At 33.2% G+C, this 72,089-nt stretch overlaps 1 long non-coding RNA gene across 1 annotated transcript; it reads left to right on the forward strand.

The window, feature by feature from the left end:
* Nucleotides 1-7,172: 7,172 nt before the first annotated feature.
* Nucleotides 7,173-51,779, forward strand: LOC120782807. Its single transcript, XR_005706278.1, has 3 exons — nt 7,173-7,328; nt 32,156-32,203; nt 51,756-51,779. It is a non-coding gene; the product is annotated as an uncharacterized LOC120782807 (long non-coding RNA).
* Nucleotides 51,780-72,089: the final 20,310 nt, after the last annotated feature.

Below are 72,089 nucleotides of genomic sequence, written 5' to 3' on the forward strand. Positions count from 1 at the left end.
TTGCAGTTCGGTCACTTCAAAGTGAAGGTTGTTCTTTTTGTAACAAATAAATGGAACAGCTTTTAAATGCAGAGGGATGAGTGCTGATATTTCATTTCAATACAAATTCGGTCCTATGCAAGCGTTTGCGCAATCCACACGCGAAGAGACATCGCAGAGGTTCAGATGCTGATTCGTTTATTGTTTTAGTTACCACTAGCCGTCGGTACTTCAAGTCTACATCGATTTCATATAAAAACCATGTTACGCCTTCCCGACTCATCTTTACCACAAGAATGCCACACATTCATGAAGTGAGCAGTCAGTGACAAGGGCTGGTGCGCACGCAACAATGTCAGGTAAATGAATGAAATACAACCAGCTAGAGCAAAAGAGGTTTCGACATGGAAGCCGGCTGCTCTCGCCATTGTACCGTTGTCATGGCAGCGGCTATAATGTGTTATACCAGGCCGTGCAACTAGTCTGAGTTAGAATGAAATGGAATGAATTTCAGACATGTGTGAAAGAATAGGAAAAAGGGTGGTGCGACGCCATTATAGTTTCATTTAAAAAATACTACACTGTGTGCAAACTCAACAGTACCAATGAAAATCAGTTAGTGATGTGTATATGTCCTTCTTTATTCAAGAATTATGTTTAGAAATATGTACTCCAGAACACAGTTGTCCATTTATAAGGGTTAAAACACACACAAAACGGCACAAGTTGCGAAAAAGTTAACGAGAGTAGAGCCAAACTTAACGAATGTAAGAAAGCGAGTAAATTTTCATAGTCAGTAGTGTAGACAGGAACCTTAGTAGGTGTGTCTTAACTAAATAGCAAAACAAAAACAAAAAAGAGGATTTAAAAAGTCTTTATTCGAAATGTGTTCAAGTCGGTGAAAGGAAAGTATTCCCCTTTTTAATCATTAATGTATATTTAATGAACGTACTTACATATATAGACATACAAATGTTAATAGAGCCCGAAATATTTAAAAAGTGTGCTTTGGAGCAGATCTAACTAAATTATTGTAAATAACAATGTTCAATAATTGTTTCTCACTATTGAGCTATTGTTGCAATTTGTAATTGCGGCAAATTAACCTATGGTTTACATTTCAAATATATTGTTAATAGAATTATAATATATTGCAATTCTTGTTATTAGGTAGTTAACTTTTTATTGAAATTCATCCAAAATACTTTTGGATAAAAGGTAAAGTGTCTATTGTAGCCATTCGATCTACATAAATTGAAATTCATCCAAAATACTTTTGGATAAAAGGTAAAGTGTCTATTGTAGCCATTCGATCTACATAAATTGATGCCTCCTGCAAAAATATTCTATCTAAAAATTTGTTAATGTCAAAAACTTCACTGACAATTCTCTCTCTTCAAATTTTTAAACAAATATTTGCTTTTAAATAAGTTCATTACATCTAAGTAAACCGTCTTTAAATTAAAGTAGTAATAAATATTAGTGTTTCGAACGAGTTTTGAAGACGTGATGTCAAACAGTTGTGTTACATTTGAAATATAAAATATTTAAAATTATTTTACTTTTACTATAAAAATATATAAATAATTATTTGATTGCCCACCAATAAAAAAAATATACACAAAAATATCACTCGTACTTACAAATACTAACGCACCCAATGGTACTCTTTTACTTCAAAGTGTGCGTGCGATTGAGGATGTGTAAGTGGCGCTCTATTGTCATAGTGTAAGTGAGTAATTACTTCTCTTCTCAGTACTCATAAATAAGTCTCCTCAGATTTCTCTTTCATATAACAGTTCTCTTTGAAAATGCAATCGCTCTTACATGCACCTGTTCATAAAAAATATTGGTGTGAAGTGCTTAGCTTGCTTTATACTTAAATCGGTTTTTTTATTTACTTAAGTAAATTTCTTTAATTTCTGGTCTCATGTCAATATATACATATATTTAACTATGCAAAAATCGCCTTTATTCAAGTTTGGATTATTAATTCCTATCGATGGTTCTAACCACCACTATTGCGAGAAAAGTAACCCCTAAATTGTCATATTCTGTTGTTTTGCTCTTTTGCAACGAATAAATAAGTCTCACCGCATACATTCATGCAAAACGTTTTTGAGGAGATGTTGGCGTAAATGCAGTTTTTTATATATCTGTATACACATCGATGCATACATTCGAGTATTAGGTTAGTTAATGCAATATGGCTAGTCGCCTTGTACAAAATCTTATTAGATTTTATTAGAATACCCCAGACTCCTACCTTCTCTTCAAATAAGATATTGTCGGTTTTCTGAGGGATGAGACAACTTGCAACTCTGGTGTGACATGCGCCGATATGTTATGACTTCTCCTCGATCCTCACTATTTGCAATCCAGTATAGGGCTTTTACCTTTCCTTTTAATTTTCTTCTACCTTGCAAACTTAACCCCTATCATTTTTGTTGCTTTTTTAAGCAACAAACTTGTGCATACATTGAAGTATATTGAAAAGTATATATTCAGTTTATTTTTTCACCCTTAGGAAGTGATATGACAGACAAGACGTCACCGACGAGGAAGGTAGACCTTCAGACGTCAGTGGTTGCTGTATTTTACTAATGTATTTGATTTTAGTGCATATGTTTATAAATCCATTTTTATTATTTCGAAATTTCTCTTTTATGATACAAATGTATCATATGCAATTAAAAGTAAAATTTCTAAAAGGCTGATACTGAATTCCGATTAGTAACAGTTTTTATTCTAGCTACTATATAAAAATAAGTCCAATAGAGAAGGTAGCGCGGTAGCGCTATTATAGGTATTTTATATATCAAGTAAGGTGCATCGAAATATGTAACACGTGTTTTTATTCTTGGATTAATTTAGGTTTTTTAAAATATTTAAAAAATTCTTGGATTAATTTAGGTTTTTTAAAATATTTCTCTAATATTCATTGTTGTTTGAAATTCATCTGAGAGACTGAATTAGTATATCAAAATGTAGAATGTGGACTCTCCAACCTAGAACATATGTATGTATGTATTAGTTCACCAATCGAAAACTAGTGTAGCATTCTATAGAAATTCTAATTTGAACGTTTAAAAATTGTCCACTTCAAATATAAGGTCAATCTTACTTTTTACATGAATTCTAATTAGATTTTTATTTGTCTAACAATTGTGATTTAATGAAGCTATTATATTACAAGAATGAGTTCAACTCGCATGTTAATGATATACCCTTTTCTACTGCTATTAAATATTGAACTGAAAAAGTTCTCAGGGAGATATCAAAGTATACGAGTATTTTTCTTATTATATTATATACATATGTATATACATTTTATTGTGCTTCAGAAGTATACATACATATGTATATCCATTTTTGTACTCTTGCAACATTTTCCTAAAGAGTTTAATAGTTTTGTTCAACTAACGGTTGTTTGTATCACCTAAAAATAAGTTAGATATGTGATTAGGGTGACAAGACAAGTTGAAATCCGCAGGAGACCTTGTCCGTCCCTCTGTCCATGAATGCTGTAAATTGAGTAAAAATTGAGATCTCGTAATGAAACTTTGTACACGTGTTCCTTGGCAGCAACGCCAGGCCGTTAAATCTACTTATCTTGAAGCATGTTCGTGGTCAGCCACGTTTTCATGTGGCAAGGTGTCGAAGAGCGTTGAGAGCTCGTATTCGTCACAGGAAATGTGCAGAATAACCGAAGAAAACTATCAATTATAGGGTATAGGTCTACATCGCTGTTCTTCAATGTTTCCAAAGTAGTAGTTGGTAACTTGTTTTCCTCATTTCCCCCTTGAATCCGTCACTGTTTCGTACACATCTTCCAAACCACTAAAGCTTCAATAATCAAATTAGCTTAGGGAAAATCCATTAAAAACTTCTAACGACAGTGCAAAAACGGAAGAAATCAGATTACATCCCCGACCACTCCGCTTATAACGATTATGTAAAAAACGACGTAAAGCACGATAAATTAATAAATAAATACCCCGACGAACGGCTGATCAGTCAGGACACACATTTTCGAGCGACGTGTTTCTGTCAGTGGTACAAACCGAAAAACAGCGTTCGTTAGAGCAGAGGTACGCAATTAAATTCTGTGTGAAACTCTGTAAATCTGCGAGACAGACGCTTGATATGATCAAGCAGATTTATTCAGATGTTGCTTTAGCAAGAAGTGGTGTGCTTTGGAGAGCCCGGAAGATGTCGCTAACGAAGACTGTGCTGGAAGACCTACGACTTCGAGAAACACCGACAATGTGACTCGTGTGCAAAGTTTTGAACTCAGACCATCGACTAAGTATTCGTTTAATTATCCATATGTTAAATTTATCAAAATCTGTGGTTCATGACAGTGCTCCGTTACACTTGAACATGCGCAAGGTGTGCGCGAAGATGGTCCCAAAAGTGCTCACTGACGACTACAAATTGCGGCGAGTGGAAGAGTGCGAAGAAAATTTGAACATGTGTGAAAGTAACCCAATTTTTGAATAACGTAATCACAGGTGACGAGTCATGGATCTTTGAGCATGATTTCGAAGCAAAAAGGCAATCTTCAGAGTAGCACACGCCACAAAAGGCGATCCAGGCAGCGTACACCTCGGCTCTCAAGGCTATTCCTTAGAATGCCTTCCATGACGCCTTCAATGCTTGGAAATCGCGCTGGCAGCGCTGCATCAACGCAGAAAGAGCCTATTTTGAAAGTTTTTTAAGAATTGTAACGCGCAAAGGACCTTAAATCTTCCGTAGAAACTTTCTTTCGAAAACTCGTAACGTTGGCTCATCAGATGTTGTCATCGTCCACGCATCTGCACCATATAGCAGGATGGGAATAATGAGTACCTTATAGAGTTTGGTTTTTGTTCATCGAAAGAGGACTTTACTTCTCAATAGCCTACTCAGTCCAAAGTGGCACCTGTTGGTAAGTGTTACTCTGCGTTGGACTTCGAGTTGCTGTTAATATTGGTTCGAAGATACATGATTATCTACGACTTCCAAGTTATGACTGTCAACAGCGATGAGGGAGCCTAGTCGCGAGACCGACGACTGTTTGTTTGATGACAGGAGATATTCCGTCTTGCCCTCGTTCACTAGCAGACCCATTTGCTTCGCTTCCTTATCCATTCTGGAGAAAGCAGAACTAACGCGAGGTTTTTAAGGCTAATGAATATCAACAACTGTACACTCTTATTGAAGATTGTACCTTCTCTGTTTAGTTCTGCATCTCAAATAATTTTCTCTAAGAGTAGATTGAAGAAGACTTACGAAAGGGAGTCGCCCTTTCTGAAACCTCAATTGGTATAGAAGGGCTGTGAGATCCTTCTCCAGTCCTGACGGAGCTTTTAGTACTTTTTTCAACGTCAGTTTGCACAGCCGTATTAGTTTTGCTGCTGATACCAAATTGAGACATCGCGGCATAAAGGCAGCTCCTTTTTGTGCTGTCAAAAGCAGCTTTCAAAATTGACGAAGAAATGATGTGTGTCGATTCTGTTTTCGCGGGGCTTTTTCCAAGATTTGGCGCATGGTGAATATCTGTTCAGTTGTAGACTTTCTGGGCCTAAAGCCACAATGATAAGGTCCAATTAGTTTGTTGACGGTGGATATTTATCTTTCTCACAGTAGGCTCATTAGAACCTTATAAACGATGTTGAGGAGGCTTACTCCATGGTAGTTGGCGAAGATTGTGGGGTCTCCCTGTTTGTTGGATCGAACACTTAAATTCTAATCGCTGGGCAGGATTTTGTTTGACCACATTCTACAAAGAAGATGATGCATGCTCCTTATCAGTTCTTCGTCGCCATATTTGAATTGGTCGACGGACAATCCATAAGCCACCGCCGCTTTGTTGTTCTTCAGACTGGTAATTGCTTTCGAATTTCTTCACCGTCATCGATTGAGGATTCACCATCTCCTGGTGTTATGCTTGCACTGCCATTCAGCAGGCTGGAGAAGTGTTCCCTCCATAATGCTCTAAGCTTCAGTCACTAGATCAATTCCGGGGTTCTACAAGAGTATACCCCGGTATTGAAACCTGCTCTTAGTCGTCGCATACTTTCGTAGAATTTTCGAGCATTACCGCTGTCGGCCAGTATACTTGGTCTAAGTCCGGAAGTCGTGAGCTGCTCTAGTCATATGTAAAAGAATTGTTTCTGGCCAGAGAACTTTTCTCACTTGCATGAACTTCTAAACATGACTCAATCGTCCATCAAGATTCCTTACAGAAAAAATTGCAGTATAAACACTGTTGCCAACTTTATACGAAATAATCTTTGCGACCGAAATCATATTTTTTTAGTTTTAGTAATGTTGGTTAGCATATTATATTTTATATGTTTTTATAATGTATTCTTTTAATGGTGTAAGAAGGCATGTGATAAAGTAAGAGCATATTGTCATTCGCATTGCACATTCATAATTGGAATATTGATCTCTCGCAATGATGTTTTAGTACCAACATTTGAGAATATGAAATAAGAAATATAAAATAATCATGTCATACTCGTGTTATATAATTCATTGAAAATTGATTTATAGTTAAAAAGATTTAGTGATAATAGTTTTAAGGATAGTATAATATTATAAAAAAGCAATTTTGTAATATAATCAGGTTATTTAGCGTAGGTAGTTTAGCTGTCAAATATATCCTGCTTTTATATTTTATAATAATATTAGTGTGAACATGAGCTAAAACGAACGACGATAATAAAAAATATATGTATGTATATCCTATGATATAGTGTGGCCGCTTGTTGTTGATAGGCGTGCCGGAATGGCTTGTTTAAGCGATAATTTCGTTAATAAATTATATGTGCTACATGTCGTCAAGTGCGACGTAACATTACAACAAAAAAGACAAGTGCCGGGACCACAGTGCAATGACAAATCACTTGACAGTAAGCAGTGAAACATACATAAATACAAACGCGACAACTTCCATATACACTGTATAGCTTGTTTATATGCATAGAAACATTCTTATACTTTTTCGTCGTAAAAATTATGGTTGTTATTCTTTTTTTTTCATTATTGTCGCTTTTCTTATTGTTCTTTCGTTGTTTGCTAATGAGTAATATTCGATACGCCTCTTTTCAATGGCGGGTCGAATGAAGCGTTATCGTTGCTAGTACAGCTCATGCAACTGCCTGTTGAATGAATATGATATTTAGTATCTGTTTTGGGGAAACAGGCAAAATGAAATGTTTGATATTGGGGACGCAGAATATGCATTTGGCATTGGTTTTCAGCGCTCTGCTTTGTTTACATTGATAATATCGGATTCTTTAAATTTACGAATGAATAATAATGAAAGGAGTTTACACCAAAAAAGTTCCATAACTAGGGTAAGTAATCAGAAATTTCTAACAAACTAGCATAGTATTTGAAAAAATAAAAGTATGTGTTTAACAGTTAATATAATTAAAAATTCAGTGTATAATATATGTTAATAAATTTCTAGTGTTAAGAAATTATATGCATTTGTGAGTAAAAGCAAATTATATATAATTGTGGCAAACACATTTTGCGATATGAAGCACTCAATAGAATCACTGAGTCTTCTTAAATTATTAAAATATATTATAAGAAAGTTAGTGTACATATTCATAGAATCTGTTGCCAGTTTGTCTGAAGTAAATTTTACAATAACACTGCAACTTGAACGCGCGGAGAATAGAAATAGACGTCAATGTGCAACATCATAGACATTGCATGTCAAATTTCCAGTCTGTCAGTCCGCGGGTATAAATATATGTATGTAGGTAATGAAACATCGCCGCTGATTGTCGATAACCGGTAGTGACGGTATTAGATTCACGAATTTTAGACTATAAAATAAATTAATATAGACTTTTCATGAATGTTAAAGATGTACAATAAACATGAGACGAATATTTCACACAACTTAAATAAGTAATTACAAAGGGCCTCCTAAAAGTCTAGGTGCGTCATCAGACAGCCACTCTACCTACTTAAACAAGTTGCCAAACGTAATTTTCAAAATAAAAAAATTAAAAAAAAATGTTGCATAAGAATTCAACATTAATTACTCCTTACTTATTCATTAAAGTCAACCAAACGGACGGAATTTGGTATATTGGGAGTATGATTTCTTAAATTCATAAAAAAATCACATATATACTATTAACTCGTATAAGCGGTTAAAAAATTGCTAATAATAAAAGCTAGTCTGAACAGATAGTATTTACTTTTGGTATTAAACTACGCTAAGCTGAGAACATATTTCCACGCAATGTTTTTCAGATAACTTAATCTCATCGTCAACAAAATTTTGTTTAATTTTATTTAAAATAGTCATAGGCTTTGACCATTTTGACCTTTACTGATTTGTAAGAGACACGCCCATAAAAAGTTTTAAACTACAGACTACTGCGACATCCCGAACCAATTTGTAACTATGTTACAGCGCTTTATAGATTTCGCCCGACTTCGGACGACTGTCATACCCACCTAATCTTGATTTCAAGGAAGAGGTGTACAAAGTTTCATAAATTTTTACTCAGGTTATGAGTAAGTCTGCCTTCCACAGACGTATAATTCTACATACATGTATGTCGAGTTACAAACAATCGCTAGGTGAACAAAACTTCTATGCTCTGCACCAACATGTCGCGTGAGCACAAAAGTTTGTTAACCATAAAAAGGGCTAGGACCGTAGAGTCCAATTTAAGACGATTTTCTCAGAACCAATAAAACCGTTTAGTTCCGGAATTTATTCATACTAGCATTTCAAAACATGCTTATACTTATCGTAAGAAGCCATAATTTTGAAATTGATATGAATGTCTATGAGAATATCGGAACAATTTTTAAATCAAATAATATTTGGTAAAATATTAGAAAAAGTATTCATGTGTATATTTTGGAATACTTTAAAACTTTGAAAACAAGGAGTTTCTACTTATTTTTCATCTTCATGTTTCTCCTATATATTAAAATCATCTGTTATGATATTAGGCAGCTAAGCCGGCATAAAAATTAGTTGAGATAAATATGTTTGCAATTGGATGATTAAAATAGTATCATTAACGAGTTAGAGAGGAACAAGTTCGGGTGTTATCGAACTTTTTATACTCTCGCGATTTGACCAGGAAATATATTCAAGTGTGCACCAAACTTCAAAATGTGCTCGCTTGTGATTCGGTTGCTTTTAAATATTTTGAAATGGTTTTTTGAGTGCTGCGCGCTCTTTTCGTATTTAACAGCAATCTTCATTGAGTACATAGTACCACTTCTTCATCTTCAAATATTTTTGAAACACTTTCTCGAACTACTAGCTTTTGAATCTCTTGGTTGACTGAATAATAGTGAGATGCTAGTGAAGCATTCTAATATCTACTAATCTCCTCAATCTCTTCTGCGGAAGTAAGTTATGCGGGCATAGCGAAAGTAACCGTAAAAGATAATGACGATTTTATTCTTTTTTGGCATTTTATAAGAAAAATATGCTCTATGAGTTTTATGAGGAACATACTGGCCGACATTTATCGTCAAATTTTTATACTGATTCCACAGAAGCCGTTTCGTACAATCTTGGTGTTGAAATTTAATGCTGAATTTATTACTAATTTTCGCACAGTCTCAAGATGTACCGAAATCAATCGTTTCGAAGTTTAGTTGATATATATTTGGAACTTTGTGAGATACACACATCAAACCTATTAAAAAAACGGAGCCTTTTAAAAATTTTCAATTTGTGAGGGGGTCACTACTGTGATCCACATTACCAAACTACAAATTTTGTTATAGCTTCTTGTAAGTTTTTCCTTAATGGAAGTGTAGAAAGTTTCATCATAATACTCAGTTTTTATTCAAGGTATCGTTTGCACAGACAGATTATCAACTCGTGAGGTCATCCGGATTATTTATATACTTATAACTATTTCGATTAGTTTTAGGTGTTACAAACGACGTCTAGGTGAACAAAATTATTATACCCTGTAGCCACATGTTGTGAAATTATAAAAACTACACTTGTTGTAAAAAGCCTTAATAGTTGTAAATCAACCAGGTACCTTATTTAAAAGAAGATTTTGATACAAAATATTTGGTGTATCAGGAAAATCATAAAACTTCTTGGAAGGAAATATCTTCCTTACTCGTTCCATTCATTACATGCTTATCCTATTACGCAGCGTAATAGTAATGGTTGACATCTTGCTTTCAGTAATTTGTTGCACTGTTACTTTACTCAGTGAAATTAAAGTTTCAGTTGTAATTTTATAAAACTCCCATGTGGGTTGGCAATATCCTATCGCAACTAAAATTGGTACATTTCGAATATGTGACAACTTAGAAAATGAAATAAATGTATTGAGTAATAAAAGCTTTACACGAAAACTTATCACCACTGCCACAGAGCCTTCTCATGGATATTATTTTGTCTTTTTGTCTTGTAGTAATCAAGGACTTTTAACTAAATTAATAATAAATCTGTAAACCAAATAGACTTTTGTCAATGTATATATACTCGCTTTCGTATATATTGCTTACAAGAAGTTTGAGATCTATTCAAAATATATTCTTGGCTAGCGTTCCAATGTACGTATCATATACATATGTAATTATAACTGAGGGCAGTTAGATCAGGTGTAATCCTCAACGAATTCATCATAACACTTGTACGATTAAAAAATCTGCACTTTTACAATAAATAAGTGTCTTATTTCTTTCTTTTATGTATGTATAGTCATACATATGTACATATATTCAAATATAATTTTCGAATAACGCAGTAGCAACTATACATATACATATGTGCTACGAACGTTGTGCTTGGTGCCAAAGTGGCTAGCCACAATCAAGGGACGAATTTCATTTTCGTTCCGTAGCATATATGTACATATCTGGTATTTATTTCAAAAGTTCTTATTAGGATTTTTCTGTGATATAAAGGAAAATATAAGAAAAAGTTTGACGTAATTGTGTAAGTACTGTATAAGAATTTCAAATTGCGGAAAATGCATCCAACGTCAATCGATCGTGCCAATCAACATTATCTGCTTGTTATTTGATTTTCTCATTTACGAGTATTGCAAATATGATTTGTGGCACTGAGCATCACCATGCGTACAGTGGTTTTTTAATTAGTTTGGCGAACAATACAAAAATAATGTCTGGTAGCGCAATCATGCCAATTGCCAACAAGTCTATTCAATTACAATAGGAAGTCAGCTGCAGTCAATGCATTTAAGTTGAGCATTAGTATATGGAACATATATACATATGTATGTTTTCGATTGCAATATGAACTTATTCCATATTTTATATGAACTGAATTTTTCATATTCTTGAGTAGCCGTTTTCCGGCGGCATATGTCTACATATGTATGTATAGTATATGTTTCAATTAAACACCAAAAATTAATGCTAATGAGGGAAGCGAAAGAGAGAAAATTAATAAACTAAGCTAAAATCAATTTTGTGACAGTTGCCGTCATTTTTTTATTAAGCTGTCAATGTCGTGGATATACTAATTGTTAATTTTTTATCGTTTTTATTAATAGCTTCGCTCAGGTGATGGCAACCTTGCAAGGTATTCGGTTGTTTCTTTTATTTAACTTGAAACCACAAATCGCATCATAACTTAAAAAAAATGTATTTGAAAAATAAATAAAATAAAGAAATAATGCTTTTGTACTATTAAAGAGAAATTATTTTTACATATATAGTATAATAAAGTTATTTGTTAAATTGATATTTTTTAATGGAAAGTCGGTTATTATTATATTTTATTGTTTGCTTGAATTGCGTAATTGTATGATACTTGCTTACCATGAATTATACACTATGCAAACTTTTTATTCCCATTTCTTATTATCTCATCAACTTTCCTCTACATACGTATTTATATATGACATTTAATTAAGTTGTAATATTTTTCATAATATATTGTAAGATGTTGTGTTCTTCAGGAAATAGGCCAATAGCGTGGCACGTTGAACACCATAATTAAAGAGTATTAGATCACGGTTAGCACCAGATAGGAAATAAATATGGCTAAAAGCTAATGCCAATATAATCAAAACTAGATTTTTTTTACAAATATATACAATTTCGGCATTCGTATATATACATTGCAAAGATCGTGTATATATTGTATCGCAAAACAATTGTGCAAACGGATTAATACCATATAATGTGTTAAGATAGCCTTTTATTTAGGTTGGCATAACTAAAATTGAATAGTTATAGAATCCTTATCAAAAATTACTTCTTGTTGATTTCTAAATGAAATCATGCATATTTGTATTTACAATTACAAAGGCTATAACATAGGTACCATAATTAGCCTTTTCAAATCTTAAATAATTTCTTTTTTCATTTCCGGCAGGGCGGTGCCATTTGTACACTCAGTCCTTTTTTTACGCGATCTCTTTTTACGCTATTTCACTTTAACGCGGTTATTTTTGCAGCGCAAATTCCTTTTTTTACGCGAATTTTTCACTTTAACGCGATTGCTTTTTTCGTTTTTTGCTTGTTTACATATTTTTAAGCGTAATAATTTTTGAATATGTCGGCGCACCCTAATAGTGTGTGGATATTGGTATGCGTGTGTGAGTGTATGGGTATACAGTTTCGGGTATTTCGTTAAAAGACTAAAGGCCTAACTATAATAAGGTCTTAAGCTTGCAGCAGAATTGGAAAATTATTTTGTAGCAAATGATACTGATGCCGAACGTGCACGAATTTTTCAAAAAGAATTGAGTCTCTGCATGTTAAGATATAAAGAACTACATCGGAATTTATTGGGTCCAAAAAGAAGCATTCAAACAAAATTAACTGAATTTATGGTGCAAACTCAGTCGGAGAGAACATCAATCCATAGTTCTTACTATTGATTCTGGTACAAATTCTAGTGATATCAGTGCCGGCCATCAAAATAAGCGGCTAAGAATAATTTCCACTACGGATAATGACAGTGATTAAACAGAATTCAACGGTGTTTTCAATAAATCTACCTATTTTCTATTTTGTTCTCTTTTATATATGGTTTTTGTTTTGTATTTTTTATTTTGTTATGAATGAATAAATCATAAGTCTGAAATTTGAAACTTATTGTATTGTTTTTGAATATTTTTTTGCGCGTATATTTTGTTATACGCGATATTTTTTATATTCGGAACCAATTCGTCAGTTATTATTGGAAAACTAACCATTTTTACGCGATTTTTTTTTACGCGATTAGTGGCAGAACCAATAATCGCGTAAAAAAAGGACTGAGTGTATTTACTTATATTTATATTATATTTACCGCGTATACTTTTTTATTTAATTATATATGAAAAAGCATATGTATATGTGCATCTTAACAAAATATCGCGCCGTATCAGGTAATATAATTTGCTTTTCAAATCAATTGACGGTGGCAAATTAATTTCATTTTATTTCATCATCTCCAGTTCAGGTTTATTATGTTGGTTGAGTTTTAATTAATTTTGCTTCAACCACCGTGCTTTTAATAATTATATATGGTTTTGGTTCTGCTTTTTGACGTTAAAAATATCAATAATATAATGATTTTATGTTGTTGATCTTCAGTTCTTCAGTTTGTGAATAAAAAGTGAACTAATAAATATGCTTAATTAAAGTGTTAATTCGTCATAAATCTTCTTGTTTTATTCGTTGTTAATGTTTTAATAAGCACGCTTATACGATACGATATACACATTGCTTCGCATATAGCGCCTAACCGTTATGGCAACCGGTGGAATGTGTCGTTATTGGTTGTCTTTGTCTTTGTTGATGAATATTGCGACTTCAGGTGCCTTTATGAATATTCGTGATTATTATTATACTCTCGCAACAAAGTTGCTATGGAGAGTATTATAATTTTGTTCACATAACGGTTGTTTGTAAGTCCTAAAACTAAAAGAGTCAGATATAGGGTTATATATATCAAAGTGATCTGGGTGACGAGTAGAGTTGAAATCCGGATGTCTGTCTGTCCGTCTGTCCGTCCGTCCGTCCGAGCAAGCTGTAACTTGAGTAAAAATTGAGATATCATGATGAAACTTGGTACACGTATTTCCTTGCTCCATAAGAAGGTTAAGTTTGAAGATGGGCAAAATCGACCCACTGCCACGCTCACAAAATGGCGAAAACCGAAAACCTATAAAGTGTCATAACTAAGACATAAATAAAGATATTAAAATGAAATTTGGCACAAAGAATCGCATTAGTGAGGGGCATATTTGGACGTAATATTTTTTGAAAAGTGGGTGTGGCCCCGCCCCCTACTAATTTTTTTGTACATATCTCGGAAACTACTATAGCTATGTCAACCAAACTCTATAGAGTCGTCAGAAACACTAAATTTTACGGAAGAAATGGCAGAAGGAAGCTGCACCCAGGCTTTTTTAAAAATTGAAAATGGGCGTGGCGTCTCCCACTTATGGACCAAAAACCGTATCCGAGTAACTACTTAACCGATTTCAATGAAATTCGGTATGTAATATTTTCTTAACACTCTGATGACATGTACGAAATATGGGTGAAAACGGTTTACAACCACGTCTTCTTCCAATATAATAATATTTTGAATTCCATCTGATGCCTCCTCTGTATAATATACATATGTATGTATACATTAGGAACCAATGATGATAGCGGAATAAAACTTTACACAAATACGTTATTTGAAAAATATGTAAATGACGGATAATGAAATCCCGATTATCACTTTATCATGCGAGAGTATAAAATGTTCGGTGAAACCCGAACTTAGCCCTTCCTTACTTGTTTTTGTGTACTTTTAAATGTAGCAAGCAAGATATTGATATACAGTGAAACTCCTCAGTACCGTCGCAATGTTTTTCTCCGGCTAAGAGAGCTGTCCATATATGAGGGCGTGACAAAATTATTGTTTAACAAGTAAGGAAGGGCTAAGTTCGAGTGCAACCGAAGGTGTAAAACCAATAATATAAAGTAAATTCAGCCGGATTTTCGAAAATCCTGATATTAGTTATATAGGGGCTAGGTCAAGTTTCCCTCAAATTTATCTGCTCTAGTCACAGAGATACACCGTTATGAGTAAAATACGTTCTCTTAATTGCATTAAGATAATTCCCATATTGGACGATATATGCGGTACAAATTCACTCCGAAGTTAGAAAATCTTTATATTAAGTATATGGGGGCTAAGGGAAATATTGGTCCGATTGCCCCCATTTTTACCTACACAAACATACCATTATAAGAGAAGGATTATCTCTAAATTTCAGTTATATATATCACACATTTACCTATATTTTCGACCAAAAATCAAGTATAGATATTGGGGTCCAAAAGTTTTTGTTGGATTCATTGATGATAAGGTGGCACACACTAAAGACTATATTCATACAAAGTTTTATCTCGTTATATTAATTGCTTCATTATTTGTGTACTGGAAAGTAAAGGAATCAAGTGGAATTTATAATTCTGCTATATAGGAAGTAGTCGTGATTATTGTCCGATTTCATTTCCACAGTGTGATAAAGGAATATATTTATTTATTTATTTATTTATAATAATTCATATAACAAAAAAGAGTTTTATTATATAAATACATAAACGCAACACTGGCTACGAGACCTTCAGCTGCCTTGTAATTATAGCTAGGTGAAAAATTCTATTTGCTAAGGGTTAGTAAAGATGTAAGTTGCTTAAATATGTTTTAACAAATCGTTGGTTTTTAAGAATACACATACAACGTTTTTTTCTGAAATTTCACTTAGTAGTTTTATGAAATCAATGTTGCCAGAGTTGTGGGCTGTTGAGTGAAGCATCGGACAGAATGTGAGTAAGTGTTTGATAGAAGCGGTATCATCGCAAAGGGGGCAAATGGATGGGCTTTTACCCGATAGTCGGTGGGCGTGTGTTATGATAGTGTGTCCAATCCTTAATCGAGTATATGTCTTCATTGCGCTAGTTGGAACTGTTGACGAGTAGATTATTCGATTTCTGGCTGGAATATAAAAGGAAGGCAACGTACTAAATTTTGTGAAAATCGGTCAGTCGAATCTTGAGATATGATATTTCACCAAAAAGTGGGCGGTGCCACGCCCATCGTCTAATTTTTACACCGGTCCCCATAAAGCCTTGTCATACCATACCGATCGCAAATTTTTGCGTTTCTGACGCATTTAGTTATTGATTTATCGCGCTTTTAGTAGTTTTAAACAGTACCGTTATATGGGGAGTAAACGGGGTTTTCATCCGATTTCCATTTTCGCACTGTGGGTAGGAGTTCTTGTAAGATTCGTGCTGAGCAAATTTGGTTGTTGTAACTTTAGTTGTTTAGAAGATATATACATTAAACTTATTAGAGGGCGGGGCCACCCCTACTTTTTCAAAATCTTTTTCCCAGAAGCGCCCCTGTCTATTGCGATCTTCTGTGCCAAATATGAGCTTTATATCTTAATTTAGTGCTTAGTTGTGGCACTTTATAGGTTTTCGGTTAATGGCGATTTGTGAGCGCGGCAGTGGTGCGATTACGCTCATCCACGAACTCGAACTCTTTTTTATGTACTAAGAAACCTGCATACCAAGTTTCATCAAGATCTCTCAATTTTTACTAAAGTTACAGCTTTCACGGACGGACGGACAGACAGACCGTCAACCGGATTTCAACTTTTCTCGTCACCCTGATCATTTATGCATATATATATAACACTATATCTATCTCGTTTAGTTTTAGGTGATACGTACAACCGTTACGTGAACAAAGCTATAATACTCTGTAGCAACTGGTTGCAAGAATATAAAAATTATTCTTAGAGTCAGAAGGTGCAACTTATACCTCTATTGAACTAATAAATATGGGCCAATGTTAGACAGAAGTGAATAAATGACAATTATCCCAGCAATTTAAGTTGAACCACCGCGAACCAGACGGCAATGGCGTAAGACCAAATACCAAAAATTAATAAGAGTTTAAAATTCGGGAACTATAAATTATACACATTTTACGAAATCCTGTCCGTCAAAGATAATTTGAATCAAATAAATATTACCAAAATATTTTCCGTGCCCCGTGATTGGAACGTACTCATATACACTTATTGGAATTTCTTTTGTATAAAAATATTAATATAAAGTTGTTTTATATCGATGTGTTTATGTACATATTAATAAATACATATTATATATTTATATTTTATTTCACATATATTTTCTACATCTTAACCTCACTAAAAATGAAATCCGAATACAAAACATAGCAAAACGAAGAGCAGACAAGAAAGGAAGAGCCGACAGATATCCGACTTTCCAGCAAACTTCAAGCTGTTGGAAATTAAGTTGGTATGTTCGCTAATGTGGTTTAGCGCTGCATGAAATTTCTTCAGATCTGGATTAAAGTTTCATATCTTGATTTGCCTTTTCCACATATATTAAATACTCGTATATCAAATTAAGCATATTCGGTTTGAGATTAGATCAAATAATATATGTATTAATTGTGTTCAGTTTAGTAATAAATATCGAAACAAAATGTTATATATAGTATAATCTAATAAGATATCAAATATGATTGTGGCCAACTAAAATTTCGGCGAATTATGAATGCAGAATCTTTGCACAACATTTTTATACAGTTGTAAAATGTTGTTAGATAGTTTAGTAGTTTAGTGCGGTTGTTTGCGTCACCTACCTGATAAGGTTGACAAGATGAGTTAAATTCTGATTGACTGTATATCCGTCCTTTCGCCTGCGCTCGCGAAAACTGGACTAAAAATTGAAATATCTTGATAACTACTAAATGCGCGACAACTCATGAAAGAAAAACGCAAGAGGCGTTCGATTTCGCAGCCAAAATAACTTGGAAGGATTTCAGGAGCATAGTGTCCTCCATTCTTAGCATACACATATTTTAGAACCTCATCGCCAATTTCAACCAAATTTTGTGAAGAACATTAACCTGACATATGTTACAATGTGAGAGTGTCTAAATTATGTATATACTTCATATGCTTCTTTCATTTTACTGTATATAATTAGAGAACCCTTACTGTTATCAATATAGAACATTGCACAAATAATACCTTCAAACGTTTAAAAATTGAACAAATAGGGTCAAAAGGCCTTAGATGGCGAATATGTGGACCCGAAAATGTCGGTTAATTCATGAGGTATACCATTGATATTAAGAAGGAAACCCCCTCATCCCCCCCCAAGAGCCTATTGTAAAGATTTTAATATGTCCTGGTGATAAAAGTGGAGAATAATATTAACACGTACATAAGTCTAATATAAGAATTTTCCAGTTGGCTTTACAAGTGTAGAAAGGGATACAATACAATTTTTGAGTCACCAAAATTTTATGGCTTATATTAATATGTAACCTTTGATACAAATGTGAGAAATCGGTTCACGAATTACCCTATTATACTAGCAGACTTCAATCCGAATCAATATATTAGTATGCAAGTTATCTTCATAAAATTAGCTTGAATATACCTATGCAATACAAACTGTTTAGGTAATCTCTTGGCCAAAATATACCCTCTACAGTGAATTTCGATGTACCAACTGATTTCAAACCTCTTTACGGTCGCTACAGCGTTTCTTGTAGAAAGAGAAAAGAGTGGGGAACATAGCGACTCCAATATTTAATCGCGTTTTTCGCAGATTATGTTTCCGCTCTCAAAGGAAGAGTTCGGAAGATATCTAGTTTCAATTAGGAGAGAATAATTTAACGCCATTCACTATAGCGCTATGGCGCTTTTCTTTTTTTTTTTTGAAATTTTCCTATTATTTTCAACGAAAATCTGCCGAAAAAACACTGATTTGGTTAATGAGTACGAATTTTCAATACTTAAAAAACTACAAAGCTAAATAATTTTATGATATTTTGTTAAGTTCAAGATTTTTTCTAAATAAAATGGATTTAATCTGAGTAATTAAAAGTTATCAAAAAACTTCTTTATTAATATCCATTAACAAATGTCCAAAGAAGTGGGCAAAAAAGAATAAGAATTGTTTATTTAAGTGTTGCCGAAAAACCCATTCTTCGAAATATTTTTTTTGCTGGCATCGTTGGAATATCGAAAGGTTTAGAGAAACCCATTTTGAGAGATCATTTAGGCCTAAGAAATGTGAAAGCTCGATGGTTCGAAAATCACTCAAACTGTCAACAAGGAATACTACGGAGGCTGCTATATACATATATTTCTGGCATTTGAGTGTTATGCGCAGCTATTGATAAAAAAGATCGAAGCTATGTGCCGACAACTCTTGAAGCATTGTCGTTTTTCGTCGAATTTTCAACCAATATCGTGCCCCAAGCACCCTATACGCCTGATTTAGCTCCGCGTAACTTCTGGTTATTCAGCAAACTCAAACGACCGCTTCGAGGAAACCCTATTGAGTCAATTGAAGATATTAAGCGTGAACCGCTACGCACAATGATGGCTATTCCGGAAATTGGCCATCTCCAAGATTGGAAAAAACGTTGGCAGAAGTGTATTGGGGTCAAGTGGGATTGCTTTGAGAGAGACGAAGTAGATTAGAAAGAATAAATTAATATTTTTAAATGTATGAACAAAATCTTACTATATTTGGCTCGTATTAGTATAAGTTCTGTGAATCTTTCATATCCGACAACTAATGTGTCACCAGACTGACATGTTTCTTCAACTAGATTCAGCTTTTGCGGCGGCTTTCAAGTCCATATGATTAAAAATGTACCCAAAATTTTATATTCTCGAAATATAACGCACAAAACATAAAATCGGTTGTCTTTAATGAATATAATAAATGAAGTACCTTGTACTCAGAAAAATTAAACGAAATTATTTTGGGTGTTGGTTCATTTGATTTTCTGCAAGCGATGCAGTTAGTCACTAGGGGTAGTGGCATGTGGGGTTTTAAATATTTGTAAATCGTAAATTGTCTAGTCTAGTCTTTCCAGTTAACATAATAGGTTATTATTTAAAGCTTTCATATATTTCATAAGAATCTGCCAGTTTTTTGGGTTCAAATTTATATACCATACACTTTGCCAAATTTGGTTCTCAGAAAAATTAGAACAATATAATCTCTCCTACTTCAAATAGAGCATTAATTGTTTTTATGCTCTTGCAACTTGTTGCTACAAAGTATTATTGTTTTGTTCCCCTAGCGGTTGCAGTTGACTTTTAATAGAAAATAATTGACCAATATAGTGTGAGATATATAATTGAAATTCAGGGCTAATACTTCTCTGACCATGGTTTGTCTGTATGCCAAAAATGGGGCTAATACTTTTCTTAGCCCCCATATATCTAATATAAAGATTTTCGAACTTCCTGGTTCCTTTGTACCACATACAGCTATGGACAGAGAAATAGCGCACTTTCCAAGAATGATATAAAAAGCTAATATTTTTATGTGTAAGCATAGTGAAAACGTTATTTTTGCATGGGTTTTTTATTTCATTTTAATATTAACAAGAAAACATAAAAAAAATCACAATTCAGTGCAAACAAAAGTATTCAGTCCATTAAATATTGAGTTTTATATCGCCCAATATGTGAGTAATCTCAATGAAAATGAGAAAACATATTTTGAAATACATTAATTTATGTATATATTAGGAATTTCGAACATCCGGCTATGTGATTGGTAAACATCATACATATAATCAAGGTGTAAGGTACCTCAATGAATAGATAAAATCGGGGCAATACTACCTCGACTCCCATATACTACATATCACGATTTTCGTTTCTCTAACAAACCTTGTGCTGAAAATGTCGGTCAGTGTATGAGTTACATATACATATATAGTCTGGTAGACATTTTACACCTTAAGGTATCCCCTTGACTTTGGTTCCTGCAAGTTGCACGAGTAAAAAATGTTCGGTTGCACCCGAAATTAGTCCTTCCTTACTTGCTATTTTACATAACCAATAAATTAGTGTATTTAGCTACCATATACCCAATTTGAAGGTCGTGGTCATGAATAAATTTGTTAACAGTTTCGGCAAATAATGAATATTTTATTAGTACCTCCAAGCTCAAAAGATATACAAGAAATGTTTAAATAGTTTACACACCTTAGTTCTTGAAAATTTTTAGAAGTTCTGTCGCGCCTTAATGTAGCTTTTCCTTTACTGTGAATTTTGCTTAAACGTTTAAATTTTCTGTTATAGTATTTAATGGACTCGGTCACTCAAACTTAGCTCTTGATTACAGACTTCATATACTTGGCTCTTTTCTCGTTAGTAGATTTTTCTACACATAAGTATTTTGTGTGCTTGTATTTATTTAAATGGGCCAATAACGTATATAATACATATGCACAAAGAACAGATACACAATTGGGATTCATGGGTCGTTATATTGTCATTCGCATTTTGTTACAGCTACAAAAGACATCCCATGCGATGTGATCCGAATCAACGCACAAGAGCTTCGGAGACTAAAAAAAAAACAAAAATTAAGTGGCAAGAATAAATTTACATGTGAAATGGCACATTGTAAAAAAAATAAAAAATAAAAAAACACATATATCACTTAGATATGTATAATTTAAGTACACAAATAGCTTATAGGGAATACTCATACATTGAGTATTTAATATTTTTTTGTTATTATGCAAAATTGACTTACTATATCTAAAATAATAACAAACCAATTGAATTGTTATTGATTTCACTAAAAAACGCACTTTTCGATTACTGCATTGCAGTATTCTTATCTGCAGTTAAACTAATATCGAAACTATTTTTTTTTTTTTATGTAATGGTTTTAGCAACTTAAAACCTTCTCTAGACTTGCAATAAAATACACAAATCTTAAAATAGACGTTAGCCTCCTAAATTCTAATGGTAAAACTGCAATTCTATTTGAAATTCGAATAAAACCAGACAGGGAAAAGAAAGGCGGAGTTATTGATGGTTGGATTATCTATTAAAATGTAACCAAACTTCGATGAAAAACTTTGAGCGCTGCGGATTTGTAATTTATGTAAATGAGAGATTAAAAAGATTTATTTGAAGTACATTTCCTCAAGAATTGTGCTATTGCGATATCATGGCGAAATCATTTTATATATTGTCTTAATGTCACTTACATTTATAATTGTTTGTTATACATTGATTATGTTATTTTTCCAACGAACTGTGACATGAATTAATAAGTATGTCCAATATAGGACAAACAAGTTTAAAGTTCAAAACTTTGTGCAGTGTACTGGTAACATGGGTGGATTGTAATTCTGTGCTTTATAAAATTGTTATTTTGCTCGTCTGCTCTTTACAATATTCTGGTTGAATGAACTTATGTAGGTATGCATGTGTCTAAGTCGAATATGACTCCTAAAAGTAGATGTACGGACTTAAATCATGTAAGAATTTGCCGTCAATTCATATGTGATATCTTATCAAACTACTCGAACTGATCAAACACACACCTACGTGTATACATATGTTGCCATTCTACCCAATGATGACGAAGTAAACAAAATTTTAAACCAGTTTTGAATTCAGCTTTTTCAACTACCTGCGTGAACAGTGTTATGTACTTTGTTCCCAATATATGTTTATATATATGTAGATATGACTTTGCATAAACACACCATTCGATTAGTAATAGTATATGTAAGGAAAATACAATTGAGTGATTTTTTGGTTTCCTAATCTGTTTAGAGTTATTTTGTTTAATCACTATCAGACAAATTGTTCAAGCAAGCGCTTATGTGAACGTTTGCATATATTTTATATATGTAAGTATATATGAATCATACATACATATATACTATACTACAGAAGTAAGAAAGTGCGGTATAGATGGGTATATGTGAGTCATATAAACATTTCTCTTCAAATGCGCACTTTGATTTTTTTAATATTGTTGTTCTGTTTGGTATTTCACTTTCACTTTTTCACGCACTACATGGGTTCTTCCCTGCTGAGGAAATGTATCGCCACGGATCGTATTAGCTGTAAAAGACAAGTTCCTTGGATGTTTTTTACACACATTTTCTGTGCTGCTATATTTTTGGTTTATAAAATGAAGCGAACCTAATGTGTGTTCTAAAACAAAAAAAAATGTTCTATTCCTGAAACTAATGCAGTGCAATATAAACAGACAATGCAGTGCGCGAAAAAGCGAGGGTACACACAATACTTTTAAAACAATGAGATTCAGCAAAAGGTAAAGGATTCACCCAGGAGTTCCTATACCTGCGTTAGTAGTTTTACGATTTGTGAACATTTAAAACATTCCCAATTCCGTTGAACAGATATCAAACTTCAAAATTGTTTTTCAGATTACAACTTTTCTATTAAGTTTTATTTTCTATCTTTACGGATTCATAGTTTTTCCAGTTTAATGCTTTTTGGTACCAATTCCACCCCTTGTCCTCTGTCTCATTAAGCATCGATATTCTCGTCACTGTTATTTTTCTGTTTTCTCTCTTCATGTTAAAAGCCTTAAGAAAACTAAAGTATCAATCGTTCAGGCACTACACATTTTCAGTCTTTTCGAAACCGAAGGGTATTATTTCAAATATAAATTTAAATAACCTTCTAACGAAAATTGGATTTTTTGTTTGCATTATAGCAGTTCTGAAAAAAGGTTAATGTGAAAATTTACGCTTTCTTGCCACATGCTAAGGGCAAATGTAAATATTTTTTCTGCTGGATCACAGAAAAGAGTAATTGATGTCCTCAATATAAACCAAAATTGTGCACAAAGTCAGCTTAATGTTATCAGTTTTATGTTGTTAAAAAATATCTTTGCTTCTTAATATACATATTTTTACCGAATATGGGTTTACAATAAAATTTCGGTTATACTACAATACATTTGTCATTCATACGTATGTAAGATAAACAGTGATATGATACCTCCTGTATGGCAATCAACTGCTGTTATGCAAACAAAACAGTTTAGCAGATCTCTGCACTAAAAACGAGTAAATTATGTAATAATTAAAAATTAAAAGTAAATAGTCCTATTAAATCTATAAAGTATTCAATTTATTTGCGAAGTAGGTGTATGGCAGTGATTCGAGAACGAAACGTAATTAATAAATGGTGAGTAGCATTTTCGTATCATAATGAGAAAGAATATATACATATAGCGTTAAAAATCGAATAAGATACAGCTAGGCTTCGAATAAAATATAATATTTACTGCTCACAATCTATTGATCACTATTTTTACTGCAGGCCACCAATCGAGTGCATTAAAATGCATATTGCTAACTCATGCAACCGTCGTATATATGTATAAACCCAGAGCTCCGCTGTATAGTATATAGACTACGAATTACTTTATTCCTCTTAACACAGAAGGAATAGTAAAGCATAGGTACAGTATGCATGTAACACTGAGTTGTCCTCTTAGGAACTTGTATTGCGATTTAATTAACAAGACTTTTGAACGTACAAATACTTAAATAAATGTTTAACAAAGTGATTCAGGTTCGTTACTACCCAACAATACAAATAAAAATCAATGATAAGATATACGCTACTAATTTCATGAAAATTTTTCCCATTGTATTGCATATCTACTTTTTTTTTAATATCTAATATATATAAAAAATACTGTCAAAACAAAAAATTATAATAGGCTATATCTAAGCTAAAAACTAAAACTTAAAACTGTAATTTGGAGCCGCATAACAAAGAGTAGCCTTCTATCTGTGGTTTGAAAGTTTTAAAAATGTGGCTGTGATTCCGCCTCTAAATTTTAATATACATACTTATGTATCTCACAAAACTATATTAACGACCATTGTAACAACGGTTATATTGACACAAACTGCGATAACTCACAAAAAATACAAGCTAAAAAGAGGTCTCATTGGATAATGTACAACCGCGGTAAAATCAGGTCAATAGATAATTTTCCTTCCCCCGTTATATTTTACATAAATAAATAACTTCCCTTTGCTTTATATTGGTTTTATTAGCCAAAAAGGGATCCAATTTTGTCGGGTAGTAATATGCATAGTTGCATTTACCTTATATAAGAATTTTAAGTTTCTGCCCGGTTTTACATCATATATGTATATATCTATCATGTACCTAGAATCATTAAGACAACATATGAAACTGAAAATATCCTAGTTAAGGCTGAGATAGTGTGAAATCGTTCATTAAGCCACCCTAGCTTCAATACTTTACTTATTTATATTGATTTTCGATACTTACTTTATGCGAAATATATCGGTCATTGTTTGAGTCATATTTCTACAATTTTTTGTAAAAATTTGTATACTTGAGTAATGCCAATAGGTGACGCAAATAATTCAGACCTTTTCCTACCCCAAATATATCAGATATCTTGCTTTTCAACTTTCCGAAATTAAGTGGACAAGTTTTCTTAAAAAACAGTTTTTTAACACCATATGATAATAGTTCCCCCAGACATTAGTATACACCTCTAAACCTTATATGTCTCATATCTATAATAATATCTGGTTGCTTTTTTCCTCATATACATATATATAATAATTTTAGCCCCTTCATGGAAATTAATTATACTCCTGCAACATGTTGCTACAGAGTACTTGTATAATAGTTTTGTTCACATACGGTTGTTTGTATTAACTAAAACTAAGCGAGTTAGATATGGAGTTATGTATATGTATATAAATGATCAAGAACGAGTTGAGATCCGAGTGACTGCCTGTCTGTTCGTTCGTGCAAGGTATAACTTGACTTAATGTTAAGATATCGTAATGAAGCTTGGTACACATATTATTTGGCAAAAAAGAAAGGCCGAATCCGTAGGTGCGCGTAATCGAACAACTTACTCTACTAAACGCCATTAAACTAAAAATTATAAAAAGTCATAACTTAATTCAAAAATAAGATACAAAACTGCAATTGGGCACAATGGATCGCAATAGCAAGGTGCACCTGTGGACTAAAATTTTTGAAATATAAGCTTATCCTAGCCCACTGACAGGTTTAATGCACATGCGTATATCCGAAACCATTTCATATACAATAAGAAAATTCGCTCAGAACAAATCCCCACATAATATATTATGACTAAAACTTTTCCATATCGAACCGAAACTTTTCAATCTCCTTGGTACCAAATATGAGGTCCCTAGTGCTTATAGTTGACTTTTACCGAAAATATCGATTGATTTGTGAGATATACAAGTATAATTGAAATTCGGAAATAATCCTTTAACCCTTAGTATGCCTGAATTGGTTGAATCGGATCAATAATTCTCTTAGCTCTCGTATACTTAATATAAAGATTTTCGAACTTCCGGGTGACAATTTCTCACAGATTGATCGCTATTTTCCGTGAAAGGTCAGCTATAGGCATTGTGGTGCGATCCTTTTTTAAAGTGATATCAGATTTGTGCAAATTTTTCTTCTTCCAATTTATACATACACTTTTATTATCTGAACCAAATTTCTGTTCTGTGTATTCATTTTTGACTTAGTTGTTGATTCCGCCCACTTGCAGTACCTACCGTTCTGGGGTGCCAGGGACACGTGTACCAAGTTTCACTATGATATCTTGATATTTACTGAAGTTATAACTTGAACGGACAGACGAAAAGAGAACCAGTCAACGGAATTGAACGTTACTCGTTATCTTTACAATTTATTTGTATGTATATAGAATTCTTGTTTTATATATCGAATTATTCTAAGTGTTACAAATTATAATTAGGAGAATAAAAATGTTATACTCTATTCCAACATGCTGCGAGTATAAAATAACATATATACTTGTATGTCTGATTATGATATGTCCAAAATTTGAATTCCGTAAATTTTGCATTCACAATATTTCCGGAATTATGTTAATAAGAATATTCAATATTTGTTATGTTTAACATTTATCAAATCTACTTATACGTCAATACAAAAGTGCTTTACGATCAAATGCAAACCTGAATTTGATTTAAATTTCAATTTGAAGTTTCATTGAGCAGAAATTAATGACTAACCATAAATAATGAATATTTGTCTACAAATATTTCAGTTATAGTATTTTGTTAGGGTAAGCGCTGTGTAAAATATAATTACATAAAAAATTCAATCGTTTATGCCTCAGCACGCGCCACTACGAACACAAGCTTGAAGATTTAATACAATTGCTGCAACAGTTTCTTTTTCTATCTCCTTCTATCACGCCACTCCAACTATTTAGTTACTTTTCTTACATAGGAATGTATGTATATACATATGTTCGTAAATTATTTACATTTTTTCCGCAAACTTTGTGTTTCTATACTTTGCAAAGTACTTTCTCATGTTGTGGGACGGCAATAAATAATTCGCATTTATACTAACAAGACGACATTCATATGTATCTATAGCTAATATGTATGTGTGTAAATATGTGTGTGTATATCTCCAGTTTTATAAAGTTGGTTGAATAAAATATCCGAGGTCTCTGGCGATTTTCGCTTTTTTGTGTTTCTCCTCAACAACTCGCAGTGGGCAGTAAAATAATGATTTGTGAGCCAAAGGAGCAAAAATATAAAATATATATACAAGTGTTGCAGTTCAAGTGTATACCATATTGTGTACGCGGTAAAAGTAGCCATATTATTATACAAAATTTAGATTTGATGGAACAATTTACAACGTTGTCACTGAGACTATTGAAGCGGGTGAGATTGTAATCACATCTCCTAAGCGGTTGCTCCCTTTCATTATCTAATACGCTTTACTAATAAAATTAATAATATTCTTCTTCTTCTTTATTGGCGTAGACACCGCTTACGCGATTATAGCCGAGTTAACAATAGCGCGCCAGTCGTTTCTTCTTTTCGCTACGTGGCGCCAATTGGATATTCCAAGCGAAGCCAGGTCCTTCTCCACTTGGTCCTTCCAACGGAGTGGAGGTCTTCCTCTTCCTCTGCTTCCCCCGGCGGGTACTGCGTCGAATACTTTCAGAGCTGGAGTGTTTTCGTCCATCCGGACAACATGACCTAGCCAGCGTAGCCGCTGTCTTTTAATTCGCTGAACTATGTCAATGTCGTCGTATATCTCGTACAGCTCATCGTTCCATCGAATGCGATATTCGCCGTGGCCAATGCGCAAAGGACCATAAATCTTTCGCAGAACCTTTCTCTCGAAAACTCGTAACGTCGACTCATCGGTTGCTGTCATCGTCCAAGACTCTGCACCATATAGCAGGACGGGAATTATGAGCGACTTATAGAGTTTGGCTTTTGTTCGTCGAGAGAGGATTTTACTTTTCAATTGCCTACTCAGTCCGAAGTAGCACCTGTTGGCAAGAGCTATCCTGCGTTGGATTTCCAGGCTGATATTGTTGGTGGTGTTAATACTGGTTCCCAAATATAGGAAACTATCTACAACTTCAAAGTTATGACTGTCACGTGAGAGCCAAGTCGCGAGTGCGACGACTGTTTGTTTGAATACAGGAGATATTTCGTCTTGCCCTCGTTCACTGCCAGACCCATTTTCTGTGCTTCCTTGTCCAGCCTGGAGAAAGCAGAACTAACGGCGCAGGTGTTGAAGCCGATAATATCGATATCATCTGCGTACGCCAGCAGCTGTACACTCTTATAAAAGATTGTACCTGCTCGATTAAGTTCTGCAGCTCGAATTATTTTCTCCAGCAGCAGGTTGAAGAAGTCGCACGATAGAGAGTCGCCTTGTCTGAAACCTCGTTTTATATCGAACGGCTCGGAGAGGTCCTTCCCGATCCTGACGGAGCTTTTCGTGTTGCTCAACGTCAGTTTACACTGCCGTATCAGTTTTGCGGGGATACCAAATTCAGCCATCGCGGCATAAAGGCAGTTCCTTTTCGTGCTATCGAAAGCAGCTTTGAAATCGACGAAGAGGTGGTGTGTGTCGATTCTCCTTTCACGGGTCTTTTCCAAGATTTGGCGTATGGTGAATATCTGGTCGGTTATTGATTTGCCAGGTTTAAAGCCACATTGATAAGGTCCAATCAGTTTGTTGGTGGTGGGCTTTAATCTTTCACACAATACGTTCGATAGAACCTTATACGCGATGTTGAGGAGGCTTTTCCCACGGTAGTTGGCGCAGATTGTGGGGTCTCCATCTTAATGGATTGGGCATAGCACACTTAAATTTCAATCATTGGGCATGCTTTCGTCCGACCATATTTTACAAAGAAGATGATGCATGCTCCTTATCAGTTCTTCGCCGCCGTGTTTGAATAGCTCGGCCGGCAATCCATCGGCCCCCGCCGCTTTGTTGTTCTTCAGGCGGGTAATTGCTATTCGAACTTCTTCATGGTCGGGCAATGGAACGTCTGCTCCATCGTCATCGATTGGGGAATCGGGTTCTCCTACTCCTGGTGCTATGCGTTCACTGCCATTCAGCAGGCTGGAGAAGTGTTCCCTCCATAATTTAAGTATGCTCTGGGCATCGGTCACTAGATCACCTTTGGGGGTTCTACAAGAGTATGCTACGGTCTTGAAACCTTCTGTAAGCCGTCGCATTTTTTCGTAGAATTTTCGAGCATTACCCCTGTCGGCCAGATTATCAAGCTCTTCATACTCACGCATTTCGGCCTCTTTCCTTTTCTGTCTGCAGATGCGTCTCGCTTCCCTCTTCAACTCTCGGTATCTATCCCATACCGCACGTGTTGTGGTCGATCGGCACGTTGCGAGGTAGGCAGTCTGTTTTCTCTCCGCTGCGACACGGCACTCCTCGTCGTACCAGCTGTTCTTTTGCATTTTCCGAAAACCAATGGTATCAGTTGCAGCTGTACGTAAGGAGTTTTAAATGCTGTCCCACAGTTCCCTTATCCCGAGTTGTTGACGAGTGCTCTCAGAGAGCAAGAGTGCACGCCGAGTAGACAACCGTTCTGCTGTCTGTTGTGTATTTCGGGCCCCGGCGAAGTCGATCAGCCTCAACCTATTTGGGGATGTTTCGTCGTGGAGGCTGAATTTACGACCGTAGTGCCAAATATACCTTCTTTGCCCACCTTGGCGTTAAAGTCGCCAAGCACGATTTTGACATCGTGGCGGGGGCAGCTCTCATAAGTGCGCTCCAAGCGCTCATAGAAGGCATCTTTGGTCACATCGCCCTACTCTTCCATCGGGGCTTGGGCGCAAATCAGCGATATGTTGAAGAACCTCGGTTTGATGCGAATTGTGGCTAGCGTTCATTCACCGGAGTGAATGATAGTACTCGGTGACGGAGTATCTCTCCCACCACGAATCCCACACCAAACTTGCGCTCCGTTATATGGCCACTGTAATAAATGCCACAAGGACCTACTCGTCTCTGTCCTTGTCCCGTCCATCGCATTTCTTGGACGGCGGTGATGTCAGCCTTTATTTTCACGAGGACATCAACCTGCTGGGCAGCGGCACCTTCCCAATTAAGGGACCGGACATTCCAGGTGCATGCCCTTAAATCGTAGTCCTTATTTCGTTTGCCGTGGTCGTCATCATCCGAGGCTGATTGTTAATTTTCATTGGTATGTTTTTTTTACGTGGCGCACAACCCTGCGGAGGGGATGTTTCGCCTTCTCACCCAGAGGATACAACAGATACACATCTCCTTAGGTTGCTCCCTTTCATTATCTAATACGCTTTACTAATAAAATTAAAAATATTCACCTATATTTATATACATATGTATATGTGTATGAATGAAAATAAGTAAAATTTGTGTCAGAATGACTCAAAAACTGTCTCTGAATTATATGAAGTGTGTTGTTACCTTATAAATTAGCTAAACACAGAAGTGAAATGAGGATATCAATAAGCTTGCAAAGTTTTGTTAACTTAACGGTTATTTGCAATAGTTAAGATCAATACAAGTAATGAGGATGACGAAACGAAATGGCTACCTGTCTGTCTACCCATTCAGTTCGCCCATCCGTCTGGCCGTGCATGCGGTTGAGTAAAAATTGAGATATTGTAATATCACTTGGTACACGTATTCCTTGGAACCATGAGGATGTTGGTATTGTAGATAGGTAAAATCGATTAATAAAATGCCGTTAGTCGAAAAAAAGCAAATTTCCAGAGTGTACTGTTATATTGGTTAATTTGTAGGATAGTTGATCAAATCTAAAAACAGTATGACTTAATGCTAATAATTAATAGAAGCTGTAATACATTCTCGGTTTATGTAGCAACAGAGAGTATAATAGTATTGTTCATCTAACGGATTTACCATATGAAACTAATCGAGGTAGATATGGAGTTTAAATGATCTGGATGACGATTTCAATTCCGAGTGACTACTTGTCTTCCCTCCGTCCGTGCAAGCGATAACGTTGGTAAAAATTAAGATTATCTTCGTACACGCATTTCTGGGCACCCAACCGGGTTAGTATTACTGATGGACTTATCGGCTCCGCCCACAAAGTGCCATTAAGCGAAAACATTTAAAATGCTAATCACCAAATTAAAATAGAAAACTGCAACTTGGTATATAGGACTACATGCTTGTCTTTTACATTATGTATTGGAAAATCTGTGGTTTTTCCTAATTAGTTCTTCATTAAATGATCCTTTTTTTAAATTTCGTTATTACAAAATGAGTAAGTACCCTCGCAACACTATTTGTTATAATTATTTCGATTAACAATTTGCATTAAGATTCTTACATACTTAACTCAAATCAGCTTTTATAAAATTAGTTGGTAGTCATCAATACCGTGAATATATGTTTTCTATTAGGGAGTCAATGTCAAAAGAATTCGATATTTATTAAAAGTGTCTTTTTGTATTGTATTATGTGTTTATATATAAATCATATGCTAAATTAAAATTCTAATTTGCCGTCTTATCCCCTCCTTTCACAAATATTGGAACATTTTCTTACATGTAAAGTTCTTATATACATATAATAAACTAACAATGGAATGGATAATGGAAAAAGTTGTATTGGTGTATTTTATTACGTAAGTCATATTAAATAAGATGAAATTATATACTGTACGAACGTGAAATGGTAGCAATGAGTAGGAAATGAACAGAATATAATTGCATCTACCATCATATACACTAAACTGATAGGGAATGATGAAGCATGAAAGATTTCCTGCAAAAAGTTCGTGCTTATATATGCATGATTATAGTTTACTCAAAGATGGATTTATATAAACCAGTCCGAAATGAAGTGAAATACAATTAGCAGGGTACCTCCATACATACATATATACACCATTTTATTCTTTATTGCTGTAATTAACCTAATTTTTAATATAAGTTTAATTTATATTCTTATCTTTCCAGTAGCTGAAATATGTACGAGAAAGGGGCGCAAAGTATTTTCAGAAATACGTAAGTATTTTATATTTATTGATTTATTTATAATTATAAGATAACATCTAATATATTATTATTAATTAAGTTTACTTTTGAAGTATAGAACCAACGAAGGTCTTTAAACTGCCTGGCTTCATATCATCATAGATATATGTAATACATTTTGTAACAGGTGTCTGAAGATGATTGATTAGTTTTAAATGAGAGTTGCCATTTATCGGAATCATTCTTTGTGTGAACTTTTTTTCCGATATCTGCATTGATATTTGCTGCAAAATTACTCTGATGAAACTCAAAATGGTATTAAATTGGAAGAAGACGTAGCAATAGTCCGATTCTGTTCATCATCAAACTGTAGCACCAGCATGCCAAATTATTCGTGTGCCAAGTTTCATCAAAATTTATAATGTTTTGCTTAAGCAATAGCTGAACCTGACGGCTGAACTAACTGATGACTGACATGTTGGTTGTTGGTGTTATAGTAAATCGATTTGTGAACAAAACGAAATACTATATGTAGTTTCACATTTGTATATTTCCTTTATATTCATCTGACATCTATGTACTCTTATATGTGATTTGAATATATAAAAATTTTGTTTTGATACATCAAACTCCCTAATATGAAACAACACGCACAGACCTTTCACCTGTTCCATCCATTTCATTTCAAAGACTGATTGCACCACAGACGTTTTGTGATGTAAGGGTAAGGGACATAGTTTATTGTGTTTTAAGAAAAACCGGAGAATAACATATGTTTGTACATAGATAAAATAACTTTTGTTATTGTCCCATTCTAACAGAATAAATTGGGAGTACTATTACATGCGTACAAGGCAATAAAATATTTTGTAAAAGTTACCAAATTCAAAGGTAACAAGATGTTGTGAAGTTTAATTTAAACTAAAGTCTGCAGCGTCGATTCGTTGTTGTAGGTTGAGATTCAATGACAGAATGGGGCTTAGTGTTGCCTTCTTCTCTGAATTTATTTGCTAAATATTTTAGGGAGGATTGTAACACAATCAAATATATCCTGTTAACTAAGCTTTGGATAATTTGATTGGTTAAGTTAGAAATGTGTTTGCTTGGCACGTGACGTGTGGTATGATTCATTAAGGTAGTCAAAGTAGTGAAATTTCATGTTTAAGTGTAAGTAAGTCCTCTACTGTATTTTATTCTTTATTTCTTAACCCAACTATATAGGCAATGGTATGTTATATCCTTAATTATACCACAAATTGGCCTCTACTGTATTTTATTCTTTATTTCTCAAACCAACTATACAGGCAATGGTATGTTATGTCCTTAAATATACCACAAATTGGCAGAAGCTTCTTCCATAATTTTCAAAATGCACTAAAAATTACTCCACATATTCTATATCAATTAAATTTAAGTCGGGCTTTATATAGTTTTAGATTTGAAATCGTGATTTTTATATCCTGAACAGGGTAAGTTTGCCACGATGTATTTAACACCATTAAGGAAACGTCAGAAACCATATATAGTATATTTATAAATGATCAGCTTGATGAACTGAGTCGATTTAAGCAACTTTTTCTATAACCAATGCACAATGCTTCTGTGCAGCCGAAGTTAATGTCTTGTTTATTACAAATTCGCTCTTTGGATATAGCTATTGCTTCCAATTCTCTTTTCCTTGAAGAGGTTTCTATTTCACAATACTCAAAAAAACTAAAAAACAAACTAGAAAGAAAAGGAACGAAAGTAAAGAATATAATAATGAAATTATGACAAAGTCAAAGCGATATTGGATTTGATTGATTTGTTTTGTAAATTATGTAAGCCTTTATCCGAAGAGTTAAATAGATTTATATATTCTCCTAGACTTTATATATCTAACAAAATTATTAATGAGTGGTATCTTAAATGATGGTATCTGGAATGATGTTCCAGAATAAAAGTATCGTGCTCGTTATAAATTATGTGTCAATGTTGTGAATACAGTAAAATTCCCCATGAGTAATAACTGTCACCTTCAATTACCGCTCAAATTTTATGAACACATCGTTTTAATTAATATTTTAAAACAAAACTAATTTCTGTTTTGTTGACATTATGTTTGTAATATTTCATTCAAATTATCTCTGATAACGACAACATTTTATAAAATGCGTAAAAAAAAATTATGTACTATTTTTAGTAGCTATTTTTTTATTTTTTTAATATGTTGAGTTCTGCGACGGTTATGTAAGAACAAACGGCAAACAAATTGACCTGCCCTGGCATTCATTGTATATAAAACATATTACCAAGATATAGGGTTCAATTTTAAGGTCTTAATTTGTTTTTAGCCTTTTCATGCGGTCTAAACTGGGATACTAAAAAAAATAATACATTTATTACAAATTGGAAAAATGGTTTATTTACACAACTATGTAAGCATGTATATAAACGCAAGACAGCGCCTTCTCTGTCAAAAGCATTCCTGTTAAATTAAATTATTTACATATTCGAGAATACAAATGAAATAGCCAGCAGAGGCGATCTTATTAGAGATTCGGTAGCAATATGCCAATGAACAGAGAGAGAAGAAAAGAGTAACACACTTTTTCTCACTATAAATAGAACAAAAGCATTCCACACTTACATTATATTTATTTTTTTATTTAGAACATACACCCTGCCATGAATTTAAGTAAGTTGAATAAGTTAGAAGAAATGATTAACAGTAAATCATTGGGAAAATAATATTTCAAACTGCTCAATACTTAAGTAAGGGCTAAAAATTTCTACCCTTTGTTGTAAACGTACTTACTATTTGTGAATCTGTTCTCAAAAAGCAAAAATGTAGTATGCCTGTAAATGTTATTCAATTATTGATCGCCACAACAATACTTATTGAAGTATTGAAAGTGTGCAGTGTGTTGTTTCATACATTTTTAAAGCTTAAGAGCTAATAAGGAAAATTTTGAAGGCAGGGATGAATTACTGAATGTATTTAAGTCACTGGCGTACTTAAACATACATATATATACTGTATATTGTCGGGAAAATAAATTTCTAATAATTTTTTTGTAATTTAATTACGCACATGTGTTGCGTTCATTTCATAGACTTATATTGAATATCATAATGTACCAAAACGACCACCCCAAAACCCAAATGGCTCTCATATACAATTATGTATGGTTATATTTTTTTACACCTTCCCTTTTATTACGCTTAAAAATAATGTAAGACTATAAGAGTATTGAATAATTATTATACATATTAACTAATATAACAGTTATTTAATCAAGTATGAATTTACTTATGTTCCACTGTTTAGTCAACGCTTAATTGAATTTCTATCAGCACCGTACATGCGATATATTTACGAAACCCCGCGTACACATGTTTGTACATATTTATACATATCCACAGTTCTTTGTTTTGTTTTTCTATTCAGTTGATGTCAGCCATCCATGCTCGAAAATTCTTCCATAATCTGCCTACTATTCCTTAGCTGCTCAATCTTTGCTCTTTCGTTCGCGCTCACATGACTAGTGTTGTATTTCCATCCCCATGTCAAGAGAAAGACAGCGCTCATACAATCCGGCCATATGGAATTTTTGTTTGTTATTCTTCGGCGGCCATTGAAATCACTAATGCTATTTCGAGTTGCTCTCCACTTTCATGTTTTATACTCTCCTTTTGTTTCATATTTTCGGTTTTGTTTTTCTTATAGAATCGCTTTTATTGTTGCTATTATTGTGTCATCTTGCGCAGCAGTAATGTATACATACTAGTAGTCACTATGCTCGTGTGCATCAACGCAGTGGGTAGTGAAAAAGCGGAAATAGTTATAGAAGAGTCAAAGAAGCTTTTCATTTTGCTGCTGTATTTTTACTAAAGTTTTTGTAGTCCTTTATGCTTTTAAACGCATAGAGTTAATATGCGCATGGATGGGGTTTATTTAAACTCTAGATGTTGTTCTTTCATAATAACATCACAGAACAAACTATGATACTCACTTCATGAAAACCACCCGAAATTGCCACAAGGTATCCAACAAAGTGTGCGAAAATGTGAATGTGTCTGTCTACTGTGCGTTTGTCTACTGTACCATGTTGAAAGCGTAAACGAAAAAATGAAGAACTTAAGAACTGGGTAAACGAAAGGGTGTTATTATTTGTGAATTGAAACAATTTTGATTTCAATAAATTTATTAATAAACATATTTGCCATTTAAAAAAGCTTACAAAGTCAAAAATACAATATTATAAGTTATAATCATAATCACAACTTGCTCGAATATTTGAATCAGGCTTTAGCAATTCGCTGAATAATTTCAAGTTAATCTTGTAAGCACAACGATGCACCGTTATAAGAAAAACACGCTCTGTCAATTTTATTAAGATAACTAACATATTGGCCGATATATGTGGCATAAAGTCTCCCGAAGATCAAAACTCTCTATATTAGGTATATGGGGGCAAAGGGAAATATTGACCCAATTCAATCAATTTGCAGCACATAGATATATGTACTATCATCAGTAAAGGATTATCTCTGAATTTCATTTAAATATCTCAAACATATTCAGTACCTAAGGCCTTGAATATGAAGTGGCAGATCTCAAAGGCACTACTCGTGCAAAGATTCTTGATTTTTATACTGGAAAGTGAAGTGAAATGAAGTTTAAAATTGTGTTATATGGGAAGTAGGCCTGGCTGTAGTCCGCAGCTTTCACAACTTTCACACTGTAATAAGAATATCAGAGGAATACCAAACTTGGTTCTAATCGGTCGGGTGGGTCTCGAGAAATGTGATTTCACCTAAAAGGGTGCGGTGCCACGCCCATCTTTTAATTTCGAACTTGGTCCCTGTAAAGGTCCCTCATACCATCTTGCAGGTAAAGTTTTATATCTCTGGCGTATTTGGTTGTTGATTTATCGCGTTTTTAGTACTTTTTAACAGTGCCGTTATATGAGGAGTGGGCGGTCCGATATCACCCACTTTCACATTCGGTAGCAGATTCTTATATTATTTGGATTTGTATTTGGTTACTCTAAATTTAGTGGTTTAGGAGATATGTACATTAAATTTATTAGAGGGCGGGGCCACTCCCACTTTTGTTGTTTTAATTTTTCGCCCACAGGTCTCTCTTGCTACTGCGATACCCTGTGCCAAATTAGAGTTTTATATCATAATTTAGTGCTTAGATATGGTACTTTATACGTTTTCGGTTAATGGTGTTTGGTAGGCGTGGTAGTGGTTCGAAATCGCCCATCTACGAACATTTACTTTTTTTGCCATGGAACGCGCTTACCAAATTTCATAAAAATATCTTAACTTTTTTTCTAGTTATCTCTTGGACACCCGGATTTCAACTCGCCTCGTCGTCCTGATTGCTAAGTGTATACTATATATGTACATGTGGTTACAAAATCACCCATAGAGGTAGAGACTATATTATTAGGTATACATATAAGAGCTAGACCAGGATCTGCCAAATTTCATTTATATTCAAGTTACCCAAAATAAGGTATAGATAACATTTCTACTAAGTTTCACTAAAATATCGAACATATTGACTAATATAATATTTTGATGGATAGCCATGTAGATGAAGGGACAGATAACCAGAATTTGCGAACCAAAATTCGGTTCATATCATTTTACTGACATTTTTGTATCTTAGTGAAAAAGTTGACGAAATCTCACTACAGCCACCCATCCTTTACATATTAAGCATTTCCCCGGTTTTTATCCTTCCAAATTCCAAGAGTATAACATATTCGATTACGCTCAATCTTAGCCCTTAGTTAGATTATCAAAATAAAATATGTATATGCATTTGCACATAAATAGCAAAAGTTCAATTTGGATTCTTACCGACTAATAAGTATATTTTTTTTGTTGATTTCACCGTGGGTCATCGTATAAATTCTTGTCACTTTTAAACTTACAAATGAAAGATACAATCAAAATAATTAAAATTGAATTATTATATATTATAAAGAAAATCTGTTTTTGTTTATTAACAGTGCAATAATAAAGTATATATTTGTTTAAAAGGAAAATCTTTATACATGCATATACATATATTATATCATAAATAAAATATAATAAATAGGGATGAAACCTAGCGGCAAAAATGTGAATTAACCGTTTGTTAACAGCTTATTTTCTATCTCTTCATTCCATCGAATTTGAGTTTCATGTTTCTTTGTTCCAATCGGAATATATACACCAATGAAGAGATGCCTACCACTGCTTGACGTACCATTTAAGATAAATTACAGTGTACTTTGCCGTCAGATGGCACTCTTAGCAGTACGTCAAATTAGCTACATTTCGTACAGCATTCAGCAGCAGCTTTATCTTGGGTGACGTAGCGTGATTGTATTCATCTCCATAACAACTACTGTAGTATCCACGAAAATTGAAAAAAGGTATCACCCAATGGTTGAAGTGAAATCAGTGCATGTCAGAAAGAGATAGTTACAGTGCCTCAAATCTTTTATTCACAGGTATAGCGTTTATGTTTATAAGGCTGAATCATATAATGCGGTTGATATAGTTGAGCATCCTAATTCACTTTGGTATATTGCGCTCCGCCATCTATAGCAAATATTGAGTTTTATACATACATACATATATGCAGGTATATCGTCAGCCTTGTTGGCATTCAACCAAAATACTCCGTGTCTGATGTTTGAATTCGTCGCTTAAATCTGAAAAAAAAATTAATCAATTATATTTTTTAAAACATTTTTACTTTAAAGACATAATTTAAGAGTTTCTAAAAGCTGCAATATATACATATGCATGTATGTACACCACGGCCACGCACAACTTACCATTAAAAATTTTCATGTGTTGCTCATATTTGGCCACACGATATACATACATATGTATGTAGCTGTAGTCATAGCGGTATTTCTTATTTAGAAATAAATTCGTGACATGTTATTTATCAAAAAAATTTAAAACAATACACATTCAGTTATAGACTAAATCATTTGAATGTTAGTAAGCATTACAAAATGAGCTCAAAATATAGGAGACTGATATGCTATAAAAACAGGATATTTTTTATATTTATACTCTAGCAACGGTTGTACGTATCACCTAAAACTAATCAAGATAGATACATATAGTGTTATGTACATATATAATATATAAATGATCAGGATGACGGGACGAGTTAAAATCCGAGGGTCTGTATTATTAAGATATAAAACTCTTAGCACAGAATATCGTAGTAGCAAGGAGCACTTATAGCAAAAAAAAGTATATATGCAAAAGTTGGTGTGGCCCCGCCTTCTAATAAGTTTAATGTACATATAGTATAAACCACTAAAGCCACAAAATTGTAACTTCCATTGGATTCTTTCACTTTCCAGTATACAAACCAAGAAGTCATTATTTAACAGTTTACAACTTTGCACGAATAATTACTTTAAAGTATTCTACTTTATAACCAAATCATGTGCAAGTCCAACCAAAACTGTTCAAGTCCATAGGTACCGAATATGTGGACCCTAGTATCTATATACAGTTTTTCCAACTTATGGGTGACTTCATTCCGCATATACCGCCCAATATGTGAGTTATCTAAATGATAATGAGAGAGCGTGTTTAAGTCATAACAGTGTACATATCCTTAAGCTTATAATAAATAAAATTGGGCGAAAACTTTACCTATCTTCCATATAACTAATATCAACAACATACAACTGATGATTGGTTTGGTGATTGCATTTGAGGTACGTCATAAAATCAACGGAACATTTGGTATGTGGTTTGTTAATAGTATGTGGTATTTTTATAAATAGATAAAATCGGGTCGATGCTATCCTAACACTCATATACTATGTATAATGATTTTCGTTTTTCTAACAAACCTTATGGCGAATATGTTGGTCAGTGTACGAGTTGTATTATATATGTATATATATATAATATTGCTTGGATTCCGATCCTCTGGTTGACGTTTTACACCTTAAGGTATTTCCCTAGCTTTGATTCATGCAAGTTGCAAGAGTATATGATGTTCGGTTGCACCCGAACTTTTAGCTCTTCTTTACTTGTTTTAATTTAATTTATACAAGTATAACTATATACGGCCGCTTTTCTATAAGAAAAAAAAAGCTATTTTGTGTTTTACTCAATAAACGTGTTTAAAAATAATAATTATAATTAGATAATAAAATATAGTTTACTTGTGCTTACAACAACTTAAAAACAATTGAAGAAAATTTATTGGTAAGTTCCGCGAAGCCGCAGGTGTACCTGTATTTGTATATCTACATTTTGTGGTATGAAAATACAAAAAATATCGTAAAGCGTGTACTTATAGTGTTTTTGTATACGAATGCATGTGTAGCGAACTTTTGCAAATATCGACTATGAAAGTCTAAAGATATATTTTAAATTAAATCATTTTATATGCACTCGGTTTTGTTTTTTATTGACTTACGTAAGACCCTTTAAATAGTGGTTTCATATGCAATGAAAATATACATATAATATGTATTTGATTGTAAATAAACCCAATATAACAGCTTAGGTTAGGACAATTTAATTGTATCAAACACCAAAGGAGTTGTGATCCTGAATATAATTTTTTCGATAATGAACAATAAAAGTAATTAATGTTGTTTTGCGGATTCAATTGAAGTTGTTGTGGGGCATACTAATGCGGCATAAGGGAACATATAAAGGACCCCATGACTAGAGCGCAGAAAATAGCTCCAGGTGGAAAACAGTTGTAAATAAATTTGTATTCCGGATTGAAACACAAGTTGAAGGACTGTTCTAGCACAGAAGTTGGAACTCGATGGAGGAGAATGGCAGAATACATATGTAGATAGTTTAAGCTTAATTGTATCTTATATAAAATCATCAATTTAACCACTGCCTATTGCAAAATTGTATAGTTTTCCAGTAGTTCTTTCTTCACACCCATGTTTTTTTCATGCTAAAGTTTAATGGTATTAATTAGTATTAATTTTTTCTTAACAATTTATTCGTTTAATCTTTTCAAAGAGTCGGAAGAATAGGAGGAGCAATTGACAATACTAGGCAAAAGTATACTTTCAAAGTTGGAGTATCGCATTATTTTAGTTTAGTGCTGTTTGACATTGTAATAATTAAGGTTCTAAAGATGCCAATATACATTTTAAACAAATGTGGTAGACATTACGCCGCTGCGTTGTTTGGCCTGCCTTTAAAAATAAGCAGACATATCGATGTTATCAACAAACCTCAAATAATTTATTTTTAATTACCAAGTTTAGTAAACAAATGGTAAATTATGCTTACGAATATTTTCTATGCGTGCATAGAAATTGGTATATACATATGTACATGTGTATAGTATGAATGTTCAGAGCAGATAGTTTGAACGAAAATTCAAAAGTTTTGTGAAAATTTTTATCTGGGACCCTAGAGGATAGAAGTATTGTGCCTGGATATAGAAACAGAAACGTATAATGGACATACAAGGCGTCTTGCGTCATCGAAACGAATGAAAATAAATTCATATATATAAGAAAATATGCGACAAATTGGAAGTTATCTCTCCAAGCAAGTATTTTGTATTATGTATTATACTTTTATACAAACAAGAGAACGGATATTTTTCCACTTATCACCTCCATTCTATCCTTTAAACTCTCTCTTCCTCTCTTCCTCTATTCGAAATCATTAAACCAAAGTATAGTTTTGTCAACTCTCTTAATCCTTAAAAATATATGGAAGTTATTTGATTAAATCCTTGCAGAATGCTTTGACGCATGTGAATAATCACAAAAGTTTCTCGTTACAGCCATAAGAAGAAGCAAAAATGAGAAAAAGTTCAATAATAAACAAAACAAATAATATAGAAAACACGAAACTATGTAAATTCATATGAAAAAATTTATCTTGAAAATTGAATCTCTGCATTTACTATTAAGGGGAGAGGAAACAAAAATACAGATGAATATATTACTATATATTGTCATTTTAATAAATTAAGCGCAGGCTTGGAATAACAGCAAGTATGTAAAGTTATATACATAATTGTACGTATTAAGTAAATATGAAGAAAATTAAATAAACAACTCAATGAAAAAGAAAAAACATAAATGGCTGCATTATTAAAATGGGTAATTTCTGGAGCACAAGAGAGATTATGTTTTCTTCTACCCGTCTTACTATAGAAAGAAAATAGTTGAAAACGCTCATTACATATGTACATTACGGTTTTGTTAAAAACTCCTCAAAGTGAGATAAATTAAATAAGAAGTTAGAGTTCTCATCCAGGTGCAAGAGAACATTATTGGAGCCGGTGACAAAATTGGTAATAGTGAAATAACATATATCCGGACCTACATTTCAACTAGATTTGGTATTATTTTGATATTCCCATAATCCAGTGCGAATCGGACTACAAGCACGCCTACTTCCCATAAAACAGAACTTTATGTTACCATATATCGGCCAATATGTGAGTTATCTTAATTAAATTTAGTGCGCGTACTTTTCTCCTAGCGGTGTATTTCTGTGTTTAAAATTGATAAAATCGGTATAAGCTTGACCCAGCCCCCAGAGTCATGAAGCCAAGTCAGGTCCTTTAATGAAATCCACGGAGCATTTGATTAGTGTGTGGCATATTAATAGTATGTAATATTGGCAAAAATAAATAAAATGGGGTCAATACCCCCAAATCCCATATGCTACATATACGAGGTCTGTTCAAATGAAATGTTGAACGATGTCAACGGCGATCCACATTTGCTTAAGAGAGTAATAACTGGTGACTAATCATGAATACATGGTTATGACATCGAAACCAAAGTTCAATGTAAATTCTTTGATCCATTTTTTCGATAGCAGGCAATTTCCGAATAGGCAAAGCTCGTCAAGCATTTGTATTTCTCATAAAAAAAATAAATAAGCTATATGTAACTTAGCTGAAACCGTGAATATACATATGTTCGAGACGAGTGTACAAAATAAAAAAATCGTTAATCGAATGTGCATATGTATGTACCTTGAAATTTTAAATTTGAAACCAAATTTTGTTCACCTAACAATTTTCTGTATGACCTAAAATTAATCGAGTTAGATGCTGGGATGACCAGGATGATGAGATGAGTTGAAATCCGAGTAACTGTCTGTCTGTTCAAACTTGAGTAAAAATTAAGACTTTTTAATGAAACTTGGGACACGTTACCTTATTACCTTGCAAAAAGTGAAAACGAGTTCGTGGATGGGTGTATCGGACCACTGGCACGCTCACAACACTCCATTAAACGAAAATTTATAAAGTATCATAACAAGAAATATCTGCGGGCTAAAATTTTTTAAACATTTTCGGTTAAAAGCCATATCTTAGGACCTACTCGATTGATATCCACCAAATTCGGTAGAATATATAAACTTGAGATTCCTAAGTTCAAGTGTGAAAACAAATTATATCGGATTACAATATATCCCAACTTTAAATTTCACTCGATTCTTTCCTTTTCCACCTTGTGACCAAAAAGTGTCCAAATCGGACCAAAACGATAACTTATGTAATTGAGTACCCCAGATACCGAATATATGGGGAATACGACTTTTTAATGAAATTAAATTAATTTCCAATCATATTCATTTGGCCAAAGTCTCATATCCTTAATAAATAATGATTTCCGATCCTCCTGTTGACTGGCCGAATTAATATCCCATATCACACATATCTTATTTGACGACGTTTTTAATATAATTCTATCTGACGCGATCTAAAATATAGTAATAAAATTAAGTCGAAATCGATTGTAACTTGGATGCTTAATTCTTTCGCAACATATTTCTAATATAAAGTTTTTCCAGCACCCGAAGGAATTTCGCCGGATTTGATTCCTACAAGTGGCAAGTGTATAAAATGTTCTGTTTCACCCGAACTTAGCCCTTCCTTCATTGTCCTTTATGTAGAATATGAAATGTTCTCTTAACAACATAAACATATCTCATTTATCGGTATATTTGACGTAGAGTCAACTGAAATAACAAAAATTACAATTAATCTAACATGTGTCCAGCTTTTCTTCAAAACTGCAGTATATCCAAGACAGCACGCATGCAGCAGCATGACCAGAGTATCAATAGTTATTTTTGTATAATACTCAATACAGTATTATTCTTACTGTTAAACTTGATGCTTATGCAGTAATCGCATTTTAAGTAGTTAGAGTAGCGTCGTTATATGGAGGTTAGAATTGCTAAAGATCTCACCATTTTATTCGCTGTACCATATAATTCTAAAAACATTCCACCCAGGACCGTTAGGTTATGAAGCATGCAAATTAAACTTATTAGAAGACGGGGTTACACCCACATAAAAATGTACTCAACCATGTGGAAATTAGAGAAAATTTTCTCCCGATTTTATCCAGCTTAGGCACTAAAGTACACCGTTGGGAGCAGAACACGCTCAATCAGTTTAATTAAGATACCTCACATATTGACCGATATATGGGAATAAATTCAAAAATCTTTCCGTTAGGTATAAGGGAGCTAAGAAATATATTGACCTGATTCATATCGACTGATATTTTAGGTTAAAAGTGAGGTTCAAGTTTCGGGGGTCACTTATTCGGTTTCTGAGATGGCATTCCTTAAAGGAATTATTCGTCAAAAGTTTAATTTCATTATATTTGTATTCTGGTCCGTGAAAAAAACGATGTGGAACTTAAATTAGCTGATTTGTGCATGTATTCCAATTTCGTCCATCCTCGCACTGTAACATGGGAATGTCATTATAATGATATTTACCAATTTGGGTTGAAGTTGGTCGAGGAGTCCGGAGATGTGTGATTTCACCTTAATGAGTGGGAGTGGTTATCTATCATTCGATTTACCCTATTTTCACGCTGTGGCAAGAGGTGCCGAAATGTCTTGTCTTTTGCTTTGGGTGATACATACACTAAACCTACAAGGGGTGGGGCGCGCCCACTTTACAAAAATTTCAAACTATAAATGTCTTTCGTTATTCAATGTACCAATTACAGTATCTTAATTTGCAGCTTAGTAATGGCAACTGATTAATGGCGTGGCGTGGATTATGCCCATAACATGTACAAAATTTCATGAAGATATCTAAATTTTACTCATATTGCAGCTTATATGGCGAGGTGAGACAAACAATCGGATTCAGCTCGTTAAATATATATTACACCATATCTATCTCGATTAGTTTTAGGTAATACGAACAGCGGTTAGGTGATCATTCTCAATAGCAACACATAACTAATATAAATATTTTCGAGTTTCCGATTGAATGTATACATATGCAGTATCGGTTAATTTATTAGAACTTTTAATGGAATTTCGAAAGAACTTCGTTCTTATAATAGTGTATCTTTTTACTTGTGATTGGATGTAATTCTTCCTTCTTTTAAATAAACTATATAAGAAAATCTCGCATATCACTTAACCGTGCGTGCGAGAGTATTATGTTGCACCTGAACTTAAACATTGCTTACTTATTTTAAAGAAATCTAATTTATTTCATTCTACTTTATTTTAATATCGCACATTTTCTGAATTAAGCTATATTTTATATTATTGTTATACGTTCACATATTGTTTGCAGAAAAATAAGTACCAAGAGAACTTTTATAGTCCACTTACGCCTATTTTTGGACGTTAGAATGCATACCTTAACTACACTTTGTGTACAAAGTTTTATTTCGACTTTGGTCATTGATTTAAAGAGGGTTTTTATTTACTCGTATTTAATTTATAAAGTGTAAAGTGAAAGAATCATATAGAATTCGAAACTGAGATATATGAAGATGATATGGTTTGAAGTGGGCAAGTAGTTACTGAGGTATGGGATTGTACCCAAAATTGGGCGATGTCACACCCATTTCTATGAAGCTTTTTTGTACCATCTCGGGAATAAATTTTAATGATTCTGTCAAAATGGGGAGTGGGCGTGGTTATACGCCAATTCTACCCATTTTCACATCGTCGAAGGAAGTACCGAGCAAAATTGTAGTTATATCTTAAGAGGTTCGTGAAATATGGAAATTATGCCTATAAGAAGCCTATATAGTCAGGGGCGAACTGAGGGAGAGTTCCTCCCTCAATAGTAAAAGGTTACACATTATTTCCACTTACTTACCAGTGTGTAAGTGTGTCAGGCGAATGCAGTAGTTACATACATCACGATATTAGTTAAAATGTGACGAAATGATCAGAAATAACCAATGCAGTATGAGATGGTGCATTATCGCACTTCTTTGTTCAATAAATTCAGACATAGTAAAAATCGAAGAATTATCTTTTAGAACCTCACAAAAAGAACTCGTATCTCAAATACTAATGAATATTTTGACGTGAAATTTAGTATAGATGTCACTAACAGTACTATCAACTTACAGAAAAAAGCATCAAACGTCATAACAACATTGGTTGCAACACTGAACACGCGAAGAATCCATGCTGATCATCACTTTAATGCAATTTTTTTTAAAATTAGATGTTTAAGTGGAAAATCCCGGAACATGTGGCCGTCAGAGTCATCGAAACAATCACCTATCTCAAAGCTGTGAAGACTTTTACAGGGTTTCTGCATGCAAGATTTCAAAACGCGGTTTTCCAATGAAGTTCTTGAAAGTTTCAATTTGAGTCAGCTGTTACCAAAATTTAACCTAAATTTGGAAAAAAAAAAGATTTAATTGTACTCATTGAATGCCTAATTAGTCGTTTTGGGAAAATTTTGCCCGCAAACAAAGAACTGCAAAAAACGAAGCTCAAAGCAGACGTAGCGCTATTTCAACAACCATGGAAAATGAAAATGTCTACGAGAACACAAGTGCTTTTTGCCTTAGCCTCAGCACTTTGCCAGCCATAAATGCTAGCGCTGAACGATCATTTTCTTCTTTGCGCCGAATCAAGACTTGGCTCAGAACAACGATGCTCCAGAAAAGATTGAACGGCTTAGCACTCATCAACATAAACAACGAAATTGCAGTGGAACCAGAATAAATAATAGAAAGATTTAGTAAAATGAGCAAACTCTGTATTGATTTTATGCTGTAAATTAAATGATGAAATATGTATAAAAAATAAAATCATAGTTTAAAGTTAAACATTTCTTAAATCGGTTACAAAATCATAAAGTTAAACCCCTCCAGCCAAACAAATAACAAAGTAAGATAAATTAAAATTTCCGAACATATTGTAAATATTACTGTGGAACATTTTTGGGATTATTGTCTGGGGGTGAGAAATTCCAAGTCAGGGTAATGGTACTAGGTCAGTATAGTAAAACCCTCAAAGGGTTTGGCGTTCGTATGTGTCAGTTTTTTTATGACCTTTTAAATTTTTTCCTTATCTTGATGTTTTTTCACTTAGTTGTAACATTTTGGCAAAAACGTAGTTTAACATAACTCGCGAACCACTATTATCTATTTTTCCAATCCATTAGACGGTTGTAGCAGCTTTTACACACTATATTTGGTACCCTATTTTCGTTCACTATAACATAAGAAAAAATTTAAAAGGTCGTAAAAAAAACTGACACATACGAGCGCCAAACCCTTTGAGGGTTTTACTATACTGACTTAGTACCATCACCCTGACTTGGAATTTCTGTGGAAAGCTTTAACTTGAGTAGAAACACCCACAAAACTCAATTAACGGAAAACATATAAAATGCCATGACAAAGCACTTTAATAAGATATAGTCTTTGGCACATGTTATCGTGTGTGATATTTTTCTTATATTCCTATGTTGTAGCGCGAAAATCGGTGAAATCGTTCCACAACCACGCCTACTTCCTATATAACACAATTTTAAATTCCATTTGATTCTTTCTCTTTCCAGTGTACAATTCAAGGAGTAATTAATATAACGGGATAAACATTTGCTCTAATAATTCTTTTAAAGTATAACACCTTATGACCAAAAATGATAATCGATTTGGGTCGATACTATCCCAACTCCCATATACTACATACAATGATTTTCTTCTTTCTAACAAACCGATAATGTCGGCCAGTTTATGAGTTATATATATTATATGTATGTGTATATAAAGAATTGCTTGGATTCCGATCCCCTGATTGACATATTACATCTTCAGGTATTTCCTTAGCTTTGATTCCTGATATATCGGAGCTATTTTAAGCTTTTACTGGTAAAATAACGTTACACTTGTTAGAGCTTTGAATAATTTCAAATATTAGTGCCAACATTACAGCTGCTCATTGTAAAAAACATTCTCTAACATGTAAAAGTTTCTTTTTAAGTTGAAACTATTACTACGTAATAGGATTTTATATACAAGTACAACTTATTTGAAAAAGGAGGTAAGAGAAACAGAGAATTTTTCAATTTTATTGAGAGTTAGATCTAAATCGGCTTTAATTTACAGTCAAATGTTTTCTAAATTGAAAATCTAATTCAGTTTCATAAAATTAATTAATAACTTACTACTCCCTTTCATTTCATGCATACATTTTTAGACAACTCGGGCCTTTATATACACATCATCCATGGTTTAAGAACGTTAAATTTTATGTTTCATACCTAACCTTTGAATTAATCTGCAATAAGTTATAGTCTTTATGTTACTATAGTTTCAGAATTAATTTCTCACGATTTTATACTAAACATTTATAAGCATGTAATAACATATTTACAGACGTTATCACTACTGTTTTGTTTAATCATCCTTGCAGGAGGTTTTTCGTGTACCTTGGTATAAGTGTTAGTGAAATGCATTTTTTGATTGAAAGAAAACAGGCGGCGAGTGGTACACAAGCGATTAAAACAAATATAATGCATTTATTTTTAATGAATGAATGAAGCAAGTTTTTGCGTTGTGCTACTATGACACGCAAGTGTGGCTTTGTAATGAAGGGGTCGCTCCATTCGTTTCCAACAAGTGTCAGTGCCATGAGAATTTGGAGTAAAATTCGTAAACTCGAAATATGAAATGGTATTTCATTTTTAAATAAAAGTATTTATTCCGTAGGCACATTTACTTTAATAAGACTTAGTGGTGCATGATTGAATAAACTGAAGTTATTTGCTCTTAATAAATCCGACTATGATTAGTTTCTGTCGAAAATGTCACTATCACAAATAATGTATACTTAACATTTTCATGGAATTTACAGCTCAAACGTATAAAATATGTGGACTTCTATAAGAGGAGGCTAATGTGTTATTTGTCAACATATTACACCCATATCCAACTTTTATCTTTAATATTCCTATATTTAAACCTATTACACAGCTCTACAAAAAGTTCGTTTGTTACCCTTGATGTCTTTCCAAGTTTGATACTTTCGAGAGGACAGATTGCCAACTTGTTCATGAAAAGACTGAACGTAATTATCGGCTTTTTAGTAATCACAATTTAATTTTGCAATCATGATTAGATTCTGCGTACTTTTTTCGCGCATATGAATAACACGTGATCTGCTCTATAAGAATCCTTACCATAAATATGGGGAAAATTATGCGGAAAGTTTTAAGGTTGTACTAAAAACCAAACGTGGAGATATCTTGAGTTTCAATCTATAAAATATCTAATTTTACTCTCACTTCCGTTACAAAAGTAGTTTGTATGGACAAATCAGAAAACATGATGTCGCCGATATCCGGGTACAGTCTACCATTTTATTCGAATAGAGGGTTAATCATCAACATCTGATATACATATTTTCTCAAAATGAGCGCTGTGATTTAATATTTGATCAGGCTAGGTATAATAAAATAGTTTGTCAAAGGGTTGGACCTTTGAAAATATTATTTTATTGACATTTGTGGAAATTTTCCGAAACTTAGTATGAAAAAGTTGAAGGGGGGAATATTTGCTAAATTTACTAAATTATATCGATTTTACCAAAGTTATGAGCGTACTGTGGAAAATTGTGTGTACTAGAAAATTATAAAAAATCATTTAAAATGCATTTCATTATAATGAAACATATATGTACTTTCGACATTTGCCTCTCTGTTTACTTCGATGCCTCCTTATTTATTCAAAACTGTCATTACAATTATTTTGTTTTCTGTTTTATGATTTTTGTTAAGTAAAATGAAAATAAAAATTTAAAAATAAACCACAAGAAATCTTACAAAACCATTAATAGTTTCATGAACTGTGGGTACAAGTATATCTAAAATCGATTTTATAGTTATCTATGGCAATAAAATCACTGTAGACCAGTATTCCTAACGTTATTACACATATGAGAAGTAAGGGAAACATTCTATGTTTTGATATATTCATATTCATATTCATATACTCGTAGAATAATAAATATTAGCGAAAATATTGTTGCTGATTTATTCTTTTTCAAAAAATATTCGCAAAATATTTATCTTAATTTGTCATTTCCGTCCCACTGTTCGTATATGATGTCTTTAAATTAAACAATTTATTTTTGAATGTTAAGAATGAAATGGATTGGCGGACACCAGATCCTACCCCTATAAGTATTAACCTCCGTATTTTGGTAGCAGCAACTGTTGTGAGAGAGGATTTACATAAAAGTCGGATTGACATAGATTAATACTTGAACAAATGTAATTATGATAAACAAAAATACTTAGTAAAAAGCAGCTTCCCCATTTCAGAAAGGCTATGCTGCTGTTGCTTTTCAGTCGTATACAAGTATACGTCATTACCGTTAAGTAGTGGCTTCACTAGAACTAGGCTGATCAGTATCACTGGCATTGACAAGGAACTCTTTGCGTAGTCAACTATAGTGACCATATTTTATTAAATTTATTTATACGATTTACATACTAATAAGCTACGTATTTGATTTGCATTCCTTTCTCAAATTACAAAAAGAAGAATGGAATATAAACACTGTAGTCACTAAAGTATTTTAAAATTATGCCCTTTTGTTTCCACTCCATTAAAAGGCCTCCATATGAATATGTCTTCTTTTAGGTACCGACATACGAGCAACAAACCAGGTGCCTAATGCATATACATATGAGATGGCGACAATTCATTGATTTATAAGCGGCTCGTATCTCGGAGATACTGTTCGTCGCAACACACACTAATGCTTTACATTTCTGAGTAGTCGTGACATCTATAACTTACTAACTTGTAGATACCAGTTCAATGAATAACATTAAAATATAAATTTACTTCGACCGGTTGTGGCGGATACACCTTTTACAAGGTGGTCACGTATTTGTCTTGTATTTAAATTTTTTTCTAAACCGGCAAAAAATAATAACAATGTGGGTAACGTGTATACTTGTGTTCTATATGTACTGCATACATGTCTGGCTTTCTTGCTATGGGATAAAATTAAAATGAATGTTTACCGTGCGAGTAATTATTTGAAACAAATCAAAGCTGAATACATATATTTGAGTATTACCTGCCTATGTGAGAATTTCAGATTGGTTATATAAATATATTTGCATACACACATACTCGTATATGGTACATAATTATGTTCCGAATATTAGTAAGAATATTCAAACCTTTTATTTTTCTCCCTTGGTTTTCGTAATTGCTTTTCTGACGAATGTGATTAAATATTTTTTTTCCTTCATTCTAAATAACCAAATTTTTCCTTTTTATATTTACAGCAAGGATTCATCCTTTCATATTAAAGGGTAAGTTCTTGTTCAGTTCTTCAAATTAGTATTCTATAAGAACAATGAATATACAATAAGCCAAAGTGAGCTCAAAATACATTTTTTCTGTAAATCAATATTCTAACCTTGAGAACACACTTTCTCCATAAATTGCATTTAAAAGGGTTGCCCAAGGACATGAAGAAGTGTGTTAAAAAACAAAAAGAAAACGTAGTCCATATAGTGATTTGAAGGTTATGTGTCTGTCAATTGTTATGGAATTTAAAACACAATCACATATAATAATAATGAATAAATTGTTCACAAAGTAACAGTCTAAAGACTGACTTATTAAAAAGTTTCTTATACTAAGGAATATAAAATGTTTCCAAAATTATCTTTATTTAGTGTATATTTGATTTGAGTTGTGTTTACTTATATTCCGAATATCCTTATGTTTTGATAAAACTTAGTCTAAATATACACGATTCTTTATAAAAATATAACTTAATTAATATATTAGTTAAATAAAATACTATATGTGTAGTTAGTGTATTTTGTGTTGAAAGGTATTGATTAGTTGAGTAATATGTTTGCAAATTTTAACAATGTTGATATACTTACACTATAAATGATATGATCATATTGGCATTAATTAAGTTTCGGTTTAACTAAATACTTGTATATCTATATGTTAAAGGTGTTCGAAACTAAATGCAAATTTACTTAAAATATCAAAATGTGGAGTTTATGGATTGCTTTTGTGCTTACTCAGAACAACAACCAACTTTAGAACTAACCTTCATACAGGAATATATATATGTATTTGCAGCATTACTTTCCAAACTAAACCTTTTTCGTTAAGAATGTGTAGTGAAGAAAAATAAAACCATTAGCAAAAATAGGCTTCGTTCGTTCCTCATCTAATGTGTTCCAGGTTATGTATAGATGCCTGCGTAGAGTTACAAGAAACCATAAAGAACAAGTAGGCAAGAGCTAAGTTCGGGTATCACCGAACATTTTATAAACTGCAAGGGTTCAACGCAGGGAAGTACCTTCGGGTACATAAGGCCTGTTAGCTGTATGGGTCTAGGGCGACTTTTCACCCGATTTTGTTCTAAATCCATATATGCATAAGAAAAATATGCTCCCTCAATTTATTGAATTTATTAAGTAATCGTTTCTAAATGGCAATTATATATTTTTCAAATGATTTTGGTTTAAAAATATAAAATTTTTTTCCAGACTCGAGTAAACGAATTCGTTTTGAAATAAGGGCTAAGGCTGTTCCCGAATATTTTAATTAGACAACAAAACTCATTCATATTATAGTTAAGAAATCATTTCCGTTAAATTTCATTAATATATAGCACATACTGATCACCATAAGCTGTACAAAGTAACCGGAACTTTGGAAATTATCAAAATAGCTATAAGGAGGTTTAGGAAAATACTGAACTATTTGCATTAACAGGTAAAATAATTATGAGGAAAAGATTATTTTCGTATTTCATTAATATATCTCAGAGCGTGACCGATATTTCCAGTCATAGGTACTGAAGTCCACATATTCGTTATCTGCGGCCTTCAAAATTTTGAATTGACACGTTGTGGAGAAAAGATTTTCTCCGATATACCTATTGCTACTTGATTTATATTTTGTAAAGTGAAGAATTTAAAATAATGTTGTATATTTAATTGTAGTCTGATTTTGCCAATATTCATACATAGAGATGCACATATAACTTGTGCACCAAATTTCGTTGAAATTGGTCGAGTCGTTTCTGACACACAAAGCGAATTGTGAGATGTCACGCTTATTATCAAATTTTAACGGATATTTTGGTGCGAGGCAGTAGTTTAATTTGACCAAACTTTAGTACCAAACTCCACATATATTCACAAAGTTGTCTAAATATATCTAGTTTTTATATTCATGTAACATAAGTTTGCCTAGCTCAAATATTATAAGAACTCCTACCGACAGTGTGAAAATGGATGACATCGGCCATCGGAAGAGGCCTGACATTTTTAAATTCTGTTTGATTCTTTCACTTTCCGGTAAAAAATCAATAATGAATTTTTATATCAGGAAAAAGCTTTGCACGAATAGTGCATTGGACTGAAAATTGCGTAAATAAAACCAAAACTGTGTGAGATATATACGTATATACTTGTATAAATTCAGAGAGAATTATTTCCTGCTAGTTGTATATCTGTATGTTACAAAGGGGTTGAATATAAAGATTTTCGTCCTTTCTGATGACTTTATACCTCATATATCGGCCAATATATGAGTTATCATAATGAAATTGAAAAACCGTGTTTTCTTATAGCGGTACCTTTTTGTGCTGAAAACGAGTAAGAAAAAACTCGCCGGAGACCCCATTTAACTAACAAACCTTATGTACCAGAAGGTACTTTCCAGGCTTTAATTCTTGCAAGTTTAAAGAGCATGAAATGTTGGGAAATACCTGAATTTAGTTCTTCCTTATTTATTTATTGTTTTATAGGTTTCGTTTGCACGGACCAATGGACAAACAGTTTGAACTCATCTAGTCATATTAATCATTACGATATATAAAATTTATACCTATCTCGATTAGTTTCTGGTGTTACAAATGATTGTTAGGTAAAAACAAAACTTCTATCAAACATATTGCGAGACTCGTAAAAATACAAAATCAATTTTATTTCAGCTAGCTCAAGCCGGCGAGCAGTGAGGGTATATAAAAACTCATAAGTGCATTTTAATGGAAGAGGGCAAGATAGGCGGGACTCTCTCATCATTGTTTAGCATTTTGTTCAAACCACAATTCACTTCATTATAAAGGCCAGTCTCCGTTGCACTAAGATATTTAGTGTTTGTTGTAATCCATTTGGCATTGAAATTTCGTTGTTGGGTTTGACATTATTGTTGTTGGCATTTTAACGGTTATATGCTTGGTGTTAAAGCGTGTCACATGTCTTTAACATCGCAGACTTTTCTGTATATAAAAAGTGAGAGCCATTAAGAATTTTTTACTACTTTCCAAGGTCGAACAGTGAATTTTATGTTTACTTTTATGATAATTTCTACAAGCGTTGTATTCACTCTCACTACACCCTTGTATATGTTTAATTTTTCTCTGTGGTGTCTACAGTTTATTTTATCCAAGTGCTGTCTCTTGTATTCTATTATGAGAGATTCATTCGAAAATTTCTTGCGAATTTAAGTCAAATTACTTAATGATATTACTGACAGAAAATTAAGATTATTCATTAAAAAAAAATTTCTTTTAAGATTATAAAAAGAGAAAACATTATCCATTTATTTAAAGAAATATATAAACACTGAAAAGTTAAAGTGGAATAATGACAGTAAAAGAGAATTAAGGATTTAGAAAGTAATGAGATTTGATAAAAGTAAATAACAGCAGTGTTGTTTTCATAATCTTGAATGGAGCAATGTAGAGATTAGTAAAATGTTAATTAGAGCTTTGGAAAATTCTTTGTGTGAACCCTTTGAAATTGTGCTGAACATGGTTTGATCTCCTAATATGAAATTGAAACTAAAAAATTTTAAAATACTTTAAACATATACTCCTAAATACTGTTTGAGAGAGTGAAACGTTACCAATTCTTTGGAACTGAGCTTAGGTACTTTTCAACTAATATATGTACATAGTTTTTTTTTCTAGATGCAATACCGTCTAAGCTTATAATAGTTCTGGTAGGAGACGTTGGAATCGAAATAATCTTAAAACTAGTTTGAAATAAATTTACTCGTATTATTAAATAGATAGATTTATTTCCTCGTGGGATAGCTCACAAAAAAAAATCGATAACAATTTTGTATGAAAGAGAATTTTCTTATTGTAATTGTTTATTGCAGTTAATATGGTGCTTCTGGTACGAATATGTATTTATATGAAACAAAACAGGGCATCTTGTTATATTTGTAAAATCATTGAAGCGACTTTTCATTTACTTCTCATATGTAGTTTTATAACAACGAATTTGGTACAATGCGAACCAACCATACATTTTAAATTCAGAGCAGAAACTGCATTAATGAAATATACAGACAACATTTTGCACATGGTGCAAACGTTAAAGAAGCTTTCTAAAGTCTTACGCATCACATATTCTGATAAAAGTGTATCCTATGCGTATATACGTTTTTAAATTTGGCACAAAAAATTGAAAAAATCACTTTGTCGCTACTTGTAAATTCATGAAAATGGTAGACGAGAGAACAGAATATGAAAGCGAACATATCGACACCATCGAAACACGACAGTAACACAACCTCAAACCATACCATATGACTTCAAGCTAGCCGTTTACTGGGATATATGTATGTACATTGTACAAGCATGTTTGCAAGTTGAACTTGAAGCAAAGGTACGTGAAGCAATCACTGGAAATTTCACTCATCGCCAAATGCTCAACTTATACTCCAACAATCATCAAGCAAGGGCCAATGACCAATTGTTGTTTAGAGTAGTGAACACTCTTCGCCATATTCTTTAAATTACATTTGGGAATATTGTTTTTAAAATAATGTAATCTACACATTCATCAGATTGGCATGCAATGCTTTACCCAAGTCCAGGATTATTTATTAAATTTCGGTTACGAGAAAGCAGAAAACGCAATGAAATGTGATTTCGAATACAGTTATTATTATAAAATATATTATTTCGATACCTTTCACTAGCGAAACAGCAGAACTTGCCATTAAAGTTCATTAAAAATTCCATAATAAATTACTATAATTGAATTTGATATGGAATAACGAATATACATATATAGTATGTAAATAGTATTTATTGAATTTTAAGAATTTTGAATATTGTTTGAATGTAAATTTTCAGGCAAATACATATGTATGGTATTCTCTTATTGATTACATTGTAGCATAGTATATAATTATTATCCGAATGTAAGTTACTACAGCAAGTTACCACAGTTTGCGCTCAACTAAAAAAATATTCAGTAGGGAAAATTATACTGAGGCCGAATATCAACATGAACCTTAAATAAACAGTTAAAAAAATTTAAGGGAGTCGTGATGTCTCAGTAAGTTATTGTGAATTAAATTTATAAAACAATTATAATTAACATCTCAAGAAACCGTCAGTAGTTCGTATTTAAGCTATAATTTTCAAATATAGACAACGGCTTCTAAGATTCTACAAAACAAAAATATTGTCTCAAGTAAAAATAAGAAATTAAAAAAAATTAGAGGATTCAGTTTTTGGGTAAAATTATAAATGGATAAAATGGTAAAAGTTCGAGATATCACATGCGAAAAACAATCAGAAAGGCAGCAGAATAATAGCAGCAAATGTTATATACATACATATATAATGTCTTTAGTGGCTGACACCATGCGAAAGTTACAAATTGCATGAATTTGCACTTATCGTTAAATTACGCTCCCATGAATACAGATATAAACTAGTGCGTGTATTAAAGATATTTTAAATGAAAAAGATTTTACAAATTTCTGAAAGTTCAGGATTCCCATATATTTGATTTCAAACTGAAAAATGTTTCATCCCCAGCTAATTCATTTAACCTAACGTCATGCCTTTATAACACTCACTGCATCACGTACATCCACTAATACTCACACTACTCATCGAAATTTGGCTATAGAAAGTGTGTAATCTTATAATAAGCTAACTTGGGGTAGTTGGACTTTTCCGAAGGTGATGTGACTGATATGCAAATCTTGCTTTTACGTATACGGGATCGCGCCCACTCAGTTCCCCTACATTTAATTTAACACACGTACATACATAAGGCAATGCTTGGGCGAATTAAAAATTTTCGATTCAACTGAGTGCGCTACCATCATGTTTTCTTCTATACCCACCTCCGACACATCCGTTGTGCATCATAATAATGATGTGCTTCGTAAATTTTTGGCAAAAGTTCAAAATTGTATGTTTAAATTTAAAAGTCTGGATTCGTTCATATAATTTCATATTAGTTTAACTAATCTGCAACCCGTATTGGTCGTGAGGGGAAAACAAGAAGAGGATGTACTTCATGCAAGTAGAGCTGCGCTGCTTACAAAATATATTTACATATATAAATAATGAACAGAACTCAGTATACCAAGGAAAAAAACTAAAGCTATGAACTGTTGATACCGAAAATTCCGACTACCTTACATACCTCTGTGCTTTACTTTCTTACACCATTATTATTTTTTCTTACATTATTTCGAAACAGACACAATATTATTTATTATAAAAGAACATTTTTTTTAGCATTTACTAAAGCTTATGATTGTTTTTAACTACCATCCCTCCCCTAAGGCAATGGAAATTGAGTATGTATTCTAATCATTTGTTCCAACGGCAGCCATTATTTACAAAAATGTTTCATAACGGCAGCTGTCCATCCCTTAGCATTATTCGACACAGATGTGAACTTTTTGTATTTTTTTGAAACTCTTTCATTTTATATCCCTTTAGTTTAATCAGCACAGGGCTTAACATATGCTATGCTTCTAGTAATGTGTTTTCTTTTATCTCGTATTGGTATTTTTGTGTTTGGTTTATGTAATTACGATACTCTTTACAATTAGAAACAATAAAGGTATTGAAGATCATATATTCATGAATATATAAAGTCATTTTACATTTCACGTACAAGAAATTAATCATATTTTACATCAGTTTATACTACTTCATAAACGGCTCTCTCACTCACTGTCAAAGTTGCCAAATTTGCTTAATAACCTAAACTGTGGATTTCATTAATTAACTTAAATAGTCACAATGAGGTTTGCACACTACAACAATGAATTTCTGTCTGGGATTTTTACGTCTGATTTCATTCTCCTCTCTTCTATTATCTCAAAACATTCAAAGTCAACGGCATTTCCTTTTACTTAACTTCTCCAATGCACGTTGCTGTAGCTGTGCGAAAATTTCTTGTTAGCCCAAGATAAATAAAGAAAATCGCTTTCGTTTTCTAAAGCAACATTATGAAATGTCGAAGAAGAACCCAAAGTACTGTGTAAATTGTTTTGTTAAGACTTCTTGTAGTGCATATGTACCTTCAAATGCAGACTAATTGGCAAACTTAAATAAAAGCGTTGAGTGGCGCGTTTTTTATCACTCAACATCAATGCCGACGTGGCATCCCTAAATGAATAACAATTTTTTAAGAAAAATTAAAGTTCTTTCGTTTTCTGCAGCAAGCTTCACAAAATCTATGAGCTTCAGGAATTCTTGACTATAGACATTTGGTGGCAGAAAACCGTCAATTTTGTGACATTGTGGAGGAGACATCTCAGCATTTTCTGAGGATTTGTTGCAAATGACTGCTATAACCAAATTTGTTGTCAAGCTTCTTTAATACGCTAGAACGGTACAAAGTGATGTGAGTTCGAGGGTCAGAATAAATCTAAAAGTAGCAGTTCATGCCTCTATATTCTTCATCTATTGTAAATTGTAAGTATGTATTTGTTAAAACTTAGGCCACTTATGATACGTGGACTACTTTTGCGGTTCTTACTTTGCACTATAAATTATATTAATAATTTACTAAAACTACTTTAAACCTAAAGTTTTACTGAAGTAATTCTATAATTTGTAGTTTCTAATATGTTTTTAGTTTACTTGAGTCCAACAATACTAAATATTAAGTTAAAATAAAATATATTTACTTTATTTTTTGGAACAGCAGTTTGTCTTTTAAGCCATCAGTGATAAAGCAATGATTCTACGCAAGCACCGAAATAATGAACGAAGGTTAACACAAAAATATTCCAAGCTTACAGCAAAGCTTCACACTCTGTGGAAATGATTTTTTTGCATCCTCCGTTCACTCGTTGACCCTTACATTTGTTTAAGAAACTCGTAATATCTTTCTCACTACCGTCTTTGTTTGTAAAAATCATATGTAAGAGAAATATACGAGGAGAGTAGAAGCTCTAATGAGTGCAATGTGTTCGAAAATATTGTATTTTCTACTCATAGCTTCTGTTGCAACATCTACCATCCATATAAATGATGGCGTTGCCATTGGAAAAAGTAACTATTCTTGCTTTGATATACGAACTACTTGTATGTTGTTTGCGTTGTCGTGAACATCCCTTAGTTTACCACAGACAAATTAAATGCACCGCTCGTCAATACAGTGACGAGTATTCATTGCTGAAATTTACAGACGCAATTAGTTATTTTTAAAATTAATATGATACAAATCCTAGTTTAATATAAGTTTATTTGGCATCTTAGGCTCACTTGTTTCTTCCACTACTTAAAATATTCCGTATTAAATATAAATATACTGATTAGAAGCAAAATTTTACGTATCCATATAGCTTTCAAAATATTCACCTTTTTAGATTAATAATTAAATAAAGTATTTAGTTCATCTAAACTCTTTATATTATTTTAGTAAGACTGCACATTCTTTTTTTCTTTAAAAGCGTTTTTATAACCTGAACAGTTTGCTTCAGCATGGTGAGCTGAGTCGATTTAGCCATTTCCGCGTCTGTATATGTATACGTGAACTAGCCCCTCAGTTTTTGAGATATCCATCTGAAATTATGTGAACGTCATTTTATCCCCAAGGAGCTGCTCATTTGTCAGAATGGCTGAAATCGCACATCTATAGCATACATCTACCATACAATCAGAACGATCGGAATAAATTGCTTGTATGTAAAGCTTTTTTATTTACTGTGATAACATTACAAAATTTGACATGCATTGCTGTCAAAGGCAGTGGTGCAATTTTTGAAGAAATTATTCAGATCGAACCACTATATCATACAGCTGTCAGACAATAGGCAGTGGCTTTTTAACGTAAAACTAAACAAATATACTACATATATACATAGGTGTTGAAAAAATCAAGTTTTTTTTAACACAGAGCTGAAATATAATTTTATAAAGTTTAGATCTTCAAAGAAATATGAAATTGCAAATAGCACTAAAACAAACAGGTGCAGTTATATTTTCGTTTTCACATAACCATGTATAAATAAATTTCAAAGAGGGTTTAAATTAAGGGAACATAAGTTCAATTAAAGCAAGAAAACCCGCTAACTTTCTTTCCACTGAAGCTATAACACCCTTCATAACAACAAATGTTCCCTACCAGAACCTGATTTTTATCGCTATATGCTGGAGCACAATAACACATGCCAAATTTCGTGAAAAATATATATATATATTATTTATTTATATTTATAACTTATAACACATACACTGACTGACATATTCGCCAATAGGTTTGTTAGGAAAACGAAAATCATTATATGAAAGTTGGGGTAGTAGCGACCCAATTTTATCTATGTTTGTCAATACCACATACTAAAAAAATGTTCCCTGAGTTTAATTACGACACGTCACATACCATCACCAATCATATGGATTTAAGTCGGCAGGGTGTTCGAAAATCCTGACATCAATTATATGGTGGCTAGGTCAAGTTTTCGCCCATTTCATCCATTTTAGGCACAAATATGAACTATTATGAGTAAAAAACGCTCTCTTATTTTCTGAGCTTCAGATATTGGACGATATATGCTGTAAGTAGTCACCTCGAAGTTCGAAACTCTTTAAATTAGGTATATGGCTTTTTTCCCATTTTTGACAAACATACATGCCATTGTCGTGAAAGGATTATCCCTGAATTTTATTTATATACCTCACACATTTATAGATGTATGCGGTGATAAGTCAACTATGTGTTCTGGCGTACAAATATTCGGTACCCTGAACAGGTTTGTCATAAGGTGACACATTTTAAAGGAATCATTTGGGTAAAGTTGTATGCCGTTATAATAATTGCTTCTTGATTTGTACACTGAAAAGTGAAAGAATCAGATGGAATTGAAAATTGCGCTATATAGGAAGTAGATCCGATTTCGCGCATTTCCGCACTGTAATATTGGAATGTATAAGAATATCACGTACTTAATTTGGATGGCATCGGTCAAGCGCATACCGAGGTTTGTAATTTTTTCTAAAAATGGGGGCTACCGTCCAATATTTATCCCAACATTTATAAAACTATTTTATAGCATCGGGTCTAAGAGTTTATGTCTCGGACGTATTTAGTTACCGTTATATAGAGAGTGGACTGCCCCATCCATTATTTTTTAATTCTTGATCCACAGGTGCCTCTTTCTCCCGTGATTTCTTGTGCAAAATTACAGTTCTACGTCTTAAATTAGTGCTTAGTTATGACACTTTATAGGTTTTCGCTCAATGACGTTTTATGGGCGTGGCAGTTGTAGTATAACGCCCATCTACGAACTCGTCCTCAGTTTTTTGTCAGTAAAATCACAAAATTATTATATATGCATCATTCAGTAAGTGACGCAATAACTTTCTTCTGGACATATCAATGCTTGGGTTTAATATACCGTCAATTGCAACTCTCGAGAGTTCGCTCTTGAGAGGAGTCAAGCATTAAAACATTTATTGTGTTTTAATTTCATTAACTGCTATGGCTTACCATAACACATATTCATTTTCTCCTTCTGTTTTGCACCGCTCAGTCATGTACCGATTGTTTGTTTACACAATTTTTATTGCACGTTTATACATAAAATGCTAGTGCCCTGTATAACAGCATATACTTAGCTCATTAGCTTATAAAACAGTAAATACTAAACACAATTTGATGTATTCATCAAATTTAAGAGGTTTAGCGAGATGAGTAAAGCTTATGGTGTAACAGGTAGAATAATCATTAACACATCATCGGTGTTATCCACCATAAAATATTTTTATAGTTACACTTATTAAGTCGTCAATGGCAACACGACAGTTTTTTATTTTTTATACTCTGCAAAATAGATATAGTGATGATGAGGATGAAGAGACGAATACAAGCTATTAATTTTTTTCACAGTAACAAATATGCTTCACTCAAAATGATATAATTTCCAAACTAATGATCTGACAAGCGGTCAAATTCTGGATACCAGGTTTATTTATTTATTTATGCGCACAGAGTAGTGATTACATGTAAGGTATCTTATTGAAACTCAGAGATCATCTTTCTGTTAACAATAAGTGGTAATAGCAAAAGTAGATAAAACGGTTCATTACAACCTCTATCTCTCATATGCCTAATATAAGACTTTAAAACTGCCGGTTTACTTTATACCGTATATATCTGTCAATAAGTAAGATATCTTCACAAATTTATTTAACTGAAAGTACATTACCAGATATACTATGTATAATTCAATGCCGAAAATATTTTAGTCTGCGAATTACCCAAATTCCTATATATGTACTACTCATAACGTTTTTCTAACAATATTTATTCTGAATATGTCGGTCTATGTATGAGTTATATATTTATAAAATTGCTTAAAAATATGTTTTTAAATATAACATTATCTGCACCAATATATTATATATGTTATAATGATTTCCGAATATACTTAAATGGACAAGTTTCCTTGAAAATTATGTAGTTTTAGACGAAATGTGATTAAAATCGGTCTAAACTTCACATCCTTATTATAAATAATTTTGATCTTCTGGTTGACTACTAAATTTAGCCTCTTCGGTTGAGTTATTATCACACAGTACTAATTTCAAAATGTTTTTATTGTATGGTAATTTCGTTGACGTGATTTAAATATGAAATTCAAACTAATAACATATTTAATTTGATTGTTATCTATTCACGATATCGTCGAGCAATGAATATTGAATTCTTTCGCAATATATTTCTAATATAATGTTTTGCCAGCACCTAAAATAATTTCGCCGACTTTGATCCTTTCAAGTTGCAAGAGCATAAAATGTTCGGTTACACCCGAACTTCCTACTTCCTTACTTGTGTTTATTATTAGTGCAGACTAATGAAACAATGGCTTGTACTGGTGTGCAGGATATACTTAAATCCTTTCCGTGACCTAAAGTGAAAATATATGCGAAATCCGTGAAGAGTAGAAGTGCGATAACTAGCACTACGAAACGTTTTTGAAAAAAAAAAAAATTATAATACAAAATGGTGGTTTGAAAAAAAAAGTTTCGTATTTTCCCTCTTTTTTTGTGGTTCGGAATTTTTTAAAAATAAAAGAAAAAAAATCTTTTGAAAGCTCTTCGTAGTGCTATACTATAATGTATAAGAAAGCTCTGTGTAAAATTTCATGTGAATCGGTTGAGTAGAACTTGAGATATTATGCACACCGTTTCTAGAAAAGTAGTTATGAGAAAAACGAGTTTAAAGTTTGAGTACTAGTAGCGCGCAGTCGGAGTCGGAGTCACAAAAAAAACCTTGAAGGGTTATACTATAAAAATATGCAAAAAAAAAAATAGATTTTTTCGAATTTCTAAACCAGAATGCCCCCTTAAAACGGACCGGTTATGGCTTACTATTTAATTTCGAATGTCTATCCTTAAATATATGAATATCCTTCGTTTCAACATGGTACTTCCCAAGCAATTTGTGTCAGAATTTTATTACAATTATTGTATGACTTTAATTCATCACTGCTATTTTTTATGATTCGTTTAAATATCTATTTGGTGTGGCTACGTGATAAATACCATGTGTATGCGTTTTAAAACTAGGCTCAGTGTCTAACAAGTTTTTAACTGGTACAATTACCATATCATAACGATATCATAAAATCGAAACATTTGATTTTACCAATTGGTCAATTGAAAGGCATCACTTTTTATTTCTCTGACAGTGTGTTATTGTTACCGCTAATATATCGATGCAAGAGGTTAAATATCGAGCTTTAAATGAATGGCTGGTAAAGTCACAAATATGCCAGACCGGTAAGGCCCGTAACAAGCATATTGCCGCAATCACGAGCAAGATATAACTCGCAAAATTATGTAAGCAAAGCAACATTTGACGCTAAAAGATAACCTACACCTTTCGCCTCTGATTTTATGAGATACTACACATATGTTAGTGTCAATTTATATTTGTGTGATTGTTGATTGCAATATTAAAAATATTTTTGTTTGAAAACCATCGCTTAGAGACAAATTGATGGTTTCTGCTATTGTTTACAATGCATCCGTAATAATTAAAATAAAATGACAGCCATATATCGAAATTAATAAAAGAGATTAGAGTTCGTCTAAATTCATTTAAAAGGTGTACTAATGTAGGATTACTAAATTGCAAAATTATATACAGAATATCCCAAATTTATTTATTTACGTCTACATATACGTACACATACATAGGCACATATGTGTTTATAGTAAAGTAAACAAAAGTACGTGATCCTATATAATTTTGAAACTACAAAAAAATGGAAATGGCGTATTATAAAAAAGGAATTAAATAATAAAAAAACTTATACCGTTGCAAGACCCTTACATGCAAACATTTTAATTCGTTAACTCAACTTGTAAAACCTTTCATGACTTCAAAACACCACCGACATACAATCTCGGAAATTTTGCTTTCATTTTATTAAAAAAAGTAGTAACTTATTGTCGTATGTAGAATTCATATATGTAGATTACTTTGTTGTTGCTTTCATATAAGAATGCGTCGTTTGGTCGTGCTGTCTGCCAATTTAACCGAGCGTTTAAAACTGTGGAGTTGGAAATTTTAATTTTTAATGTACTCTTATTTATGTATATCCAATTTATTGTTTTAAGCTTTTGTATACAAATACTGTAATATGTAAATATGTGAATTTTTATTTTACAGTAATATTGATGTTTTAAGATCTTAATATCAATATGCAAAGTTTTCCAAAAGTTTTTTTCTGAGTGTTTCATAATCTGATCTCGAATGAGCTTTAACAATATCTACTATTATTTGACCAAGAGCAGAGCTTGCTGCCTAGACAACTGTCATCAAATCATGTTTTTGTTTTAATATCTATGCAATTATATCGTCCGGAATCCAGGGAATACTTCAACAAATACAGCAGTCTTCTGAAGTCAAACCGCAGTACGAATACCGTGAAGAAATACTAAAGAACATGGCTGTTAGATACCCGATTCTTTCTATAAATACAGCTGGTTCATTAGGAAGAACGAAAAGGAAAAACCTTTAAGATGCATTGGCCTTTTCGTACATGGCCGTCTGCTATAAAAACAGGTTTGCCGTCGTTATGACAACGGCCAATGGCAAAAGTGTTCTGCTTGTCGACCGAGTAGGTCGCCATTTGCGATAGTAGTTGTATGGTTGGTTTGTATTTGTTGCGTCGGAAAGGAGAGAATCATTTGTTTGATTGTGTTAGTAGGTGCCGGTACAAATGTGAGAGTAGTTGTAAAAGATATTCTCAACAGGAGGGAAATTTTCTCTCTATGTTTTACTAAGAAGGCATTCGTGGATATTTCAACCAGAGAATGTTAAGGAGACAATTTCTGGGTTGCGTCTGTAAAGAGGCACCACCAACTTGCGGGAAAAGTTCCAAACAATGTGCTGCTGATATTTATTCACAGAGGGCGCTTTTCGTTATGATAGGTTTATGTCTCCGATATTAGTAGTTGAGGGAAATGTTAAATCGGACAAGGTAAAGGATACAATTTTTTCGTGATTTCATAGTCGAATGTTGGTTTGGTATCGCTAAGTTCCTTTCGAATACATGTGAAACTTTGAGGAATCCTATTCTCTGGCTTACCTACTGTTGGCAGAGCTTTTATTTTGGGTGTAGCAATGGTTCACACAAAAACAATCGTATTATAAATTTATATTCGAAAAGAACATGCGCAGAATTTTATTTATATAAGTTTATATAAGGTCACATACATATGTTACCACCGCATCCAATAGTTAAATACACAGCTGAATATATATAAATACGCTATTACAATTGCTAAGGAGTAAATGGTATGATAAGTAGAATTGGTATACTATGTAAATACATACATATGTATGTACATATGTATATTGTACATACAACTGTGAAAAACCATATTCTTTAGCTTAGATATACAACTATTGCTGGTAAAGGAATGAAGTTATGCCATTTTGTGCAAAATAAGATGAAAATTTATTACATTCCTTTTGTCGATTATTTTGAAAATATAAACAAATAAGAAACAATGTTTAATATTCCATAAAAAAAGAAGCATTGTGTTACTGTATATTATAAATCCAAATAAAATGATAATGACTATGACGATAGTATATTAGTTACATTAGTATAAAATCACTAAAAGCAATACGAATAGTTTTCCTGTCGTAAAAAAATTTCCGCTCTTCATATGATATTATGACAAGTGTACATTTAAAATTTCATTTAACAAAGAATATACGATTTTTACGTCATCTTCAATAGTGCAAATGCACAAAGCTTAAAATACATATGTTTACAATGTTTCAAAACTACATTTGTCTACCTATTACGTATACTATATACATATAAGAGGATTTGTTGTTATAAATTTATTTATTAATATGTATAGATGGCTATTTGTCATGTTGCTACTTCAAATTCATCGTATAACAACCAAACTGATTTATAATATTTTATTTTCATTTAATCCAATTAAATTGGTATGTATATTTCGTACTCACATCTATCTTTATATATTTTCATAAATACTATGGTATATTTACATATTACTTGTGTACAGATATGCCGAAGTGTCTTTTTCGATTGGTTGTGCGTCTATCTTTTATGTTTCAATTTCATATAAAAATAACATTTTATTACGGCATCACTGTCAACCTTTCAGGAAAACGTTTGATTGCAAATGGAGCGTCGGTAACACGTTTCGTTAGCTGAATTCACAGTTAGTAACAACTTGAATTCAAAACGGTATAGACTAGTTCACAAGCAAGTTGAAAGTATTTAAAAGGATATTCGATATGCATGAATAGCAGAAACCCGAATTATCATTTTAGTTAGCTATATGGTTAAGGTATTCGGCTGTAATTGCTGCCTATTAATTCCGATATGGCTGATACTGTTACATATAAGTATTATTAGACAGGAATCATGATATTTGGTAAAGAAATCAGTTGTGTGTTATATTATATATAAATTTAGAGAAAAAATCATTCCTGGTTAACATTTTATATTTAGTTGTAAATAATTCACTCGGATTGGCTACTCAATCGATGGTCAAACTACTTATCGTTCTGATGTTTTCTACTTATTATGAAAAACTGTAGCATCAATATTTATGATGCTTTATGCCGTATAAATCAACATACATATATACATATGTGTTTCAAAAAATTGAAGTAGTGAAATCAGGTTTAACATTTTCATTTTCGTCCCTCTGTTTACTTTTACCTTATATATACATACATATTTTACAATCCCATATAGTAAATCTTGCCTCTTTGTTGCAATACAAATTGATTGGAATATAAAAATCAAAGATATATTCAAATTTAACCATATTTAAGGATAAAAATATTTCACTCATAAGAGTAATCAATTATTATATCACCATATATTAAGATATTCATTCTTCTTCTTAATTGGCGTAGACACCGCTTACGCGATTATAGCCGAGTTAACAACAGCGCGCCAGTCGTTTCTCCTTTTCGCTACGTGGCGCCAATTGGATATTCCAAGCGTAGCCAGGTCCTTCTCCACTTGGTCCTTCCAACGGAGTGGAGGTCTTCCTCTTCCTCTGCTTCCCCCGGCGGGTACAGCGTCGAATACTTTCAGAGCTGGAGTGTTTTCGTCCATTCGGACGACATGACCTAGCCAGCGTAGCCGCTGTCTTTTAATTCGCTGAACTATGTCAATGTCGTCGTATATCTCGTACAGCTCATCGTTCCATCGAATGCGATATTCGCCGTGGCCAACGCGCAAAGGACCATAAATCTTTCGTAGAACTTTTCTCTCGAAAACTCGCAACGTCGACTCATCAGTTGTTGACATCGTCCATATAGCAGGACGGGAATTATGAGCGACTTATAGAGTTTGGCTTTTGTTCGTCGAGAGAGGACTTTACTTTTCTCAATTGCCTACTCAGTCCGAAGTAGCACCTGTTGGCAAGAGCAATCCTGCGTTGGATTTCCAGGCTGACATTGTTGGTGGTGTTAATACTGGTTCCTAAATAGACGAAATTATCTACAACTTCAAACTTATGACTGTCAACAGTGACGTGAGTGCCAAGTCGCGAGTGCGACGACTGTTTGTTTGATGACAGGAGATATTTTCGTCTTGCCCTCGTTCACTGCCAGACCCATTTGTTTTGCTTCCTTGTCTAGTCTGGAGAAAGCAGAACTAACGGCATAGTGTTGAGGCCGATGATATCAATATCATCAGCATACGCCAGCAGCTGTACACTCTTATAAAAGATGGTACCTTCTCTACTAAGTTCTGCAGCTCGAACTATTTTCTCCAGAAGCAGGTTGAAAAAGTCACACGATAGGGAATCGCCTTGTCTGAAACCTCGTTTGGTATCGAACGGCTCGGAGAGGTCCTTCCCGATTCTGACGGAGCTCTTCGTGTTGCTCAGCGTCAGTTTACACAGCCGTATTAGTTTTGCGGGGATACCAAATTCAGACATCGCGGCATAGAGGCAGCTCCTTTTCGTGCTGTCGAAAGCAGCTTTGAAATCGACGAAGAGGTGGTGTGTGTCGATTCTCCTTTCACGGGTCTTTTCCAAGATTTGGCGCATGGTGAATATCTGGTCGGTTGTTGATTTTCCAGGTCTAAAGCCACACTGATAAGGTCCAATCAGTTTGTTGACGGTGGGCTTTAATCTTTCACACAATACGCTCGATAGAACCTTATATGCGATGTTGAGGAGGCTAAACCCACGGTAGTTGGCGCAGATTGTGGGGTCTCCTTTTTTATGGATTGGGCATAGCACACTTAAATTCCAATCGTTGGGCATGCTTTCGTCCGACCATATTTTACAAAGAAGCTGATGCATGCTCCTTATCAGTTCTTCGCCGCCGTGTTTGAATAGCTCGGCCGGTAATCCATCGGCCCCGCCGCTTTGTTGTTCTTCAGGCGGGTAATTGCTATTCGAACTTCTTCATGGTCGGGCAATGGGACGTCTGCTCCATCGTCATCGATTGGGGAATCGGGTTCGCCTTCTCCTGGCGTTGTGCATTCTCTGCCATTCAGCAGGCTGGAGAAGTGTTCCCTCCATAATTTAAGTATGCTCTGGGCATCGGTCACTAGATCACCTTTGGGGGTTCTACAAGAGTATGCTCCGGTCTTGAAACCTTCTGTAAGCAGCCGCATTTTTTCGTAGAATTTTCGAGCATTACCCCTGTCGGCCAGCTTATCAAGCTCTTCATACTCACGCATTTCGGCCTCTTTCTTTTTCTGTCTGCAGATGCGTCTCGCTTCCCTCTTCAATTCTCGGTATCTATCCCATCCCGCACGTGTTGTGGTCGATCGTAACGTTGCGAGATAGGCAGCCTGTTTTAAGATATTCATTCAGTGTATTGAATTTCGACCTGACTTTAACCAGATTATTCTAGTCAGTATGTGTTTTGTATGTTTAATAATGAGAAATATTCCCTAACACACTAGCTTAGCATTTTCTTAATGGTATGACATAAAGATTTGCCGACACTTCAAATTACTCCTTTGCTTTTCATCCTTACCACCCGAACTTAGGCCCTCCCTATTTATTTTTAAGGTGTGTAGTTTACGTCCCTATTTTGGACAGCCTCAGAAATTAAGGATTCTTGCTCGGTCATCTTACGAAAATAAAATATATGTATTTCACCGTTTTAGAATTTATAAGTTGTATTGCTTACTTGATAAATTTTAAAATATACCAGTTTAAATCAAATATTGAGTTTGAAATAAAACGATTGCTATTTCAAACCAATAAATTTTTCAACAATACATATATGTACATATCGTCACCTGAAATGCAAAATAACGTATCATCAAAAAATTCGAAATTGAGTGTCTTATAGATTACGCTTCACTACTTCAAATTACATACATAATATTACAAATGTTCAACATTTTCAGGTTCTGCGATCAGATATAAACCAGTTTTAATCGTTTCACTCATGTTCCATTTTATTTCATGTTTCATTCATGCCACTATAAATTTCCGAAAATGTTGTTACGTTATTTTGCATTTCAGGTGACGATATATACTTTTATGTAATATCGGTTTATTCAAAGAAAATCTTTTATTTATTATCAGTCTGGTTAGTAAACGAAAATGTATGTCGCCAGAGATAAAAATAGAATAAAAGTTGGCAAGCGTCTGATGACTAAAAAATATTAAAGCTGAGAAATTTTATCGGAGTTTCGACTCAAATTTCAATGAATATGAAGCAATGAACAAACGTTGAAACATGAATTAACGGAAATTGCACTTCAAGTAGGTAATTAAAGAGTTTGAAAAGTTATTCGAAACCAACATAGAAGTAACAATTCTAGATGAAATTCCTTTCTTAAAATTCAAAGTAGGCATTACAGACGAAGAAACCATTACCGCTTTTGGCGATGACGAAAGTGTTGATGATAAAAATATGAAATCTCAAGTACTCTAGTTGAAATGTTTCATATTTAATTACAAGAGTCATATACACACAAATACTCACATAAATATCCATATATTTGTACTATATACTCTTAAAAAGGGCTTATGGCAGTGAGCTACGATGAGCAAACGATCGACCAAAACGAGGAAACAAGCAATAGAAGCCATTTGCTGGTCGATTCTCAATGAATTTTGAATCCATTTGATGGCAGCCAGTTGAAACGCTAATGGAATCTCTACAAATATTTGTAATAAGGAAATACTTGTATGTACACACATATCTAAAATATCTTACACAATTGAGGTTGGTATAGTTTAAAAAAGTCGCATTGGCATTGGTGGATCAAGAGTTATCTACATGTCCTAAAACACATGTTTCTAAATGGCAATGAAGTATGCAAAACTATGCTATGAGATTGTTTTTTTTTATTTTAAAATAACAAACCTACATGCAATTTATATTTAAAAAAGCAGACTCATGCAAATTGTTTGTACAGTCGTCGTAGATTCACAGGTCACTTAAAATTCATAGAATATAATAGAAATGAGAATCAAAATATTAATAATGGCTTGAACCGCTTGAAGAAAATAAGTACAATTTAAATTTATTAATTTATTTTAGTAAGTTTAAGTATTTACTATTTATAAAACACCTATTTACCTTTTAAGAACTTATACTTGATTTATATTCTATAAATTACTAAGGTGAAAATCTTGCTTTCCAATACTTTGAAATATAAATTATAAATCAAAACATTTCGAACGCATTAAGTTTAAAGAGGCATAATATCCATGTGATTAAAAATATGAGAGAAGAAGAGAAAGAAAGAATAGTATTGTTCATATACATATGTATGTATGTTTATCCTATTAAGAATATTTAGGATATGGAGTGAGAATTTGTAAATATGAAATCGTAGAAATACTTTAAATAATAAATTAT

This window comes from Bactrocera tryoni, chromosome 1 (genome assembly GCF_016617805.1).
Source record: "Bactrocera tryoni isolate S06 chromosome 1, CSIRO_BtryS06_freeze2, whole genome shotgun sequence".
Taxonomy (NCBI): Eukaryota; Metazoa; Arthropoda; class Insecta; order Diptera; family Tephritidae; genus Bactrocera; species Bactrocera tryoni.